The sequence below is a fragment of the Bubalus bubalis genome, chromosome 11 (genome assembly GCF_019923935.1).
Source record: "Bubalus bubalis isolate 160015118507 breed Murrah chromosome 11, NDDB_SH_1, whole genome shotgun sequence".
Lineage (NCBI taxonomy): Eukaryota > Metazoa > Chordata > Mammalia > Artiodactyla > Bovidae > Bubalus > Bubalus bubalis.
The window spans coordinates 91,901,281-91,973,369 of NC_059167.1; the positions used below are offsets into that span (position 1 = coordinate 91,901,281).

Here is a 72,089-nt window from a genome sequence, read left to right on the forward strand (position 1 = left end):
TTCTCATTATTAGTGTATAGGAATGCAAGGGATTTCTGTGTGTTGATTTTATATCCTGCAACTTTACTATATTCATTGATTAGTTCTAGTAATTTTCTGGTGGAGTCTTTAGGGTTTTCTATGTAGAGGATCATGTCATCTGCAAACAGTGAGAGCTTTACTTCTTCTTTTCCAATTTGGATTCCTTTTATTTCTTTTTCTGTTCTGATTGCTGTGGCCAAAACTTCCAAAACTATGTTGAATAGTAATGGTGAAAGTGGGCACCCTTGTCTTGTTCCTGACTTTAGAGGAAATGGTTTCAATAAAAATATGGAACGCTTCACGAATTTGCGTATCATCCTTGCGCAGGGGCCATGCTAATCTTCTCTGTATCGTTCCAATTTTAGTATATGTGCTGCCGAAGCAAGCACTGGGGAAGGTTTTTGCTGTACTGTCCATCCCTCAGGGCTCTGAGAGAGATGAGCCAAGCCAAAGCGAGCTGATGAAGCTGGGATATCCCTCATCCTTTACCATTAGTGCGTGGAGCCATATGGCTCTCTCATAAATTAAATGTCCCAAAAGAAGGTCTGGTTGGGATTAACTTTCTCTGATGATTTAGAAGACAAATTCTGCATGGGCCAGGGGTACCTCTCTTAAACTTTTAATTGAGACTGTGGCAGGAGATTCAGAGAAGGCGATGGCACCCCACTCCAGTACCCTTGCCTGGAAAATCCCATGGATGGAGGAGCCTGGTAGGCTGCAGTCCATGGGGTCGCGAAGAGTCGGACACGACTGAGCGACTTCACTTTCACTTTTCACTTTTATGCCTTGAAGAAGGAAATGGCAACCCACTCCAGTGTTCTTGCCTGGAGAATCCCAGGGATGGGGGAGCCTGGTGGGCTGCCGTCTGTGGGGTCGCACAGAGTCGGACACGACTGAAGTGACTTAGCAGCAGTGGCAGGAGATTAGATGGACCTCAGACTGAGCAGCTGGAGTCTGTCCCCATGTGGACAGATACTCCAAGATCAAGATAATGGCAGGAACAAGGAGGAGCTGAGTCCTGCCTAGATAAGAGAGAGAGACCACATATTTCTCATTCTTGAGGTCAAGGAGACCTTCCTGACTACCCCAGCACAGAAAAGCCCCTTGGGGGTCAAAGAGAGAGGGGGTGCCACCCTATAGTAGGTGATATCAGTCATAGGCCTCTTCGCTAGAACCCATCTTGGCTAAGAAATGCATGCACATACATGGGAGGACCCTGATTTAAACCAAATATAGACTCAGAGTCAGGCAAAGCAAGATGGCCAGAGGAAATGTGAAAGAAATGCCCCATGTAAGTGAGTCAAACTACCACGAGGGTGCTGCTCTTTCCCAGAGCCTGCCTGTATGCGTCTATTCACACGAACTCTTTTTTTCCCCTAAAAAACACTTTATGTGTTTCACTACTTTCTATCCCTTTGTGAAAATTCATTTTCTACAAAGCCATACAGGCCAGGGTCCTGTCCCTGGTCTAGTGGATAGGATTCAGCGCTTTCACCGCCACAGCTTGATTTCAGTCCTGGCCGGGAACTGAAGCCCTGTTTCAAGTCGCTGCAGGCCGAGGCCACCTGCGATCGAGACTGATTAGAAACCTATTATATTTCAGGTGGAGACTAGTCATTCAGTTAGGAGCTAGCTACCACGTCATGAGGAGTGTGTGAGATGACCAAGCAAATTAAACCACACGTTTTCAGGGAAACATTTAATGTACCCAGGAATGGGGCCCTTAAAATAATGTTAAAACATCAATCTGATTAAAATATTAATTAAAAAACTTATTATCAGATATTTTTGAGACAGATTTGGTAGGCCTTGTTAAGTAAGCATTTTTTATTTGTGTTGTTCTGCTCTTGAAAGCAAAGCAAAACCAAATAAAAGCAAAAGCCATATTCACATCCCATCGTTCCCCTTTCTGTGCTCGTGGAAATCCCACCTAAACAGCCCTTTACTTCTTTCCTCTCTTGGATGCTGCCTTAATTCAGGCTCTCATCACTTCCTGCCCCAAACCTGGTTTTCAGACTTCCATTTTAAAATCACAGCATACTTTCCTCAACGTCTATACGAAAATCCAGTTCATAAACAGAAAACTGCTTTACCTGGACCAGGGTGAGGGCTGGTTCCCAGTGGCCTCACCCCTTGCCTCCATCATTCATTCATTCAATGTATTAATTGAAAACCACTGGTCTAGTCTATCAACTTAACTTCCTAACTGGGTCTCCTGCTCTGAGTCACTTGTCTCTATCATATTCTGTCCATCCTGGTAATAGGACTATTTTTCTAAAACTCAGATCTGATCTTGTCACTGCCCTTTTCAGAAACTTTCAATTCTGTCCTTACTGTGTGTGATGTCTTGACTCTATGGTGTCAGCCACATCTGAGCCTTTACCAAGGAAAAGGATCTAGATAGAAGCTATAAGAGTTGATTTTATATTTGCAAATGATGCAACCATCAGGGCTTAATTTTCAAAATAAACAGCTCATACAACTCAATAACAAAATTTAACAAACAACACAATTTAAAAATGGGCAGACGACCTAGATAGATATTTCTCCAAAAAAAGACATACAGATGGCCAATAGGCACATGAAAAGATGCTTATCATCACTAATTTTAGAGAAATGCAAATCAAAACTACAGTGAGGTACCACTTCACACTGGTTAGAATGGCCATCACCAAAAAGTCTACAAACAATAAATGCTCTGGAGATGGTGTCGAGAAAAGGGAACCCCCCTACACTGTTGATGGGGATGTAAGTTGGTGCACTTACTATGGAGAACAGTGTGGAGGTTCCTTAAAAGAACTAAAAATAGAGCTACCCTATCACCCAGCAGTTCCACCCCTGGGCACACACCTAGACAAAAGCATAACTAGAAAAGATACGTGCACTCCTAGGTTTATAGCAGCGCTATCCACAGCAGCCAAGATATGGAAGCAGCCTAAATGTCCATCGACAGATGAGTGGATAAAGAAAACGTGGTACATATTTACCAGTAATGGAATATTACACAGCCATAAAAAAGAATGAAATAAAGCCATGCCATTTACAGCAACATGGTCTATCTCTAGGTCTATCTCTAGGATAGACCTAGAGATCTTCATACTAAGTGAAGTCAGAAAGAGAAAGACAAATGCCATATGCTACCACTCATATGTGGACTCGAAAATAAAACACAAGTGGACTTATCTGTGAAACAGACAGACATAGAGAGTAGATTTGTGGTTGCCAAAGGAGAGGGGAGGGTCAGGGAGGGAAGGACTGGGAGTCTGGGATTGGCAGATGCAAACTATGATACAGAGAATGGATAAACAACAAGGTCCTTCTGTAAGCACGGGGAACTGTATTTAGTATCCTGTGATAAACCATAATGGAAAAGACTATCAAAGAAGAATATATGTGTATATATATATGCATAATTAAATCATTTTGCTGTATAGCAGAAATTAACACAACACTGTAGATCAACTCTACTGCAGGAAAACTTTTAAAAACGAGGTGATTTTATTGAAGACTCAGTGAGACATGGGGGGACCATGGGAGATACTTCAGTGCAGGTAGTGAAGTGAGACACACAGTCGGGACGGCCGCCTCAGCAGCTCCGGAGAGGAAGCAGCGCTGCTGCGTCCTGGTTGGAGGTACTGGAGTGTGTACCCCTGGTGGTAGCAGGGGACCACTAATGCCCCGGGGTCCCAGGGTCCAAGGAGGATGTGTGCGGGGTGAGGGGTGGGCCCACGGCAGAGTGGGGGCAGTTGCACCAGCAGCGGCAGAGGGCTTTTTTGGGAGCATGAGCGAGCCTCTGCGGATGCCGGCACTGTTTGTAGGACACTCATTTGGAGCAGGTCAGGAGTGAATAAGAGCCTGAGTTAGTACCATCACTTGGCTACCTTTATTCCTATGTTCTGATGAGAGCTGAGGTTGTCTTGGGTCATATGGGCTTTAAGAAAACAGTTCCTGAGAAAGTTAATGAGAAATAGTTGTCACGGTTAAAACATATCCTTCCATCACCCTTTCTCAAAGAACTGAGTTCATATCATGTAGAAGATGTTCTGTAGTGGGGACATTTTGACTGAAGTAGCTAATTAAGGGCTGACACGGAGAACTGGAGTCCTGGGCCCGTCACAAATCTCCCCAAGGCCTTGGCTGTGGTGTCAGCAGATTTATGCTTTGTAGGCAGTTTGTTCCCTTACCTGGTTTGCAGCAACGGGATGGGGTGAAGGTGAACAAGACGAGTCATCTTACAGTGGTGACTTCTGAAGTGGGATATGGCTTGGGGTTCCTTAGTGGATTAGAGGTGACCTGTGTTTAAATCTCGTGTGCCTGAATGGGGTGTAGCCCCAACTAAGAGCTGTTTGACATATGAGGCAAGGATGCCTTCAAAGTGTCCTGGATGGGTCAGAACAGGACTAACATTGTCTTAACCAAGACACAGGCCCACATTTTAACTTGTTGTTCCTTGGGGTCCTTCCCTGACTTCAGCACGAACATGATCAGGACCTCGCAGCTGCCCAGGGGGCAAGCACAGGCTTCCTACTTTAGCTGCTGGTAGGCAGAAGTTCCAGAGACGGCAATGGCACCCCACTCCAGTACTCTTGCCTGGAAAATCCCATGGATGGAGAGGCCTGGTAGGCTGCAGTCCATGGGGTTGCTGGGAGTCGGACATGACTGGGCGACTTCACTTTCACTTTTCACTTTCATGCATTGGAGGAGGAAATGGCAACCCACTCCAGTGTTCTTGCCTGGAGAATCCCAGGGACGGTGGGGCCTGGTGGGCTGCTGTCTATGGGGTCGCACAGAGTTGGACACGACTGAAGCGACTTAGCAGCAGCAGCAGGATCAGGCAGAAGTTCAGTTCCTCCCAGGTATGCTTGTTAAACCCCGATCACGAACCATCTGTTTTCAGTGTTTTCCCAGGTTGCCCTCTGAATGCAGGGAGGATGGAGTGTTTTGCAAACACTGCAGCTATTAGCTTCCCTGCTGATCACACTTCAGGGCAATGGGACACTTTTCTAATGGTAAACTCTCCTTAAGCTTGAGTCATTTAAAATGTTTGCGATCAGCAATGTTCAGTTCAGTTCAGTTCAGAGGAAGCATATTACAGCTGACCAAGCAGAAAGGCCTCTGGAAGTCTCTGCCTCTGCTCTGTGATCCCATGGTCCAATTCTCCTTTCTCAAAGAAAGAATTTAACCTTCAGGAAGGATGGGCTGGAAATTTTCTCTGAATCTTTTCAGTGATATCATCAAATGTGATCTGGTCTCCCTTGCTTGCTAAATGGCAGAGGATACATTTGTAACCCGTATCTGAAGGCTCCAAGGAGGTCTTGGATACTCTCTGTATAAATAAAGGACAGGGATTGCCCCTCGTTCTGAGTGAGCAGAGCTGCCCCAAGGTGCTCTCATCACTCGTCTCATTTGTATGGCTGGCTCCTGCCCTCTTGGGAGAGGTACCTGAAGACCTCCTAGGCTGTGTCAGGAGGGAATTTGATCACTAGCTCTCCGGTGACTTGAGAGACTGAATTGTTTGTGTATTTATCAGCTACTTGCACATTATCTTCTATATATTGCTTGTTCAGATCTTGCTTATTTTTTTGACTGTGCTGTGCTTTGTCGCTTAGTGTCTGACTCTTTGCGACCCCGTGGACTGTAACCTGCCAGGCTCCTCTGTTCATGGGGATTCTCCAGGCAAGAATACTGCAGTGGGTTGCCATGCCCTCCTCCAGGGGATCTTCCCCACCCAGGGATTGAACCTGGGTCTCCTGCATTGCAGGTGGATTCTTTTACCCATGAGCCACCAGGAAAGCTTTTGTGTGTGTGTGTGTGTGTGAGTGTGTGTGTGTGTGTAACTGAATCAATTTGCTGTACAACATAAATTAACACAACACTGTAAATCAACTATACTTCAGTTGGAATACATTTTTTAAAAAAGAGGCTTGATAACTTTTGAATGAGCGTCTGGAAATCTAGGGCAGGGTCACATAGGAAATAGAGGATGATTCGTCTGAAATATTTACTCTCTAGCCCTTCATAGAAAAAGTTTGCTGGAAAAAAAAAAAAGAAAGAAAAAGTTTGCCGAGCCCTGCCTCCATGGTGCACCTTCTTCTAGTAATAAAACAGTACAAATTGTAACCACAAGGAGATACCAGTTCACATACTCATCAGATTATCAGAAATCCTGAAGTGAGAAATGAAACACACATATTAACAAAGAGATGTGTGTGAGTATGTTTGCTGTAGCCTGTTGGTCAGAATTCTTAAACTGGGCAATTTTTCACCAGGAAAAGAAGATTTTGCTATATGCATATAGTGGAATACATTTTTGAGATTTTGGCTATAAACCTTCAAAACACCAAGCTGAGTGGAAAAAAAAAAAAAACTAAACTAAAACAATTTGCCGAATGATGCAAAGCTCCAATACTTTGGTCACCTGATGCAAAGAGCCAACTCATTGGAAAAGACTCTGATGCTGGGAAAGATTGAGGGCAAGAGAAGAAGAGGGTGACAGAGGATGAGGTGGTTGGATGGCATCACCAACTCAATGGACATGAGCTTAAGCAAAATCCGGGAGATAGTGAAGGACAGGGAAGCCTGGCGTGTTGCAGTCCATGGGGTTGGAAAGAATTGGACATGACTGAACAACAATTTACATAAAATTTGTAAATATGCAAATGTAATCTGCTGCTGTGGGTGAAGGATACATAATGAGCTAGATGAGTCTCCAAAGGCTGGTCTAGGCCCATGGGTGGAGGGCTAGGCTGAGATCCAGGTTGTGTGGCGGGGAGAGGGGACTCTTCCCCAGGCTTGCAGCTCCAGGTTTCAACAGCTTTCGTGCAGTGAAGAAACACTGGGTGAGAGACCTCTCAACCATGGACTCACTCACTGTCATGCCCTTTTAGTCTGGAAGTCAATGTACTCTCATATGGGAATTTCTTGCCCAGTTATAAATGCCCACATTTTATTTGCTGAATCATCAGCATCTTCAAGGTTCTAGTTAAATGGACTGCTCATATATAGGATAAATCCATATAAAATACATAAATATCAAATTCAAGAAAAGAGTTACCCCTGAGATGAAGGTGGAGGACAGAAGAAAAGGGGTTAAGAAGACATCCCAGTGGCTATAAGGTATCTATAATGATTTGTCTCTTTATAGCATAGGAATCAGTATGACAAAGTGTTATGATCTGATTAAGCTGGGAGAGGGCATGTGAATGGGATCTACAGGGTGAATGGAAGTTGGCGCATAGAGAATTGAGCTTCTTGGTAGAAAATGAGAAACATCTATTTTTATGAGAAGAGGATGGTCAGAACTGGTACGCAATCTAGGCCGCTACGCTAACTGTTCTATACTCTACAAACATTTGTTGAATGGAGGAATTTAGCACATTCTTAATAAGCAGCACAGTAGGTGGCAGGGGTCCAGCGCTAGGATGAGACACAGCTCCTGCCTTGAAGGCACGCACAGCAGCGAGGGGAGTCCACCATGCGCCAGGACTGAAGCTCCTGTGGAGAGGGATGGGAACACAGCACACCTGCCTGAGCACACAGCTGTGGGGGCAGGGGGACCACCGATCTGGGGAGAGGAGGGGGGCGAAGAGGATTCTTCAAGCAGGGAGTGGGAACTCAGCTGCTGAGACACAAAGGCACCTCCTACGGAGGAGAAAGGGCACAACATGCTCAGGGAAGGGGGGAAGCACAGCTGGATGTGTGTGCCAAGTGTGTGTGTGTACGCGAGCGTAGCATCATTGAGTAAAAACTAAGGCCATCTCAGATAGAAGGGGTTGGGAAGGCTCTGACTGGCTTTCTAACTTGTACTTCCTTCCCAGGCATGAGAGCTACTGAGGCTGGAAAGCTTGGAGCGTTAGAAAGGGCGGTGTGATAAGACCTGTCCTCAGAAGTATTTCCCAAAACCAGAGGGAGGAGTAAGTGAGAGCAGGAGGCCAGGAGGCGCAGTGGAAGGCGCTGAAACATGCCCAGGCAAGAGATGACAGCAGCCTGTGTTCAAAGAGTGGCTGTGGGGATGGAGAGGCAGGGAATGAGCAATGGCCCTGTGGAGGCGAGGCCAGGGGGGTGTCATAATCACCCTGAAGGCACTGACCCTCCAACCCTCACGGAGCTAGATCTCCACAGGAGATGCCCTTGGACAGAGGCAGATGGCCACGAGTTGGCCCAGGGTCTCTGCAGCTGGGATTGCATTTCCCCTCAGCACAGCTCCCCAACTTCCCCACAGAGGCTGGTACAGAGCTATTTGCTTAGTAGGCGCTCAGTTACTCAGGAGAGCAGAAGGAAGTGATAGGCTGTGTCAGAAACACTGGAGGGTTTTCTTAGCTCTGGGCACTTGAGATGGAAGGAGGCAAGCTTTCAAAGCCTCGGGGTCACCATCACCCAGTCATAGAGGGGCAGCGCTGTGACCTTGATCACCAAAGAGGCACAGACAGCCCAGTGGAGCAGAGGGAGCCCACACGGGGCTTGAGGGAACCTGAGCTCTCTGTCTTGCTCTGCTTCCTCCTGACAAGACCCACTCTGGCCCTCAGTTTCCTCATGAACTGAAAGGGGCAGGGATCAGAGGATCCTGAAAAATCCTCTGTCAAGATGATTTGGCTGCAGGCAACAAAAATTGACTTCAGCAAACTGAGGCACAAAAGGAAATCTATTACAGGGATATGTAATAGCTCTCAGAATTGAAGGGCAGACTGGAGAACAAGGTTTGGAAGAGGATAGGAAGCAGGACAGCTGCAGAGTCCCACTGGAAGGGCTGAATCCCTCATCTGTAGGGTGGAGGAAGTGGGTAGTGGGGGCCTCTCAAACGCTGGAGCTCAAACAGCCTCCCCATCCTTGTTTCACTCAGACTGATATTCACGTCTAACTGGCCTCCCCCAATCACAAGTCCATCCCCGCTTGGCGAAGGTAAATGAGGGTGCATGGATTGACACGTCTTCTAAGCCACACGCTGCAAGGAAAGGATAATTCCCGAAAGAAAATGTGATGGTTGTAACCCCAAGAAAGTAAAACGGATACTGACTGCCAACAGTGCTTTACAAGTTCAGGGTTTCCATGGGGCTCTAAAATTCAATGACCCAGAGCATGTGGTGGGACATGGGTTGTAGATGGAACCTCAGAATTGAGGGGCCAGAGACCCCTTGCTCTCTCCAGTGGGGTGAAGGGGTGGTGGGGGGTGAAGGGTAAGTAGGGGTGGGGAAAGGGGCATCAAAAGGAGGGGCCTCAGCTTGGGGGTTCTGGGAGCTCTTTCCTCTCCTGAGGGCACCTTTCTTTAATCAAGAGCTACAGCTTCCCTGGGGGCTTTGTGAAATTGCTTGCTGGATCCTTCTGAAGTCAGAGGATTAGAGGTAATTCCAAAACGTCTCCTTGGAGTCCCTGCCTCAGACAGCCCAGACTAGGCCTAATGAGGAAAAGGGGCCAAGGAGCTAATATTTTCAGAGGACTCTGGGGAGGATCCCCCAGAAAATCTTCTCAAATTCTGGGGAAAAAAGTTTTAAAAAAATAACTAAAACTGGAATCTATGACACATCAGCCAATGGAAGCTGAGTTCTCGTGAGGACAACCACGAAATCAGGAATTATTCACAGTGAAAGGAAGAGCATTTGTGGGTTTTCAGAGAGCTTCAAGCAGGACTGAAACGCAGGTTCTGGTGCCAGGCATGTCTAGGGACATGGAGAGGGTCATTTTAATCATTACATGTCACTCAATCTAGGGCTGCAGTTCCAAGGTCTGGAGGCAGAGCAGCATCATAACCTGAGTCCCAGAGACTCCGTTTCTGAGGAGGCTCTAAAGGCTACAAATGGTCCAGCACAACCCAGACCTAAAAACAGACTCAAGTAAAGGCATGAGTTGGGAAATGTGGGGAAGAGAGAGCCTAGGAGGTGGTGACTCCAAGCGCAGTCACTTGAAGGAGGGGGCAAGGACTGACTGAAGAGTTCCAGGGCATCCAGCCTGGGCTACCCCTACTTGCCAAGGAGCTAAATGTGGAGTTGCCTAAATGTGATGTCATCACAGCAGACGGGCTCCATTTGCACATTCTTTTCATCCGGGAAGAGGGAGATATTCTCTGCCCTCAAATGCTAAATCTTACCCACATCTTCATCCAACAAGCGATCCAACTTGATCTACAGACACTACAGCTTGACCCAACACCTAAGAATGGTCTTTGGGTGCCTGAGATCAGTCAGGATGAAGAGAAAGAATAAAATAGGTGGGGCTCGAAACTTCATTCAGAGGAGAGAAGTGGAACAAAGCTGAAAGGCTGGCTCATGTTGTGGAAGCAGGGAACACACCTTGCACATGTAAGAGCCTGGGTGGCTGAGAGCAAGAACTCTGGGCTGCTCATGGTACTCCTCCGGGAACTCTAAGTCCGTATATGCCTGGGAGAGCATTTCACAAAGTGGTAGGCTCCCTGGGAGCCTTTTTGCTTGATTTTTTCTCTTTGTGTGTGGGTAGTTATCATTTACTTATGTCATTTCCTCTGCAGTAGAGTCTGTTTCACATCTGTCTGACAGATCTTTGATGTCAAGGATGGTGTCTCAGTGATCTTGGCATCCCAGAATCTGGCACCATCCTTCGCATGTCATCAGACCTGTCACTGTGGTTGTGTTGGATGGAGAGCACCATGGACACAAGGTTGCTTGCAAAAGACACTGTGTTATCCACTTGTGCTGATTTAGACTCTAAAAAAAGAATCCATAATGACCACCTGGTGTTAATTACAGCCAGCTCCTTACTGCGTTTCCCCATCCTATAGGTCCTCAGAAATGCAGCTCTATCTGCACACACTGACTCAGAGTTGTGACCATTTGGGTGGCCCTCTGTTTTTCTGAAGAGGAGGGAGAGGCACCTGCCGTAAGTGGAGGCTACTTGGGCAGCCCCAGTGCCTGCCTCTGAACATTCCAGGTCCTCCCATCCTCCTCCTAAGCTATTGCACACATTTATCTCTTGTTGACAAGCATCTGGCCAAAAAAAAAAGGCATAGGAATTATCAATGCGAATGAAGAAAAGTGCTTTCCCATCCAAGCATTTCAAACTCAGCTGCCTTTGCTCTATTGGTCCAGGACTTTAGGGATGATTTTGAGGGTAAGGAGCCCGGCCTGGACTCTTACCCTCCGGGGAAACAGTGCCAACAGGGGATTTTTTGCGTAGTCTCTTGCTGACTGGCAATATGAGCTGGACATTGGAATGGGGGGTAAACTATAGTTTTGAGGAATAGATATTTCTTCTACTTAAAAAAAAAACAAAACTAACATTTATCCTAATCTAGAAGGTTGTTGTTGTTCAGTAGCTCAGCATGTTCAACTCTTTGCGACCCCATAGACTGAAGCATGCCAGGCTTCCCTGTCCTTCACCATCTCCCACAGCCTGCTCAAACTCATGTCCACTGAGTCAGTGATGCCATCCAACCATCTCATCCTCTGTGGCCCTCTTCACCTCTTCCCTTCAATCTTTCCCAGCCTCAGGATCTTTTCTAATGAGTCAGCTCTTCACATCAGATGGCCAAAGAACATATTTGTACCATTTCACTTTCCTCACTAGGCCTGTGAATATTCAGGTAAGCCCTTCATCAATGGAGCCTAATCAGGGATGTGGACAAAGACACACTTAGCCTGGGTGAGCCTGGGGTGAGTTTCTAGGGCTGCAGAGGGTGAGAGGTATCGGCTGACGGGCACTGTCTGTGCATGGGAACCTAGGAGCAGTCAAGAGAAATGGGCACACCTACATATTTCTGGTGCTTATCTCTGGAAGGTGAAATAGCTGGTAATATTTATTTATTCTTTGGTTTTTCCATTGGTCACGTATGGATGTGAGAGTTGAACTATAAAGAAAGCTGAGCGCTGAAGAATTGATGCTTTCGAATTGTGGTGTTGGAGAAGACTCTTGAGAGTCCCTTGAACTGCAAGAAGATCCAACCAGTCCATCTTAAAGGAGATCAGTCCTGGGTGTTCATTGGAAGGACTGATATTGAAGCTGAAACTCCAATACTTTGGCTCCCTGATGTGAAGAGCTGGCTCATTTGAAAAGACCCTGATGCTGGGAAAGACTGAAGGAGGAGAAGGGGACGACAGAGGATGAGACTGTTGGATGGCATCACCGACTTAATGGACATGGTTTGGGTGGACTCTGGGAGTTGGTGATGGGCAGGGAGGCCTGGCATGCTGCGGTTCATGGGGTCGCAAAGGGTTGGACACGACTGAGCGACTGAACTGAACTGAATGTTTTTCTGTATCAGCTGGATTTGGGGATAATGAGCATGGAATACTTAGCAATCAGAAAAATTAAACAGTCATTTTTGAAAGGGATATTGTGTGTTCTCCAAACACATCCTGCTCAAGGCAGCCCCCTCCGCAACCTGTTCCTTCTTGCCCTGCTGGGGCTACTCGTGTGTGCGCTGGTTCTCAGGGGCTCCCCAGCCCCATATCTCAAGACCTGTTCCTTTGCAGAGCACTCCTGACAAGACCACAAAGATATCCCTCCCTTACACAAAGCTCAGCAATGCCTTCAGGCTGAGACTTTCTCATATCCTTGTATCGATCTCTTCCCAATTGATAATTTATAATTCCCAATTTTATAATTGATTTCAGTATATTTGTAATTGGTTTTTAAATGCTCAAGTAATGTGGACTAATTCTCCTTGTAAAAATAAAATTACCCCTGGTTTCCTCCCGCCAGAGAATTTAATAGGGTTAAATAACTGTTATTGTGTGTTTCCTTCCAGTTTTCTCTGTTATGTACTTAAATGCACTCATAGATACTATATCGTCTATTTTTGTTTTCTATTTTCATAAATAGTATATTTTCAGGTATTCTAATTTGCTTATTTTGCTCAACACTATGTCTTGAATATCTACCCATTCAATATTTCTTTCAGAGCTACATGGTATTCTAAGGTATATTTAGTAATTCTTTTTTGTTGCACATCTAGATTGTTTCCAGATTTTCATTGTTAAAAGCACTGAATGCTTTTAACTTAGGAATGCCTCTTTGTGCATAAGGATAAGTGTTGCTTGAGGAGAGTTACTGAGAAATTTTCACTTCTGAGTAAGATGATATGTGATTAAAAAAAAAAATTTCTTGCTGTTGTTCAGTCACTCAGTAGTGTCCAAGTCTTTGCAACCCCACGAACTGCAGCACCCCAGGCTTCCCTGTCCTTCACCATCTCCCTGGACTTGCTAAGAAGTCAGCTCTTCACATCAGGTGGCCAAAGTATTGGAGCTCCAGCTTCAGCATCAGTCCTCCCAATGAATATTCAGGACTGATTTCCTTTAGGATGGACTGGTTGGATCTCCTTGCAGTCCAAGGGACTCTCAAGAGTTCTCCAACACCACAGTTCAAAAGCATCAATTCTTTGGCACTCAGCTCTCTTTATGGTACAACTCTCACATCAATACATGACTACTTTAAAAAACCATAGCTTAGACTATACAGACCTTTGTTGGCAAAGTAATGTCTCTGCTTTTTAATACACTGTCTAGGTTGGTCGTAGCTTTTCTTACAAGGAGCAAGCATCTTTTAATTTTATGGCTGCAGTCACCATCTGCAGTGATTTTGGAGCCCAAGAAAACAAAGTCTGTCACTGTTTCCATTGTTTCCCCATCTATTTGCCATGAAGTGATGGGACCAGATGCCATGATCTTCGTTTTCTGAATGTTGAGCTTTAAGCCAACTTTTTCACTCTCCTCTTTCACTTTCATCAAGAGGCTCTTTAGTTCTTCTTCACTTTCTGTCATAAGGGTGCTGTCACCTGCATATCTGAGGTTATTGATATTTCTCCCGGCAGTCTTGATTCTGGCTTGTGCTTCATCTAGTCCAGCATTTCTCATGATGTACTCTGCATATAAGTTAAATAAGCAGGGTGACAATATACAACCTAGACGTACTCCTTTCCCAATTTGGAACCAGTTCATCGCTCCATATCTGGTTCTAACTGTTGTTTCTTGACTTGCATACAGGTTTCTCAGGAGGCAAGTAAGGTGGTGTGGTATTCCAATCTCTTTAAGAATCTTCCAGTTCGTTGTAATCCACACAGTGAAAGGCTTCAGCATATTCGATGAGGCAGAAGTAGATGTTTTTCTCGAATTCTCTCGCTTTTTCTATGATCCAACAGATGTTGGCGATTTGACCTCTGGTTACTCTGCCTTTTCTAAAACCAGCTTGAACATCTGGAAGTTCTTGGTTCACGTACTGTTGAAGCCTGGCTTGGAGAATTTTGAGCATTACTTTGCTAGTGTGTGAAATGAGTACAACTGTGTGGTAGTTTGAACATTCTTTGCTATTGCCTTTCTTTAGGATTGTACTATTATTAATAGTTTGCTTTCCAAAGTGTTGTGCTAATTTTATTTCCACTAGAATCGTGTGAGTATACCTGCTGCTCCACGCCCTTGCCAAGCCTGAACAGAATCAAATATTTTAATTATTGCCAATCTGATAGTTATAGTATATGATTGTTCAAAAATTTCCCTAATTATTAGAGAGACTGAGCATATTTTCTTCAGTTTATTTGTACTTTCTTTTATATAAACTGCTTGATCATATTTTTTCATTTTCCTTCTCTTGCTGCTGCTGCTGCTGCTAAATCACTTCAGTCTTGTCCGATTCTGTGCAACCCCATAGACGGCAGCCCACCAGGCTCCCCCGTCCCTGGGATTCTCCAGGCAAGAACACTGGAGTGGGTTGTCATTTCCTTCTCCAATGCATGAAACTGAAAAATGAAAGTGAAGTCACTCAGTCGTGTCTGACTCTTCGCGACCCCATGGACTGCAGCCTACCAGGCTCCTCCATCCATGGGATTTTCCAGGCAAGAGTACTGGAGTGGGGTGCCATTGCTTGATCATATTTTTTCATTTTCCTTCTCTTCAGTTCAGTTCAGTCGCTCAGTCCTGTCCGACTCTTTTCGACCCCATGAATCGCAGCATGTCAGGCCTTCCTGTCCATCACCAGCTCCCGGAGTTCACTAAGACTCACGTCCATTGAGTCAGTGATGCCATCCAGCCATCTCATCCTCTGTCATCCCCTTCTCCTCCTGCCCCCAATCCCTCCCAGCATCAGAGTCTTTTCCAATGAGTCAACTCTTCCCATGAGGAGGCCAAACTACTGGAGTTTCAGCTTTAGTATCATTCCTTCCAAAGAAATCCCAGGGCTGATCTCCTTCAGAATGGACTGGTTGGATCTCCTTGCAGTTCAAGGGACTCTCAAGAGTCTTCTCCAACACCACAGTTCAAAAGCATCAATTCTTCAGCACTCAGCCTTCTTCACAGTCCAACTCTCACATCCATACATGACCACTGGAAAAACCATAGCCTTGACTAGACGGACCTTTGTTGGCAAAGTAATGTCTCTGCTTTTGAATATGCCATCTATATTGGACATAACTTTCCTTCCAAGGAGTAAGCGTCCTTTAATTTCATGGCTTCAGTCACCATCTGCAGTGATTTTGGAGCCCAGAAAAATAAAGTCTGACACTGTTTCCATGGTTTCCCCATCTATTTCCCATGAAGTGATGGGACCAGATGCCATGATCTTCATTTTCTGAATGTTGAACTTCTAGCCAACTTTTTCACTCTCCTCTTTCACTTTCAAGAGGCTTTTTAGTTCCTCTTCACTTTCTGCCATAAGGGTGGTGTCATCTGCATATCTGAGGTTATTGATATTTCTCCCGGCAATCTTGATTCCAGCTTGTGTTTCTTCCAGCCCAGCGTTTCTCATGATATACTCTGCATAGAAGTTAAATAAGCAGGGTGACAATATGCAGCCTTGACGTACACCTTTTCCTATTTGGAACCAGTCTGTTGTTCCATGTCTAGTTCTAACTGTTGCTTCCTGACCTGCATATAGGTTTCTCAAGAGGCAAGTCAGGTGGTCTGGTCTTTCCAACTCTTGAAGAATTTTCCACAGTTGATTGTGATCCACACAGTCAAAGGCTTTGGCATAGTCAATAAAGCAGAAATAGATGTTTTTCTGGAACTTTCTTGCTTTTCCCATGATCCAGCGGATGTTGGCAATTTGACCTCTGGTTCCTCTGCCTTTTCTAAAACCAGCTTGAACATCTGGAAGTTCATGGTTCACGTATTGCTGAAGCCTGGCTTGGAGAATTTTGAGCATTACTTTACTAGTGTGTGAGATGAGTGCAATTGTACAGTAGTTTGAGCATTCTTTGGCATTGCCTTTCTTTGGGATTGGAAGGAAAATTGACCTTTTCGAGTCCTGTGGCCACTGCTGAGTTTTCCAAATTTGTGGGCATATTGAGTGCAGCACTTTCACAGCATCATCTTTCAGGATTTGAAATAGCTCAACTGGAATTCCATGAATTCCAGGTGATGGAATTCCTTCTCTTAGGTGGAGGAAAATCTTTTTGGAAGAAGAAATTTGTGTGGGCTGTTTATATGTTCTAGATAATAATCCTTTGTTATTTACATGCATTGCAGACATTTCCCTCAGACTTCATCTTTTTTTTTTTTTTTTAACTTTGTGAATGGTGCCTTTTGGACAGAAGGTTTTTATGTTTGTTTTTTTAATAGGGTCATGTTTATCCATCGTTTCTCTATGTTTACTTTCTATTGGTTCAAAAGCATTCCTGGGTTTGCCTTATATATATATATATATTTTTTTTTTCTTTTCTCAACTTCCTGTGCCACCTCCACCTTGCTAACCTTGGCATGCATGTGCAGGGAAGACACTCTGAGCCCATCACTGCCACAATACACACCACTGAAGTATTCTGAAACCAGCTCCAATGACCTGCACCGATTCATCCCTTGCTAGACTATTATGAAAAATCAACTTGTTGGAAAGACATAAGCCTTTGGCTGCAGTTCGGAATTATTCATGGTTGTAGACATTTGCCTGTGTGAGGTCTTAGTTATCTTTACCTCCCCACTCCAGAAAAATAAATATTATTATTAGACAATCAAGTACACATGGGGTCCAGAAGGTAAAGGAAACATAGAAGGAAAATAAAAATTTTTATCCTGCTGGAGCTTGGCTTCACTTACTTCAAACCAAGGAGTCCCAGACCCTGAGTCAGCAAGTGACAGAAGTGACGGAACCAGAGATCAAACCCAAAGCACCTCCAGGTAAGTCACCCACTGCCCACTAGGTCCTGTGCCCTCCACCACTGCAGCCGTGTCTCTGTTTACAGATGCTGTCACTAAATCTCAAGGATTCTCCTGAGGGTGGTGTGGAAACAAGAGAGGAAAACTGTCTTGCTACAATAACACAGCTGTGGAAGATGGGTGACAGATGTGCTGTGTGAATCAGATTTATTTGCCTGTAAACACTTCATAACTTTGTGTGTCTGGGTATGGGAAATACACCTTCATTTCACACAAACAGCAACACCAGGCTGCATCCCCCTCTCCATAGCTTGAAGGATTCTAGAGAGGTATTGGATTACAGCAAACTGGAAAATTCTTAAACGAGATAGGAATACCAGACCACCCTACCTGTCTCCTGAGAAACCTGATGTCAAGAAGCAACAATTAGAACTGGACATGGAACAACAGACTGGTTCAAAATTGGGAAAGGAGTACTTAAAGGTGACATATTTTGTCACCCTGTTTATTTAACTTCTATGCAGAGTACATCACGTGAAATGCCAGGTTGGATGATTCACAAGCTGGAATCAAGATTGCTGGAAGAAAGACCAACAACCTCAGATATGCAGATGATACCACTCTAATGGCAGAAATCAAAGAGGAACTAAAGAGCCTCTTGATGAAAGTGAAAGGAGAGTGAAAAAACTGGCTTGAAACTCAACATTCAAAAAACTAAGATCATGGCATCCAAACCCATCACTTCCTGGCAAACAGAAGGGGGAAAAGTGGAAACTGTGACTGATTGTATTTTCTTGGGCTCCAAAATCACTGTGGATGGTAACTGCAGCCATGAAATTAAACGATGCTTGCTCCTTGAAAGAAAAGCTATGTCAAACCTAGACAGTGTATTAAAAAGCAGAGACATCACTCTGGTGACAAAGGTCTGTATAATCAAAGCTATGGCTTTTCCAGTAGTCATGTGTAGATGTGAGAGTTGGACCATAAAGAAGACTGAGCATCCAAGAATTGATGCTTTTGAACTGTGGTACTGGAGAATTCTTTTGAGAGTCCCTTTGATTGCAAGGAGATCAAACCTGTCAATCCTAAAGGAAATCAACCCTGAATATTCACTAGAAGGACTGATGCTGAAGCTGAAGTTCCAATACTTCGGCTACCTGATGCAAAGAGCTGACTCATTTGAAAAGACCCTGATGCCGAGAAAGATAGAAGACAGGAGGAGAAGGGGACAACAGAGAATGAGATGGTTGGATGGCATTACTGACCCAATGAACATGAGTTTGAGTAAACTCTAGGAGAGAGTTAAGGACAGGGAAGCCTGGTGTGACTTAGTGACAACAAATTAATAATTATCTGCAAGCACATCCATTGCATTTTGCAAGTTTCATGGGCGTGTCTTTTGGGGTTCACAGGTGTGTGGTCGGGAAATGAAATGAAGAAAAGGTGCTGGTTTTAAGACACATCTACCTTCCCTTCTCTACTTTCTCCAAATTCAGATTCACTCTTAAGAGAAACCTAAAAGTGTGGTAGACTGGCTGCTTTAAGAGTCCCAACCCTTCACCCCTCCCTGTGTCCAGATCTTTCACCAGGTAACTTTGCAATACTGCCTCCACCCCACAAACACACACACACACTCTGAGTCTGAGCCAGGTTGTGTATTTTGATTTAGCTAATGGAATGTTGGCAAATGAAATGCAAGCTCAGCTGAGGCTTGAAAAAACGTTTTGCCTTTCCACCCTCTTGCTTCTCTGCAGTCACCATGAGAACATACCTACACTAGCCTAGTGGGGAAATGATTAAGGGCTGCAGAGCTGAGTGACCTCAGTCAAAGCCATCCTGGACCAGCCAGCATCCGTCTCCGCCCCAGACAGGTGCACAAGCTCAGCAAAGACCACAGTAGTAGACAGCTGTTGTTTAGTCCTTTAGTCATATCCAACTCTGTGCGAAGCCACTGGCTACCAGGCTCCTCTATCCATGGGATTTCCCAGGCAAGAATACTGGAGTGGGTTGCCATTTCCTTCTTCAGGGGATCTTCCTGACCCAGGGATCAAACTGTGTCTCCTGCATTAACAGGCAGATTCTTTACCACTGAGCCATCTGGGAAGCCCATAGTTGACAGAGCCCAGGCTTAATCAGCTACCTGCAGACTTCACGCTAAATAAATGCTTACTAGTATATGCTCATCAAAGTTTCTTTCTTTCTTTCTTTTTTTTTTTTTTTTTGCAGTATTATTGCAGCTATTGATAATGGAATCATCTGACAAAAGACATGTCTGCATAGGCCACCATGGTACAGTCCTTGGGCACTCATCTGGTTAAATTTTCAAACATTTTAGATCATCCCAAAGCAACTCACTATAAACCTGTCCTCATCATCATTGCTTAAAAAAACAGAAATTGCTGTATCTCCACTTTCCTTTGCTACTATGTGTGAAGCAGAAGCATTTAACTGTGGCTTTGTGGGTGAAGTCTGTCCACTTCCCTAGAGCTCAACTAGTCTTTCCATAAACTCCAGTTTCAAAGGAGGTCTAATGGCTCCCCTCTCACAGAAGAAAGATAAAGCCCGCTTGGTCTCCTGAGGAGTGCGTTTACAGCGTGTGGTGAGAACAGCAGCAGGCACCGGGGCTGACGAGGGCGCTCCTGAGGCAAGAGCACTGGGAGCAGTTCTCAGGGTCACCCCACAGTGAGGCCAGGCCAGTCCCACCAGGTGTGCAGAGCGGACAGGAGCACTTCCTGTGGGAGGAGGAGCTATGGAGAAAAAGGGGGAGATGAGGGGGTCCAGAAGAACTGCTCTCCCAATATGCACACCACCAGGTCCCTATGGCAGGGATTCCTCACCCTGACCAGACACCATGTCAGTCCTGAGGCAGGAGGTCTGGACCATGGAAACTTCCCTTGCCCAAGAGGGATCTCTCCAACTCTGCAATGCTCTGTTCAGCTCGGGAGGGGCCCCGAAGAGTTAGAGAGGACTGAGAAGAAGAGACTGATAGAAATGAGAAAGGCAAAGAGGAGAAGGTGCCTTAGATTTCGTCCAACACTAGCCTGACCCTGGTCTTGAACTCAAGGACCGAGGACGAAGTCTGTGGGGACACTTAGAGAGGTGTCAACTTTTAATTTTGCCAAATGACAGATTTGTTGTAGGAAACGGGACCTCTTCCAGGGCCTGAAACTGGGCTCTTGTCTAATACTCGGAAATGAATTGTCCGAGGAGACATATCTGCTGACAAAACAAGAGATTTTATTGGGAAAGGGCACCCGGGAGGAGAGCAGTAGGGTAAGGGAACCCAGGCGAACAGCTTTGCCACATGGCTTGCAGTCTTGGGTTTTATGGTGATGGGATTAGTTTCCGGGTTGTCCTTAGCCAATCATTCTGACTCAGAGTCCTTCCTGGTGGTGCACGCCTTGTTCAGCCAAGATGGATGCCAGAGAGAAGGATTCTGGGAGGTGGTCGGATATGTGGCGTCCCTTTTTGACCTTTCCTGAATTCTTCCGGTTGGTGGTGGCTTATTAGTTCCGTGTTCCTTAGCAGGACTTCCTGTCGTAAAACAACTCATGCAAATGGTTACCATGGTGCCTGGCCAGGGTGGGTGGTTTCAATCAGTATGCTTACCCTAAGAGATTAATCAAAAACACACCTCCAAATCTACCATCTTTCGTCATACCTTTTTTAGAACAGGACTTCTTGACCCCGAATAAATGATAAAAGCATAATCTCAGTATAGAAGAATGGCCTTTACCCCAAAATGAGTTACTAATCTTACACCACCTCATATATAGATATGACAGTATGTATATAAGTTCAGTTGCTCAGTTGTGTCCAACTCTTTGCGACCCCATGAATCGCAGCATGCCAGGCCTCCCTGTCCATCACCAACTCCCGGAGTTCACCCAAACCCACGTCCATCGAGTCAGTGATGCCATCCAGCCATCTCATCCTCTGTCGTTCCCTTCTCCTCCTGCTCTCAATCCCCCCCAGCATCAGAGTCTTTTACAATGAGTCAACTCTTTGCATAAGGTGGCCAAAGTATTGGAGTTTCAGCTTCAGCATCAGTCCTTCCAATGAACACCTAGGACTGATCTCCTTTAGGATGGACTAGTTGGATCTCCTTGCAGTCCAAGGGACTCTCAAGAGTCTTCTCCAACACCACAGTTCAAAAGCATCAATTCTTTGGCACTCAGCTTTCTTCACAGTCAAACTCTCACATCAATACATGACCACTGGAAAAACCATAGTCTTGACTAGATGGACCTTTGTTGGCAAAGTAATATCTCTGCTTTTTAATATGCTATCTAGGTTGGTCATAACTTTCCTTCCAAGGAGTAAGCGTCTTTTAATTTCATGGCTGCAATCACCATCTGCAGTGATTTTGGAGCACAAAAAAATAAAGTCTGCCACTGTTTCCACTGTTTCCCCATCTATTTCCCATGAAGTGATGGGACCAGATGCCTTGATCTTCGTTTTCTGAATGTTGAGCTTTAAGCCAACTTTTTCACTCTCCTCTTTCACTTTCATCAAGAGGCTTTTTAGTTCCTCTTCACTTTCTGCCATAAGGGTGGTGTTATCCGCGTATCTGAGGTTATTGATATTTCTCCCAGCAATCTTGATTCTGGCTGGTGCTTCTTCCAGCCCAGCGTTTCTCATGAGGTACTCTGCATGTGAGTTAAATAAGCAGGGTGACAATATACAGCCTCGACGTACTTCTTTTCCTATTTGGAACCAGTCTGTTGTTCCATGTCCAGTTCTAATCGTTGCTTCCTGACCTGCATATAGGCTTCTCAAGAGGCAGGTCAGGTGTATATATATGATAATATTATGAAAATATATATGACTATAATTGTATATTTAATTATTCTTGTTTTTCTCATCTCATGTTAGACTTGTGAAGATTTCATCACTGCTCCTGGCCTCTCTGTTTGCTGGGTGCACGTTCCTGTGGACTAGTGGTGAAAGGCAAATTATTTCATGGGCCTTTGGAAGATCCAGAAGATGGAAAACCCCCCCCATCCCAAAGGAAGTCTGAACTCTGTGGTGGATAAGGTGGTGAGGGGCATGGTCAGAGGCACAGGCTGTAAACTGCAGTCACTGTGCTAAACAATCAGTCTGGTAGGAGAGGCTCCACCCCCGGTGCTTGTCTATAACAGTCTAAAACCGCCCACATCTTCCTCTTTTTCTCCCACCTACTTCCCAGTTTTCTCCTATCCATCTCCCCACTTCTTCCTGCTCCCACCAGCACAGTGATTCATAGTGTGGTACTTATACTTAATGTGTTAAAGTGAAAGTGAAAGTCCCTCAGTCGTGTCCGACTCTTTGTGACCCCATTGACTATACATTTCAGGGAATTCTCCAGGCCAGAATACTGGAATGGGTAGCCTTTCCCTTCTACAGGGGATCGTCCTGATCCAGGAATTGAACCAGGGTCTCCCGCACTGCAGGCGGATTATCTACCAGCTGAGCCACAAGGGAAGCCCAAGAATACTGGAGTGGTACCCTATCCCTTCTCCAGTGGATCTTCCCAACCCAGAAACTGAATCAGGGTTTCCTGCATTGCAGGCGGATTCTTTACCAACTGAGCTATCAGGGAAGACCACTTAATGTATTAAGTCATTAAAAAAAAAAAATCCTCTACTATCTCGGTTTTTGCTTTTAAAAATTCAAAACTTAAGGAATGTATGACCTGCTTAGAGAGAAGGATAAGCTGAAATCATTTTCTGTAGTTGCACAGCAGGCAACTTCTATTCATGGGCTTTATGCTCCTGGTGTATCTGTGGAGGGGGCCGTCATTCCAGGATGGCAACTGTGAGCACAAAACCCTTTAATATTACCTCAACCCAGGGCTCTGATTAGCAGATGGGAGAAGCTGAAAATGCTAATAATGAGATAATTGGAATAGACAGGGACTCTCTCTCTGGGGCTTTGCAGGTGTTGAGACATGAACAATGTAACCATTTAAATGGAAAGAAACCACAAAATAACTTCCACCCCAAATTAATGAGAAAAGATGGATAAGGCTGGGGGAGGCAGCTGGAAGGGAAGGGGGAGCAGAAGGAAGCCTGTAGTCCCTGCCTCTTCCGTGTGCCTATGGAAAGTGATGAACCAACCTGGGCTTGGCAGCCAGGGAGCTTGCAGTCTGACTCGAATCAGAAAACATCCTCCCATCCCAGCACCTTTGAGGGCTTGATTTAACAGAAGGCTTGGGATGGAAGTCATCATAGGAAAACATCACTTTTCTTTCTTTCTCTTTTTCCTTTTTTTTTTTTTTTTTTTTTGTTTTCTAGAGCCCATAATTAACATTAAAGATTCAGTTTGTTTAAAAATAGAAACAGATTAAGTCTTTTTACTAGCAACTTTGCCGTTAAGGCTGCTTGAATTGGCAGCCTTCCTACTCCTACTCAAGCCTAGTTTGTCTTATTTTAAAGCCCTCATTTGCTTCTTTGGAGGTCAAGAGGCATGCAATGCTGGAGACTCGCTGATGCACAGCCTCCCGTCTGTATCTCAAGTTAGCACATGCTGGGAGGCCGGCAAGGGCACGCCTGGTGCTCGGAATGCGTGAGACAGAGAGGCCTGTAGCTGGTCTGGGCTGGTGGGAGGGGCCGCATCTCCAGGCAGGGTGAGCTGAGCTGACCAGAGAACTGGGTGGAGGGTGGAGGTAGCTAAACCATAAGGAATGCTAGCACATTAGTCGGGATGGAACAGGATGGAAGAAGTGTGTTGACTGGAGCTATTTTCAGGAAGAGGATTGGAAAGACTCGTTTGATAAGCTGCTTAAGGGTAAAGGGGAGACGTGGAGACTGCGAAGCAAATAAAAGTTATGCGGGGCTTTGTTTGCCTGGGCAGAGGTTGCAGACTGGGGTCAGAGCTGAACTGCCTAACCCAACAGAAGCAAGCAGAGTGCTGCCACCAGGATGCCCTCATATCACTCCTCGGCATTAATTTCTGAATTATCAGGAAGCTGACAATTCAGCCTGTTCTCTAAGTAGTTGCTGAATAAACCTTACACTGTTTTGAAGAGATTTCAGACTACTCAGTATGCCCACAGGCCTGAGGTTCTGGAACACAGAGGCTACTGAATGCCTAGAATGGCTGCCAGGAGCTCCAGGACATGCTGTTCCAGGGGACAGACTAGATCAGTCACACACCAGGGGCCAGACCACATGGGCCTGAAACTGCCCCCTCTCTGGAGGAGATGAAACTGGAGGGAAGAGGGCAGGGCACAACCTCTAAAAGAATGACATGGGCATAGGACTCGACAAAAACTGGTTAGAGCCAGCCAGGTCCAAGATGGCAGAAGATTCGACTTCCAGTAGACTTTGAGCCTCATTATACGCTCTTCGTAACACATCAGCAAGCTAAATATCACACCTGCCAGCACCATGACAGTTCCAAGGCCAACCATAAAAGGTCAAAAAGTGGGTAGTGGCGCAATTCCCGGAAATCTTCACCCATTCCCTGAAATAGTTGGAATAATCTTCCCACTCATTAGCCTATGAAATGATCCAGCCCATAAAAACTAACCAAGCCATGTTTTGAAGCTCTCTCTCATCTTCTAAGATGGCCCACACTCTGCCTGTGGAGTGTTTCTCTCGAAATATACCCACTTCTTACCTATCACTTCGTCTTCAGATTCTTTCGGCACCAAGCAAGGACCTCAAATTAACCAGCCAGAGGGAGCGGCTTTCCTACGGATGGGCAGCCCAGCAGCTTCGGGGTTGTGGTATGCATGGTAGCTGAATCAGATTATGATCGTATCAGACAGGGTTCTTCAGAGAAACAAAACCAACAGGACAAAACCATAGCTATCAATAGCTTTGGCTATGGAAAGTGAAAGCGTTAGTCACTCAGTCCTGTCCAACTCTTTGTGACCCCATGGACTGTAGCCTGCCAGGCTCCTCTGTCCATGGGATTCTCCAGGCAAGACAACTGGAGTGGGTTCCCCGTCCCTTCTCCAAGCTATGGCTATAGACATATAGGTATAGATAAGGAGATTTATTCTAGGAATTGACTGCAAGCTGGAGAACTAGGAAAGCCAGTGGTCTATTCAGTCTGAGTCTGAAGCCTGAGAACCAAGAGCACCCGTGTCCAAGGGCAAGAGAAGATGGATGTCCCAGCTCAAGAAAGGGAAGAGAATTTGCCCTTCATCTGCCTTTTTGTTTGATTCAGGCCTTCAGTGAATTGGATGACACTCATGCACTCCAGTACTCTTGCCTGGAAAATCCCATGGACGGAGGAGCCTGGTAGGCTGCAGTCCACGGGGTCGCTGAGGGTCGGACACGACTGAGCGACTTCCCTTTCACTTTTCACTTTCATGCATTGGAGAAGGAAACGGCAACCCACTCCAGTGTTCTTGCCTTGAGAATCCCAAGGACGGGGGAGCCTGGTGGGCTGCCGTCTATGGGGTCGCACAGAGTCGGACACGACTGAAGCGACTTAGCAGCAGCAGCAGCATGCATTGGTAAAGGTGATCTTTTTTGCTCAGTCTGCTGATTCAAATGCTAATCTTGTCCAGAAGCATCCTTATAGACAGACCCAGAAATAATGTTTTGCCAGCTACCTGGACCTCTCTTAGCCCATTCAAGTTGGCACATAAAATTAACCATCGTAGTGATAATGTGAACTGAAAACTCTCTCAGTTATTCCTCCAACGTTCTTACCTGGATTCTCAGAAGCAACCCTGAGTATAGGAGGGCCAGGGAAGGGAGTCTATGTTTGACGGACGAGGGGAGCTTTCCTCAGATGATGAGTCCTAAGAAATAAGGGCTGTGACCCGGTCTGCTTAGTTCAACCCAAACTCTGTGTGCTGGGGCCTGGTTGGGTGCTGAGGATATGCGATAGAGAAGACAGACTTGGTCCCTGACTGAATTCACAAGGGAGCAACAGAGCAGACAAAGTGAAGGATGACACAGCGGCGTAAGTGCCATGGGGGGGAAGACACTCTGGCAACAGCGGATGGCTGGGCCCTGCTCTCCCACACCTTCACCAGGACCCAGGGACATGATATCAAAACTCTTTAAACAATTTGATGGAGTAAATGTTTAAAGGAACTTGTTTGAATCCTGAAGTGATTCTTATGGCAGAGCATGGCATAGCTCCATTTGGCAGAAGCAAGGGAAGGAAGGAACAGGGGATTTTTTTTGGCAAATGAAGTAAGAGCCAGAGTGTGGCAGTTCTTAAACGCCTGGCTAGAAGATCCATCTTCACTCTATGCATGATCGGTTAACCTTGCAGATGAAACCTGTGTGTACTGTCCCCCTTAATACCCAGCATGCTGTAGTGAGACTGCCATCCTCTGACGCCCACTTCTCCCACTCTTCAGGTGCTAGATGCCTGCAGAGACTCCATCTCCCAGCCTCCTTCACAGCTCAGTGTGGCCATGTGGCTAAGCTCTGGCCAGTTAAGATACAGTGACATGTACAACTTTCAGACCAGATCCTTGAAAGCTTGAAAGGGAAGCTTTCCCTTCTTCCTGTGATCAGGACACAGCCGATCCAGCTTGTTCCCGGTACACCTCAGGGGACAGAAGAGCAACAAAGAATAGGGAGTCTGGGTCCCTGCATGGTCTCAAGGAACAAAGATTCCTGCCCATTCTCAACCACCCCTACTACAGGCAGGCATTGCTAAATCATGTCTGACTCTGTGCAACTCCATAACTGCAGCATGTCAGGCTTCCCTAACCTTCACTGTCTCCCGGAGTTTGCTTAAACTTATGTCCATCGAGTCAGTGATGCCATCCAACCATCTCATCCTCTGTTGTTCCCTTCTCCTCCTGCCCTCAATCCTTCCCAGCATCAGGGTCTTTTCCAATAAATCAGCTCTTCACATCAGGTGGCCAAAGTATTGGAGCTTCAGCTTTAGCATCAGTCCTTCCAATGAATATTCAGGGTTGATTTCCTTTTGGATTGACTGGTTTGATCTCCTTGCTGTCCAAGGGGCTCTCAAGAGTCTTCTCCAGCACTACAATTTGAAAGCATTATTTCTTTAGTGCTCAGCCTTCCTTATGGTCCACCTCTCACATCCATAAATGACTATTGGAAAAATCATAGCTTTGAGTATATGGACCCTTGTCGGCAAAGTGATGTCTCTGCTTTTTAATATGAGAAATGAACATCTGTTACATTTGGACCCCAGTATTTTGGGGGTCTCTTGGTTATAACAAGTTAATCTGTACCCTAACTATTACACTGGGCTCAGTACAGTTGAGCTCTATTAAATTATTTTTGGAAATTCATAAAGAAAAAGTCAATAAATGGCTATGGAAATAAACAAAGACCAACCGAATGGAAAAGCGGAAATTATCTATCCAAAGCTTGCTCTACAGCAGGGAGTCAGCCACTGTCTTTGTATCTGGCAGAGACCCAAAGGCAGGCAGAGAAGTGGGAAAGCTTTACAGTGGGAAAAAGGGAAGGCTTCAGATATGCCCTGATTGGAGGCTGGTGGCTGGGGGAAGCTGGAGGCAGGCTAACTAGAAGCCAGCATCCTATGTGATGGTTAGGGGGACATATTTGGGTTTTTCTCCGACAAAAATTAGGGAGGCTGGAAGTTATTATTTAAGTCCTGGCCATTTGGGGCTGAGTGTGAGAGAGGTTACTGTATGGCTTCCTGGTTGTCATCAGAGACAGCAATCTGGCTTGCTACAAGTCTGACTTACAGCAGGCTGGCTTCCTGGGCTGTTTATTGTAGATGAAGAGGTTGGTTTTCTGGGCAGGTTGCTCCAGACTGTGGGTTAGAGTTGTCTTTGTATGTAAGGTTTGGTCATTGTCTGTCTGCATATTCAGTTTCTCGTGGCTGATGAGAACAGCCCTATCACAGAGGAGAAATGGTGTTGACAGGGTAGTGTTTTCAAATAATCTCCCTGGCACAGAACAGTGGAAGGAAAGAGATTTCATTTATTCCTGATGGACAGACAGAGGGCTGTGCTGAGAACTGGCCAAATCACAGAGACAAAAAGAGAGGCCTCAGGGCTGAGGAATGGGAGTGCTACGACCCAGCAAGGCAACAGGATTTCACTGGTGCGCACAGCCAAAGGGCGTTAGGACTTGAGTTGCCCCTGACACTTGCCTGGGGAAAAAAAAAGTGGCCTGTGGGCTCAGTGCTGTTGCTTTCCTCCAGAGCTTGGGCTGGAGGACAAGGCTCCGGGCCACCCTCCTCATCCATTATGACCCTCAGAAACCCAGAGAGTCCCAAAGCATGCTTGGTGGATGTTACAGACCAGTGGTCACAGGAGAGGATTGCTTTTCTTAGCGTGAAGCCAGGCGTGAGCAGGCCCCGGCACCGAGGAGGCCCCTGATTGCCCGCAGATGTCTGAACGACGCCCAGCTGGCAGGCCTGCTCGCTTTCAGGTCTGGTTTCCATTCCAGTGGCGAGTGGGACGAAGGGACCCGTCTCATGGAACCAAAGGCAGCGTGCTGGGAGCCCGCCGCAGGCGCGTCCCTGATTGGGGACACCTCTCCTTCTGGTCACGAGCTGCACACATTCAAATCAGTGCACTTTTGGGTCCAAAAACACTGAGTGTTGATGTTTGCTGGAGACAAATGCTGCTTTATGCTTTGTTTTCTCCATGGTTACTCAGCCTCAGCCTCACAGGCTGCTTCTTCTGCAGGCTCTTCAGGGACCCCAGGCAATCTCCAGGGAGGAGGCTGGGCTCTGTCCTCATATGGAGCAGGCCTAGAGAGGGAGCTGGGCATCCCAAGGCAGGCTCCCGAGTTTCCAGGCTTAGCATTTGTTAAAGGAAACTCTTGGTTCTTGCCTACAATCCTGCCCTCTTCCCTCAGTCTTCCTCATGTCTGTAACTGGCATCACCATCTGCTCAGTGGATCAAGCCCCAAACCTAAGAGCCATGCCTGACGCTTTTCTGTCCCTTGCCTCCCATTCCGGTCAGTCCCAGCATGGCCCTCTTCAAAGTGCATCTGGAAGAGCCTATTTCCCTTTCCTCCTACCATCCATCCTTTTGCCAACAAGAACGATTCTCCCACTCGTGGAAAGGCATCTGGACAAACCATAATTCAGAAAGACACGTGCACCGTGGTGCTCATAGCAGCGCCAGGTTCACAGCAGCTAAGACACGGAGACAACCTGAACATCACCAGACGAGCAGATGAAGGAGATGTGGTGCATACATTCAATGGAATGTTGCTCAGCCTAAAAAGAAAGGGGTAATGCCGTTTGCAGCAATATGGATGGACCTAGAGATGATCATCCTAAGTGAAGTAAGTCAGACTGAGAAAGACAATACCATATGATGTCACTTATATGCACAATCTAAAAAATAATACAAATAAATCTCTGTATGAAACAGAAAGAGACTCACGCACATAAAAACAAATTTATGGTTACCAAAGGGGAAAGGAAAGGGGGAAGGATAAATTAGGAATTTGGGATTAACAAACTCCTAGAATTAATATAGACAACCAACAAGGGTTTATTGTATGGCACAAAATACTATATTCAACATCTTGGAATAAACCACACTGGAAAAATTTTTAAAAAGATTGTATATGTGTGTATAATGGAGTCACTTTGCTATATAACAGAAATTAAACACAACATTGTCAATCAACTATACATCAATAAAATTTTAAATGAATAAATAAAAAATAAAAACAAACAAAAAAGAATCTCTCAAAGTGGGCAGTGCTCTGCAGGAACTGCTTCCACCCTCTTCACTCTGCTCTCTTCACACTGGTTTTTTTTCCTTTCTCTGCATATCAAATGCTTTCCCCTTTTAGGACCTTTCTTGGTCTGAAATATTCCCACCATTCCCACAACTGACATCTACTCATTAATAATCTTTGAGTTAAGCCACATGACTCAGCAATCCCACTGCTGGGCATACATACCAAGGAAACTAGAATTGAAAGAGACACGTGTACTCCAATGTTCATCACAGCACTGTTTACAATAGCCAGGACATGGAAGCAACCTAGATGTCCATCAGCAGACGAATGGATAAGAAAGCTGTGGTACATATACACAATGGAATATTACTCAGCTATTAAAAAGAATGCATTTGAATCAGTTCTAATGAGGTAGGTGAAACTGGAGCCTATTATACAGAGTAAAGTAAGTCAGAAAGAAAAACACCAACACAGTATACTAATACATATATATGGAATTTAGAAAGATGGTAACGATGACCCTGTATGCAAGACAGCAAAAGAGACACAGAAGTATAGAACAGTTTTTTGGACTCTGTGGGAGAAGGCAAGGGTGGGGTGATGTGAGAGAATAGCATTGAAACATGTATATTATCATATGTGAAATAGATCGCCAGTCCAGGTTCAATGCACAAGACGGGGCACTCAGGGCCGGTGCACTGGGATGACCCTGAGAGGAGGGATGGGATGGGGAGGGAGCGGGGGTTCAGGATGAGGGGACACATGTACACCCATGGCTGATTCATGTGATTGTATGGCAAAAACCACTACAATATTGTAAAGTAATTAGCCTCCAATTAAAATAATTAATTTACAAAAAAACTTTTTTGAGTTAATGGTAGATGGATGACTGGATTGGTAGATGGATAGTCTTTTTGGGGAAGCATAGGACCAGAGCAAATTCCTCATAAAGGTCACTTGCCTCTGTAATTCCCAAAACTGAGCCAAACTCTGCCTGGCCTTAGTCCATAAGTTTAGACAGGTGTCAATTCAACTCAAAAAATATTTATGGAGCGCTTATAATGTGCTAGTCCCTGGAGATACAATCAGGAACAAGACACAGAGCTTACAGGAAAGAGGAGTGGGAGAAAATCAAATATGCAATTATAAAGTAGAATGGTGCAATCTATAATTATGATATGAGAAGGAGGGTGCTGTCAGAGCATACAAAAGAAGCGAGTGAATGTAGTCTGAGGAGTTCAGGGAGAAGACAAGACAGCCTTTCTGAGCACTACGATGGCTCATCATTCTAGGCACTTCACAAATGATGTTCCTTCTCCCTACAGCTGTCCTGCCAGGGAGGTATAATTATCACCATACTACAAACGTGGAAACTGCAGACACAAGCCCTACGCCCAGAGTCACTGTGTTAGATCCCCTGGGACACTGACTGAGGTGGACACATTTGCACATGGGGTTGCTCCTAGAAATGCCACCGTGAGGGGACACAGCCAACAGGGTCAGGCAGAGGGGCAGCTGAGCAGAGAAGCAGATCCCACAGCAGCTGCTGTTGATACTAGGGGCTCTGGAGCTGGGAGGATTGTTTCTGAATTAAGGCAAGAGGGTGGGCTTTGAGCTCTGAACTGACCAGTCATTGAACCCAGCCTGTTCCTGAGAGAAGGGTGTAGGCTTGGGTATGGTAGCCCCCTCCCTCTGGTGGCAATTCCTGGAATGGGGGGGCGGGGAGGTTAACTGTCAGCCCTTGGGAGAATGAGAACTTGGTCCTAACCCTGGTGCCCCCACAGCCCCTCAGCCCCTGCGTGGGTACCTTGCACTTTCAATGTTGATGTCACGATATCTTAATATGATGTAACGTTGACAGGCTTGGTCCTGTCTCTTTCCTGTCTACCATCACTCTTAATGACATCATGCTGTTGCTGCTAAGTCGCTTCAGTTGTGTCCGACTCTGTGCGACCCCATAGACAGCAGCCCACCAGGCTCCCCCGTCCCTGGGATTCTCAAGGCAAGAACACTGGAGTGGGTTGCCATTTCCTTCTCCAATGCATGAAAGTGAAAAGTGAAAGTGAAGTCACATCATAGACTTGCACAATTTTAAACACCATTTATAAGAGTCCACACTTATATCCTTAGTTTAGGCCTCTCTCATGTGCTTCAGACTCACATACCACTCTTTACTTAGCATCTTCACCTAACATTTCCAAAAGTAACTTCTGAATTGTTTGGTTTTTGTTTTTTTTTTTTTTTGGCCATGGCTTTTGGGATCTTGGTTCACCAACCAGGGAGCAAACCCAGGCCTAAGTCAATGAAGGCATAGAGTCCTAACCACTGGACTACCAGGTAATTCCCCAACCTCTAAATTCTTACCCTCCCTGCTGTCGGCTCCCCCCACCCTTCCTATCTCACTTAACAGCACCTCCACTCTTCTGAGCTGCTCAAGCCAAAAGCCTTGGATCACTGTTTTCCTCTGAGCCCTCAATTCGATCCATTCTTCAAAATACATCCTCCAGCATCTGCCCATTTCACTCAAGGTAAGCGCTCACAGAGGCCTGGTCTCCTGCTCTCACCCCTGTCAACTTAGTTCATACCCCTGCCATGCCACCCCATTCCATCCAGACAGGAATGGGGTGGATGGAACCCCACCCCCAGACATCTGCCTAGTTCACTCCTTCATCCCCTTCAAGTCTTACATCCACCTGCTCAGCAAGGCTTCCCTGAGCACATTATTTAAAGTACACTCTCCATTCTCATCCCAGTTAAGTTAACGCCCATCACCTTTTAACATATAATTATTTATTTCCTGCCAATCCTCCCCACCCCCTGCACCCCAACTACGCTGTAAACTTCATGAAGGCAGGGACTTTCCTGTTTGTTCACCATGGTCTCCTGGGGGCCTAGAACAGAGCTTGATACACAGGGCCATTCAGGAAGTGTTTGTTGACTGACTGACTGACTGAAGCAGGGGAGAGGGTATTCAAGCGGTTCTGCCTGGTTCCAAATGCATGATACTATGCACACACCACACCGTAGGTCTCCTACACAATACAACTCCAAGATAGACGTGATGCCATTGAGAGGCCAAAAGCAAATCTTGGCCTTGCACGAAGTGACATAACACAGTGGGCCGGGGTCTACATGTCAAAAGTGATTCCAGCTGGGCTATATTTGCTGAGCCAAAGGAATTTCTCAGGGTGCTTCAGAGGGGAAAATCTGGCCCTCAGGCCCCTGTGACTGGAAAGAGAAGGTATCAGGGCTTCTGGAGTCCTCTGTGAATGAGGCAGGTGCAGACTCTGATGTGTTCAGTGACCTGCAGGGCTTTCTATGGCCATCCACAGAAATGGATGGTTCATTGCTGACATGGGGAAACCTGAGCTGTACACTCCCACAACACTCCTCAAGCCCTTCCTTTCAAACAGGCCGGGCCTGCCTGTCTGCTCAGACTTTGACCCACTGTCCATATTCTGATGTCATTCAGAATTTGTTGTCAAAGGAAATCTGAGGACAATGGGTATGGCCACGTTACTTTAATCAGACCAACATGTAAGTGGGTCATCTTTATTTTTAAAAGAACCAGAGCCAGCATGGGGTAGGGGGAAAGGCTCTGGTTTTAGGATTAGAAGTCTGAGGCCAAGTTTATATTCTTATCAACAGTGTAGGAGGGTTTCCTTTTCTCCACAACCTCTCTAGCATGTACTGTCTCTAGATTTTTTTAACGATGGCCATTCTAACTGGTAGGAGGTGGTACCTCATTGTAGTTTTGATTTGCATTTCTCTAATAATTAGTGATGCTGAGCATCTTTTAATGTGCCTGTTAATCATCTATATGTCTTGTTCAGAGAAATGTCTATGTAAGTGTGATGCCCCTTACCCCACTCCAGTACTCTTGCCTGGAAAATCCCATGGACGGAGGAGCCTGGTAGGCTGCTGTCCATGGGGTCTCGAAGAGTCGGACACGACTGAGCGACTTCACTTTCACTTTTCACTTTCACGCACTGGAGAAGGAAATGGCGACCCACTCCAGTGTTCTTGCCTGGAGAATCCCAGGGACGGGGGAGCCTGGTGGGCTGCCGTCTATGGGGTCGCACAGAGTCGGACACGACTGAAGCGACTTAGCAGCAGCAGCATATGAACTATTTATAGTTTGGATATTAACCCCTTGACAATGGCTTCATTGAAAATATTTTCTCCCATTCCGTAGGTCACCTCTTTGTTTTGTTGGTGGTTTCCTTTGCTGTGCAAAAGCTTTTAAGCTTCATTAGGTCCTATTTGTTTATTTTTGCTTGTATTTCTTTTGTCTTAGGTAACTGATCTAAGAAAACATTGGTATGATTTATGTCAGAGAATATTTTGCTTATGTTCTCTTCTAGGAGTTTTATGGTATCATGTCTAATATTTACATCTTTAAACTATTTTGTCCATGGTGTGACGGAGGTTCTAGCATTATTGATTTCATATAGGCTGGACCTTGGTGATTTTTTAAAATGGAATCTGACTGCCTCTCGATGGGGTCTGAGGTCCCCATTTTACTGCAGTCTGCACCACTCCCTGTTGTCTTTCACCAGAGTCACTCATCCGTGTTACCCGCCTGGACTTGAAGGCAGCTGAACTTTCTTTCCAGTGATAAAACTCCAGTGATTCTAAGAAATATAATTAGTCATACCCAATGGGTGAAGACTCTGATGCTGAGAGGGATTGGCGGCAGGAGGAGAAGGGGACGACAGAGGGTGAGATGGCTGGATGGCATCACCGACTCGATGGATGTGAGTTTGAGTGAACTCCGGGAGTTGGTGATGGACAGGGAGGCCTGGCGTGCTGCAGTTCATGGGGTCGTGAAAGTCGGACACGACTGAGCAACTGGACTGAACTAAACTGAACTGAATGGGTGATGACTATGTGGGGAAAATTCTTAAAGAGATGGGAATACCAGACCACCTTACCTGCCTCCTGAGAAATCTGTATGCAGGTCAGGAAGCAACAGTTAGAACTGGACATGGAACAACAGACTGGTTCCAAATAGGAAAAGGAGTACATCAAGGCTGTATATTGTCACCCTGCTTATTTAACTTATATACAGAGTACATCATGTGAAACACTGGGCTGGAAGAAGCACAAGCTGGAATCAAGATTGCTGGGAGAAATATCAATAACCTCAGATATGCAGATGAACCACTCTTATGGTAGAGAGCAAAGAGGAACTAAAGAACCTCTTGATGAAAGTGAAAGAGGAGAGTGTAAAAAGCTGGTTTAAAACTCAATATTCAGAAACTAAGATCATGGCATCTGGTCCTACACTTCATGGCAAATAGATGGGGAAACAATGGAAAGCGGCAGACTTCATTTTCTTGGGCTCCAAAACCACTGCAGATGGTGACTGAGACCTTGAAATTGAAAGACACTTGGCTCCTTGGAAGAAAAGCTATGACAAACCTAGACAGCATACTAAAAAGCAGAGACATTACTTTGCCATGAGGTCCATACAGTCAAAGCTATGGTTTATCCAGTAGTCATGTATGGATGTGAGAGTTGGACCATAAAGAAAGCTGAGCACTGAAGAACTGACACTTTTGAACTGTGGTGTTGGAGAAGACTCTTGAGAGTCCCCTGGCCTGCAAGGAGATCAAACCAGTCCATCCTATAGGAAATCAACCCTGAATATTCATTGGAAGGACTGATGCTGAAGGTGTAGTTCCTGTACTTTGGCCACCTCATGCAAAGAGCCGACTCATTGGAAAAGACCCTGATGGTGGGAAAGATTGAAGGCAGGAGGAGAGGAAGACAGAGGACAAGATGGTTGGATGGGATCACTGACTCAATAGATAGGAGTCTGAACAAACTCTGGGAGATGGTGAAGGACAGGGAGCCCTGGCATGCTGCAGTCCATGGGGTCGCAAAGAGTCAGACTCAACTGAGCGACTGAACAGCAACTGGTGATACTAGGGGAGGGAGCAATAATTTTTAAATTCTAGAATGAACAAAATTTATATATTGATCATAAAATCTCATTCTGTTATGCTTTAAGCTACATTAATTTCATTGCAATTCATTCCTCAAAGATCAGACATTATTACCCTTTAAGCACAAGCTGGAATCAAGATTGCCAGGAGAAATATCAATAACCTCAGATATGCAGATGACAGCACCCTTATGGCAGAAAGTGAAGAAGAACTAAAGAGCCTCTTGATGAAAGTGAAAGAGGAGAGTGAAAAAGTTGGCTTAAAGCTCAACATTCAGAAAACTAAGATCAGGGCATCCGGTCCCACCACTTCATGGGAAATAGATGGGGAAACAGTGGAAACAGTGTCAGACTTTATTTTTCTGGGCTCCAAAATCACTGCAGATGGTGACTGCAGCCATGAAATTAGAAGACGCTTACTCCTTGGAAGGAAAGTTATGACCAACCTAGATAGCATATTCAAAAGCAGAGACATTACTTTGCCAACAAAGGTCAGTCTAGTCTAGGCTATGGTTTTTCCAGTGGTCATGTATGGATGTGAGAGTTGGACTATAAAGAAAGCTGAGCGCCAAAGAATTGATGCTTTTGAACTGTGGTGTTGGAGAAGACTCCTGAGAGTCCCTTGGACTGCAAGGAGGTCCAACCAGTCCATCCTAAAGGAGGTCAGTCCTGGGTGTTCATTGGAAGGACTGATGTTGAAGCTGAAACTCCAATACTTTGGCCACCTGCTGCAAAGAGCTGACTCATTAGAAAAGACCCTGATGCTGGGAAAGATGGAGGGTAGGAGGAGAAGGGGATGACAGAGGATGAGATGGCTGGATGGCATCACCGACTCAATGGACACGGGTTTGGGTGGACTCCTGGAGTTGGTGATGGACAGGAAGGCCTGGCATGCTGTGATTCATGGGGTCGCAAAGAGTTGGACACGACTGAATGACTGAACTGAACTGAACTGAACTGACTGAAAGGTCTCTAAACATAAGCGAGTGTATTTCCACCATGTAGAGGAAATGGAAGGAAATTTCTCCAATAAGGGACCATAGCTGATCGAGAGATGCCCCTTCCCTCAACACACGTATAGAAGCACTAGAGTCTAAGCATGAAGGAAAATGAGTTTCAGGGGAAAAATGTATAACTCTTGGGGTGTCAGAGATAGGGAAATAAAAGCCAGTGCCACATGCATGAGCTGGTGTGGAGGTAGCCCAGGGAAGCTCTCTACCCAGACATGGATTTAGGAAGAGACATGGTCTGGAAAAGCAAAAGATGCAAAGCCAGGATGTTAAATGGAGCCTTCTAGGTAAGTCTCAAAGAGGACTCCTGTTCAAACGATTAAGGCATTGCAAGGAGAAATAGAAGCCATTAAAAAAAAAAACAAAGAACAGTATGTTTGAAACAGTCATGTTTGAAAAAGAACAGAGCTTTGCTTGCCTTAAACAACCTCCTCTGCAACAAGAATACTCCAGCTCTCACACTCCTCTGAGCCAGTGCATGAAGGGATGGGTCAGATCTTATAGCCAGTAAAGTGCATTTTGATCCTTCAGATCTTGAGATTTCAGATCCTAAGATACTTACCGGAACATCTAACATTTATTGATGACCTGACTCATGGCAGGCACTGGTGGTCTCTGTGCTCGAAATCTTTCATGACTACCTGGACTTGGGAAGTCACATGATCAGGCTTCTCTGGGGGTCCCTAGTACCAGCCAGATGCCCACACTGTGCTGCCAGGACTGGGCCATGAGAATCTGCCCCATCGTGAGAAAGACTGACTGCACTCTCTGCTCCCAGCCCAGTACGCTGGTGGCAAAGCCCAAATAGAAACATTATTTTTTTATTTAATGGGAGAAGTTGTTTTTCAAGATTCTTAGTATCAAAAGCTATTTTGTTGGTGGCAGGGGAAGGGATTTCAGGAAGCATTCTTGGTATAACCGCACCACTTGAGTCTGTTGGTGCTGTCCCATCAAGATCGTCTAAGACATTTGGGCTAAGAAGAGGCTTGGCAGGAACCAAGGCATGTATAATGGGAAAAACAGAATATTTTCTTTCATGAAAGATAAAATTTCATCACATATTCTCCAAATCAGATTTCCTGACACATGTGCTTTAATCATATTCCAGCTCTTTTTTAATTTTTTTAAAGAGGCGATGCTTGGGATAGGGTTTAAAGATGAGGGAGGTCTACCTCCTCGTTCTAGTCTTAGCAAAGACGAGTCCCCTGAGAACCAACAACTTTGGTACTTCAAACCTTGACAAGACCATTATCCCTCACAAGGTATAATACCTTTAACAGGACAATCATGGCAGTTCACCTCTCCAAGGGTTTTTACTTTGTGATTTCCAGGCAGTCCCTGGATTCCTCCTTTTTCCTGGAGAAAAGGAAGTGGGAAAGGGTGGGCCCTACAACTCGGAAAACCCAGAGTCTTCTGGGAATGCTTTGCACAGGTATCCAGGAATCCAGGATGAAGCTGTTTTGTTCATTGCAACTGCCTCTGTGACCAATGCCAACTGTCCCAGTCCACAGAACCTGTGTGGGAAAGGCTAGGGGCAGGAGGGGACGGTCAGAGGGTGGAAGTCTGTTTCTTTGGCTGGCCCAAGGCTTTTTTTTTTTCAAGCAGGGCATAGAGCTGTCTTATTTTTCAGTCTTTCAATTTTTTGATGTCTACAAGTTACGTATATTATCATATATTTGTTTCTGAAGGCGATGTTGTTTTTCTGACCCAGTTAAGAAAACTGGACTTCAAATCACTCATTCCAGCCTTTGACATGTGGAAAACACATCATCGCCATCTTTTATGAAGCCGATGAGTGCTAACCTCTGTTCCCCAAACCCAGAACTTGGTCCCCATTCCATTCTCTCATTCAGTTCCTCCTCGTCCCATTACTGTTTGAAATGATATCTAGGCCTTGTGAAATGCATTCCTCTCACTAATTCACAAAGCATTAATATACAAGTTTCCCTGGGCCATTTTCAAAGGAAAAACTTTTAAAATAGTCTTTCTGCAGAAGTCACCAAAAAAAGATAGAAAACAGGAAATTAAATGAGTTACCAAGGAAGTCTGCATGTGAATCTAATCTTGTCCTTGCAACTAATGAAGATTACATGCCCTGAATATAAAACATTATTAAAACACTAAAGTAACAGGGAACAGTCATGTTTTTGCCTGTAATTGATTTAGTCTCCAGACTTAGATTGTAAATATTATTTTTTTCTCTCTCAACACATGGGGGGAAATGTCTTCTTTTCTCTTATAAAAAGAAATTAGGAATTTGTATTTTGTTTCTATCATAGGAACAAGCTTTAAAAATTTTGTTATGACCTTACTGAATAGATTCTAAGTGTCTTTGATTTTTAGGGAAAAAATGCACAAACTAGCAAAATCAAATAGAAATCTGTTTTGACCAAATTTATATTGACCCAAATGCTGGTGTTTGATCTACACACACTGTGCTTTTCAAAGCTACAGGACCTCCCTCCCTGCCACACATATGCATTAATAATAAAATCCCAATCCCAACATAGTTCTCAACTGGAGAAGCTTTGATTTATGGCACATATAAGCACCCCAGATAAATAGGAAATGATTAAAATCAGCATCTCAGGGAAAGATAACTGACAAACTCTGAGACCGCCTACTCCCAAGTGCGATTTCAGGGGTTACTGAGAACACTGCAGGTACCACCATGGGGTCAGGTATCTCTGTCTCCAGAAGCTCACAGCAGCCCCCGTGACGCCTTTCTGAGCAGACCCATTTATTGCTTTATGTTTACAGGCTGAAGGGAGCCCAGAACCTCCCTGCAGCCAGAAGGCACATCCCTGCCTCATGGTCAAAGGTTTCAGGAGCACAGAGCTGGGGCGGGGGTGGGCGGGGTGGGTGGAGGCTTGCTCTCACCTGAGACACACAGCAGGGAGGCTCCCTGAACCCAGCATCCTTTGTTCCTAAAGCTCTCCTTGTAAGGAGATAAATCAGTGCTGCCCTGAATGGCCCGCAGAATTAAAGACAACTGGTTTTATTAGCGGGTTTTCAGAAAGAGCAGTTAACCAGGTTGTGCCAACTCTCATCACTAGATCTTGATTACAATTGTTTGTTGGGGTCCACACAGTTTAGGATTCTTTCGAATAAGGAGATGTTATTTTAATGCAAGACTTAAAAACTAAAGTAACTGAGACTGACTGTGCCTACCGGTTGGAAGGAGAAATGGGCAGAGCTTCCCTAAGTCATTAAGCTAGCTCACATGGTAGTGTGCTATTATCAATTAAAAAAAATCGTATTTTAGGACAATTATTTTTTGACCTGTAAAGATGTTCACCCCATATTGCTGAGTACAATGTACAGTAGCAAGTACAGTATGATCCACATTTTATAAAAAGCAAGTTGCTTACATTCTGGACTTCCCTGGTGGTCCAGTGGCTAAGAATCCACTTGCCCATGCAGGGGAGAGGGTTGATCCCTGGTCTGGGAAGATTCCACGTGTCGAGGGACAACCGTACCTGTGCACCAGCTACTGAGCCTGTGCTCTAGAGCCCGTGCTCGGCAACCAGAGAAACACGGCAGCAAGAGAATTCCATGCGCTGCAACTAGAGAGTAGCTTCTGCTCACCGCAACTAGAGAAAGCACAGCAACGAAGATGCAGTGCAGCCAAAAATAAAATAAATAATTTTTTTAAAAAGCAAATTACTTACATTCTGCAGCTCAGACCTCTTCTTAGCACCTGCCAGTTTCCAAGCTCTTTGGCTTCCGTCTGACTCTCCCCACCTCTTCCAGTTCAGAGTACCTTCACCTCATCTGGGGAGGAAGGCCAAGAGACACAACTCTTTGTTACTGAGTGACTATTCTTTCAGACTTTTCATTAATGGTGAAAAAGCACAATTCTCCAACTATCAAAGAAAACATAAATCCCATACGTACAGATGGCAAACGCATGCCAAAGTTTTATTAATTCATTAATGAAGAAACCAGCAATAAGAAGAGAGCCGGTTTGGAGAAACTTTGAGAAACAGGGATTATAGAGTTAGTGGGGAAAGGAGTACTGAAGTAAGATTCAGTTTAGCTAAATAGATGCTAAACAAGTTAATGGTCTGTAGACAAGTGTGTGGGTAACTTTTCTAACAGAGGGCCCCCCAATATATCATGAACCTTATTATTTTTCTAAAAGTTAATCTCTTAATATACCAGGGTTGTAAAACGTTTGGGCCACAACCAAAGGGTCATTGCCTGGGTAAGACAGATGACTCTCCACAGACTTTTTAGAAAGGTCACAAAGCCATTATTTTTGCCTTATTTTCAAGTTTTAGATAGCTTTTCTTCCACAATGACATAAAGTTTTATGTCCTAGGTGCTTTGGAGTTTATACTTTGGAACTATCAAAGCTAGAGATACAGTTCTTGATCTCAGCTTTCCTGCCATAAAGAGCTTTCCACCCTAGAACGAGGAAAGAACAATCTTAAACCAGTATAGGGTAAGCTAAAAACCAGACCCAAAGTCTCAGGGTGAGCCTCCTCTGGAACCGGAGCCGTTGGTGGATTGGCAGGCACAGTGAATACCTCACTCAGTTCCAGACAATGACACCCAGTTCCTTCACCCTCTTGGAAGGAGACAGGAAGAAAATTCTCTGCTTTATTTGGCCAGTTCAAAGGAAAGGCCTTAGCAAATGTCTTTGCCAGTAAATGGGGATCACCTACAGTGAAGCTCAGTAAATGGGATCACCCTTCAGTACAGTTCCTCAGTAAATGGGATCACCCTACAGTACAGCTCCTCAATAAATGGGATCACCCTTCAGTACAGCTCCTCAGTAAATGGGATCACCCTTCAGTACAGCTCCTCAGTAAATGGGATCAACCTACAGTACAGCTCCTCAATAAATGGGATCACCCTTCAGTACAGCTCCTCAGTAAATGGGATCACCCTTCAGTACAGCTCAGTAATGGGGATCACCTTACAGTACAGTCCCTCAGTAAATGGGGCTCATCCTACAGTGAAGCTCAGTAAATGGGGATCACCTACAGTACAGCTCAGTAAAGCTGGACCTACAAATTCAGAGCTCATGAGCAGCCTGATAGCCCCATATGTTAATCACGAGCAGTCAGTCGAAGAAAACCAGACATCTGAAGAAAATTTCTAATTTGGAAGTTAGAGATGTAAACCAAGAAAAAGCAACTTGGAGGATATAAGGAGAAGCATATTAAAAAAAAAACCAATTATGAGTAATATATTGGAGAGCTAAGAGAAGACACTGCATCCACGAAACAAGAACAGGACATCATATACTCATCCCTCCCTCATGTATGGAGGAGCACTAAGCGTGTAAGTGCTCCTGATATTAAAAACGTGATCGCAAAATGAATAAGGGATGGAAGATAAGGTTGAATCATTTCCCTTAAAAAGTAAAGCAAAAATACAGAGAAATAGAAGAAAAGCAGGATTATGCTAAGAAGTTCAAAAGCCAAATAACAGAAATTCCAGGAAGAGAAAATGGAGAGAAGAAATTACAAATGAAATGACTTTAAAATGTTTCCCAGAGTGAAGATTGGAGAGAGAGGTGAATGTACAGAGTCATGGGTTACTGGAACAGTTTTATGAGAGGAAACCGCTGTGGGAATTGACGCCAGGGCAGGAGAGCCTGCATTATAATTGACAAATTGCTGGGAGCTCAGAGTGGACAAGTCTGAGAGTTAAAAACTCCAGGGGGACCCAGTTATAGGGTGGCCTTCACAATTCTGTGAAATTTACCACCAGGAGCTTGACCAGATTCTCACACTGAATATCAGAGATGAATCTCCTTGTGCTTCCATCAGGGGGAGAAAGGAAAAAAAAAATTTTTTTTAATACAACAGAGCACTAATTAACCAGAGTCTTACGTCATGGGGATGGTATCAGAGCCTAACTTCCCTGGAGAAAGGGAAATACCCAATTCCAGCCCACTCTAGCCATTGTCTCTCATCTAAGGGAGGAGAAAAATTTCCCTGAGTTGTACTTAAAGTTCCCATAGGCTCACTGAAAGACTAAGACCTAATCCTAGGGCTATAGAATGCTTCCCCTTGTCCCATACCTCCTTGCTGCTGCTGCTGCTAAGTCGCTTCAGTCGTGTCCAACTCTGTGCGACCCCATAGACGGCAGCCCACCAGGCTCCCCCGTCCCTGGGATTCTCCAGGCAAGAACACTGGAGTGGGTTGCCATTTCCTTCTCCAATGCATAAAAGTGAAAAGTGAAAGCGAAGTTGCTCAGTCATGTCCAACTCTTCTCGACCCCATGGACTGCAGCCTACCAGGCTCCTCTGCCCATGGGATTTTCCAGGCAAGAGTACTGGAGTGGGGTGCCATTGCCTTCTCCTCCCATACCTCCTTACTACAATACTAAAGTCCTGTTTATAGCAGTTGGTTTTACCTTGTACATTATGTCAGCTATCAAAAAGAAAATTTACAAGGCATATTGAAAGACAAAAACCACAGAGCAAGCATCAAAACCAGACACAGCAATGATGTTGGAATTATCAGACCAGGAATTCAAAAACAACTATGATTAATATGCTAAGGTGTCCAATGGATGAAGTAGACAGCACACAAGAACAGATGGAGAATACAAGTAGAGAGATGCAAATCCTAAGAACGAACCAAAAAGAAATGCTAGAGATCAAAAACATTGAAACAAAAATGAAGAATGCTTTTGACAGGTCTATTAGTAGATTAACAGATGACATGGCTAAGGAAAGAATCTCTGAGCTTGAGGATATCTCAAAAGAAACCTTCCAAACTGAAAAGCAAAGAGAACAACATTTTGTAGTTTTGGACAACTACAAAAAGTGTAATATACACATAATGGAAATACCAGCAGGAGACGAAAGGGAGAGGAAGAGAAGAAATAGCTGAAATAATAACGATTGAGAATTTCACCAATTAATGTCAGACACCAATCTACTGACTGAGGAACCTCAAAAAACACCAAGTAGCATAAATGAAAAATACACTGAGGTATATGATTTGCAAACTACAGAAAATCAAAAAAAAAAAAAATCCTGAAAGAAGCTAGAGCAGAAAAATATCATATCTATGGAAAAGCAAAGCAAAGAGTTACATCTAACTTCTCGGAAACCATGCAAATAAGAAGAGAGTGACGTGAAATATTTAAGTTATTGAAAGCAAAAAAAAAAAACAAAAACCCACCTATCTAGAATTCTATACCAGAGAAATTATCCTTCAAAAATGAAGGCGAAATAAAGATTTACTTGCTAAGAAACTTCAGTGGTGTCCGACTCTGTGCAACCCCAGAGACAGCAGCCCACCAGGCTCCCCCGTCCCTGGGATTCTCCAGGCAAGAACACTGGAGTGGGTTGCCATTTCCTTCTCCAATGCATGAAAGTGAAAAGTGAAAGTGAAGTCGCTCAGTCGTGTCCAACTCTAGCAAACCCATGGACTGCAGCCCACCAGGCTCCTCTGTCCATGGGATTTTCCAGGCAAAAGTACTGGAGCGGGGTGCCATTGCCTTCTCCGAAAGATTTACTTAGACAAACAAAAATTGAGGGACTAAGTTTCCAGTATACATGTCTTGCAAGAAATTTAAAAGAAATTCTTTAGAAAGAAGGAAAATGATATAAATAAGAAGCTCAGATCTACATAAAGAAAAGAAGAGCTATGAAGAAGGAATAAGTGAAGGTAAAATAAAAACATATCTTCTTATTCTTAATTGATCTAACAGGAAACAGTCTGTTCAAAATAATAATAGCAATAATGTATTCAATTATGTATGCTTACTCCAGTGTTCTTGCCTGGAGAATCCCAGGGACGGGGGAGCCTGGTGGGCTGCCATCTATGGGGTCGCACAGAGTCGGACACGACTGAAGCGACTTAGCAGCAGCAGCAGCAACATATATATCTTATGTGCACATATATAATGTATATATAAATGAAATGAATGACAGCAATACAAGGGAAAGAAGAAAGGAATCAGAATTATTTTATTATTAAAAGGTTTTTATACTATGCATGGTGGCTCAGATGGTAAAGCGTCAGCCTGCAATGCAGGAGACCCGGGTTCAATTCCTGGGTCAGGAAGATCCCCTGGAGAAGGCAATGGCACCCCACTCCAGCACTCTTGCCTGGAAAATCCCATGGACGGAGGAGCCTGATAGGCTGCAGTCCACAGGGTCGCAAAGAGTCGGACGCGACTGAGAGACTTCACTACTCTCACTATGTGGCCGTTTAGGGTATTTTAAAGTGGACTTGGGTTAGTTGTGAATGTATATCATAAACAATAAGACCACCACTAAAACAAGTTAGAAAAAAGAAAAAGAATTATAGCTGATATGTTAAGATAGAGAACATGGAATCATATAAAATGCTCAATTAAGATTACAAAAGGCAGTAAAAAAGTAGAAGACGAAAGTAGGGAAAAAAACAAGGGCAACAAGTAGAAAACAGTACACATGCTGTAGATTTTAATACAACTATATTGATAATCACTATGAGTGTCAACGGTCTAAATGTAACAATGAAAAGACAGGGGCTGTCAGAGTGTATGAAAGAACAAGACCCAACTACATGTTGTATACAAGAAACTCACTTAACACATAAAGACACGCACAGTTCAAAAGTAAATGGATAGAGAAATATATACCATGCTAACATTTCAAAACTTCAAGATGGCAGGAGTAGCTATATTAATCTCAGAAAATGTAGACTTCAAAGCAAGAAAAGTTATCAGGGATAAATAAGGGCATTACATAATGATAAAGGGGGCAATTCTCCAAGAAAATATAACAATCTTTAACATGTGTGGGCTGAATGAAGCAAAAGCTGGAATCAAGATTGCTGGGAGAAATATCAATAACCTCAGATATGCAGATGACACCACCCTTACGGCAGAAAGTGAAGAACTAAAGAGCCTCTTGATGAAAGTGAAAAAGGAGAGTGAAAAAGTTGGCTTAAAGCTCAACATTCAGAAAACTAAGATCATGGCATCCAGTCCCATCACTTCATGGCGAATAGATGGAGAAACAGTGGAAACAGTGGCAGACTTTATTTTTGGGCTCCAAAATCACTGCAGGTGGCGACCGCAACCTGATGCGAAGAGCAGATTCATTTGAAAAGACCCTGATGCTGGGAAAGATTGAGGGCAGGAGGAGAAGGGGACAACAGAGGATGAGATGGTTGGATGGCATCACTGACTCAAGGGGCATGAGTGTGAGTAAACTCCAGGAGTTGGTGATGAATAGGGAGGCCTGTTGTGCTGCAGTCCATGGGTTGCAGAGTCAGACACGACTGAGTGACTGAACTGAACTGAACATGTGTGTGTCTAACAATAAAGCGTCAAACTACATGGGGCAAACACTGATAGAAATGCAAGGAGAATAGACAAATAGACAAATCCACTATCATAACTGGAGACTTCAACCTCCTCTAGTTGAAATGGACAAATTCACCAGACAGAAATTTAGGAAGGACATATTGAACTCAGTAACACCATCAATCAATTAGATCTAGTTTATATCCACAGTCTACTTCATCCAACAATAGCAGAATAGTATTCTTTCAAGTTAACATGAAATATCCATCAAAACTGACTATATTCTGGGCCCTGAAATACACTTTAACAAATTTAAATGAATAGAAATTATATAGTGTCTGCTTCCAGACCACAGTAGAATCAAACTAGATTTCAATAACAGAAAGATAATTGGAAAATGCCCAAATGAGTGGAGAGTAAACAACACACTTCCTAATAATGCACAAGTCAAAGAAAACATTTCAAGAAAATTTTAAAATATTTTGAATGAAATGAAAATAAAAAATACAACTTAAAAAATTTGTCGGAGGCAGTAAAAGTACTGCTTAGAGGGAAATTTATAGCACTGGATATGAGAGTCTCTTGAACAGCAAGGAGATCAAACCAGCCAATCTTAAAGGAAATCATCAACCCTGAATATTCATTGGAAGGGCTGATGCTAAAGCTGAAGATCCAATACTTTGGCCACCTGATACAAAGAGCTGACCCATTGGAAAAGACCCCAATTCTGGGAAAGACTGAAGGCAGGAGGAGAAGACGGTGACAGAAGATGAGATGGTTGAATGGCATCATCAACACAATGGACATGAGTTTGAGCAAACTCTGGGAGACAGTGAATGACAGGGACACCCAGAATGCTGCAGTCCATGGGGTTGCAAAGAGTTGAACAAAAGGGACAGAGCAACAACATGTATTAGAAAAGAAGAAATATCTAAAATCAATAATCTGTTTACACTTAAGGAAACTAGAAAATGAAGAGCAAATTAAATCCAAAGTAAGTGGAAAAAAGGAAAAATAATAAGGATTAGAACAGAAAACAATGAAATTGAAAACAGGAGAAAATCAACAAAACCAAAAGCTAGTTCTTTGGACAATAATAAAAAGCAATAAAATCAGTAAGCTGTAGCCAGACTAACAACTGAGGAAAAAAAGAATGCAAATTACTATTGTGTGAAATGAAAGAGGGAAGATCATTACACATCCCACCGACACTGAAAGAATAATAATGGAATATTTTAAACTACTCTATGCCCCTAAATTTGATAGCTTAGATGAACTGAATCAATTCCTTGAAAGATACAGTCTACCAAAACTCATACAAGACAAAATAGACAAACTGAATAAGCCTAAAGAAATTGCATAATAATTAATGACGTCTACACCAGAAAACACCAGGCCCCAGAAGGTTCACTGGTGAATTCTCCCAAACATTTAAGGAAGAAATTGTACCAATTCTCTACAACCTCTGTCGGAGGACAGAAACGGGGGAATACTTCCTAATTCAGTCAAAGAGGATGGCATTACCCTAGTAATAAAACCAGACAAACACATTATAAGAAAACTACAGAACAATATCTCTCACAAACTTAGATGTAAAAGTCCTCAATGAAACATTAACAAATCAAATTGAAAAACAGATAAGGAGAATTATACACCAGAACCAAGTGGGATTTAACCCAGGTATGCAAATCTGGTTTGACCGTCAAAAATCAATTACATCAATAGGCTAAGGAAGAAAAATTATATGATTATATCAATAGATGCAAAAAAAGCATTTAACAAAATCCAACACCCACTCACAATAAGAACTCCTCAAAAACTAGGAATAGAGGGGAACCTATTCAACAACTCAATTAAAAAGTGGACCAAAAACTTAAACAGACACCCCACCAGTGAAGATATACAAATGGCAAACAGCATATGGAAAAGATGCTCCACATCATATATCAGCAGAAAAACACAAATTAAGACAGCAATGAAATACAACCGCACACCTATTAGAAGAACCTAAAATCTGGAATACTGACAATCAGACACTGGCGACAAATGAGAACTCCCGTTGCCCCACAAGGGATATGTTGCTCCACATCTTTGTGGAACAACGGGAGCTCTCATTCACTGCAAAATTGTATAGCAACTTTGGAGGACAGTTTAGCAGTTTCTTATAAAACTAAACATACTCCTACTATATGATTCAGCAATCACACTCCTTGCAACCATTTGGACTGTAGCCCCAGTCTAGCTCAGCTTCTCTGTCCATGGGATTTCCCAGGCAAGAATACTGGAGTGGGTTGCCATTTCCTCCTCCAGGGGATCTTCCTAACGCAGGGATCAAACCCAGGTCTCCTGCATTGCAGGTGGATTCTCTACTATTTGAGCCACCTGGAAAGTCAAACAGATGTTTATAGAAACTAAATTCATTCATAACTGCCAAAACTTGGAAGCATCTAAGAAGATGTCCTTCGGCGGGTGAATGGATAAACACACTGTAATATATCCAGACAGTGGAATATTATTCAGCACTAAAAAGAAATGAGTGTTCATGTCATGAAAAGAAATGGAGGAAATGTAAGTGCATATTAACAAGGGAAAGAAGTCAATCTGAAAGTGCTATATACTCTGTGATTCTAACTATATGACTTCCTGGAAAAGGCAAAACCTTAGAAACAGTAAAAGATCAGTGGTTGCCAGTGGCTGGTGAGGGTGGTGGAGAGGGATAAGCAGAGGGCTTATTTATTCGTCTCTGTGAGGACCACAGAGGACTTTTAAGACAGTGAGAATACTCTGTACACTACAATGGTAGATACGTCATTATGTGTGTGTCCAAATGCATGAAATGTACAACATCAAGAGTAAACCCTAAGATAAACTAGGGACTTTGGTGATTAAGATAAATCAATATTGGTTTACCAATTATAACAAATGTTCTGCTTTGGTGGGGGATGTTGATAATGGGGGAGGCTATGAATGTTTTGAGGGAAGAGGTATATAAGAAATCTCTGCACCTTCCTCTCAATTTTTCTGTGAACCTAAAACTGCTGTAGGAAAAAAACTAAAATACATTCAAACAATAAAAAAGTGGAAATGACCTGTAATTCCCCCTCATGAATAGAATAATTGTTAGTATTTGTGCATTCACACAATTAAAATGGGAATATGCTATGAATGTTTTTTTTTAACTCCTGCACTTGTTTTCTTATTCAACAATGTGTTTCATCCACGAATAATATGGATCAACATCTTGATTTTTAATGGTTGTATATTATTCTGTATGTGAGGAATATACCATAATCTGTTTTAACTCTCCACTAATAGATATATTGCATCCATGGATATATATGTGTGTGAATGTGGATATATGTATATACTTGTCTGATTATCAACATATTTTAAATTTCTGGAAATGGAATTAGTAAAAAGAAATGCCCATGTGCCATTTTGATACATAATGCCATATTTCCCACTAGAAAGGTTGTGTCATTTATACATCCAACATGTTAATAAGAGAGTTCACTTTTCCAATACTAGGTACTGAAAGTCTTTTTGATCTTTGCCAATCTTTTAGGCAAAGAAATGATAGCTCATTATTTTTAACTGGTATTTTTTCACTTCCAGAAACGTTGCACATTTTTCCATGTATACTGGCCATTTTGTGCTGCCTCTTAAAATTTGCTTCCCTGTGTGCCCTGCCATTTTTTGTAGGGATGTCAGTCTTTTCTCACTGATTTATTAGAACCCCTTAAAGATTGGGAATACTGATTCTTTGATCTGAATAATGCACAATGATCTCATTTAAATAAGTTTTCAGGAAGTTGGTTTATAACTTTATTTGTTCTCTTCCCACTAGATTGCCTCAATCCTGGAATATTCCTCTGCAAGTTCTGTAAAATGCCTGTTACCCTGGGCATAAATTCTTTCTGTATATAGCATTGTGTTCTTAATTTTAAGTTTGCTTACATCCTGGGGTGCTCCTCAATGATGAGAAGGAGTTTATGGACTTAGACTTGTTGGTGAAAAGAGAACATCTTACAGGTTTAGAACTACCTGGAAAAACACTGTATTCTCTGCCTGTGCTCAAAGCCCTACTCTCTAATCACATCATTAGTCTTCCTGGCATCACCAGCCTCCATCCTCAGCCACCTTGTTTGTGTAAATTTAATGATCTGAGGAATCCACCAAGAGTAACAGAAATACTTCTATTCCTAGGGAAATTCCAAAAAAATTAGAGATTATGTCCCAGGAACTAAGGAGAAAGGCCATTTTTCAAAATATATGTATACAACAATGGTGACGATGATGCTATAATTTCTAGCATGCCTTATTCCTCCCACTTCAGAAACAAAATGTCCTAATCTAGTAAAACTGCTATCTTTTAAGAGAATGAATTAAGTCTCATGGGGAAGCTGAGGTATAACTGTGGATCTGCGTTTCAGTTCCTCCTTTGGTATAGGAGAGATTGATGGCTTCAGGTAAGAGGCTTCTGCTGGTTGAGCCTCCCTAGCACACACTCTGAAATCTCATCAAACTGTTAATTTCCTTTCCTGTGAACACTCCTCTTGTTAACCAGCTCCTGGGCATTTTCCAATGGAAAATGGAGTTGTTGGCTTTCCCTAGCTCCTGTTTATAGTCCAGTGAATTGAAAGGTGAATCAAGTAATGACTGTATTCCAGACTGATAGAATACAGGTGGAGGATGGAAAGCAGGAGATTGTCAAGTAGTCCGTTTGGGTCCATGGGGACCCGTGGAGAGAAAGAAAACTGAGAAGGAGAAATACACAGAATCAGAACAGCAGGAGACACAACATTGAAATAGGAGCCGTCTTCATGAGACTGTGTCACCTCAGAGCCAGTGGATGTCAGCAGATGGGATGCACCTGTCCCTGGAGAACTTCACAAAGCAAAGTCAAGTACCAGAGCCCAGAATGGAAACAGGAAAACCAAGTTACACTCCCAGCTACATGTTAGCAAATAAAGTCTCATCTCCCCAAACAGCAGGCGAGCTCAGAGGGGGTGCCTCTAACAACCCCTGTCTCCTCTGCAGCTTCTGAGAGAAGAGCACTCTTCAGGTAACTATAGAGCCTGCTTCTGTGGTCATTCTTGGAGTGAGTGATTTTCACCACCAACATTCACTCACCTGGGAAAATTAAGTCAGGTTGCTTTGCAATAAACAGCAGCTGAAGTGAGACCAGCACAAGTCTCTGGGGTCTGTTTTGCAAAAGGATAATTTTAACTCAGGTAATGAATTCGCTAGGATTTTGGAGGCTGGCAGGAGGAAACCTGGTAGAGATTTTTTTTTTCCTAGCTATAGTTCAAGGAGGGACGATAGAGCTCTCGGAACAAAGGACCATCAGGAGATGGGCTGGCTGGCATTCCATGGGCACCTTGTCAGCTAAATTTAACCCTCAGTGTGCAGTGCAAATATTTACGGAGTTTTTGTTAACTGAGGAAGGCAGGTGGCTGAGGACAAGTCTCTACAACTGGCTAACCTGACATCCAGACCTCCCCCTTCCTCCCCAGTATGTTTCTGTTAATTCTCTACTTGTTTCAGGGAGGAGCATTTTGGAAGGCTCCATAATATAGGTTGTGGCCTCAGTTTCCACTCCCCTCTTGCAGAATTGCTGCTTCTGGGGCTGTGTACAGACATGAAGAGAAAGGTTATTCCAGAAATATTCCATTTCGGCCTCTAAAGGATGACGTTCCAGGGACAGGTTTATGCTTTCTGAGTTGCTGCTCACCAAGACAGAAGCCAAAAGTGACTTAAGGAGAGAAGAAGCTGAACCATAATAAGCAGAAGCCAAAATCAGAGTGAAGGGTGGGGGCAGTCTTCCCACCCAAATTTCTAACTCCTTTCCCTTCAATTGGGTGAGGGCTTTGCCTTTGTTAATATCTTTGTGGCTGAAACAAAGGCTCTTCTTTCCCTACCACTGCTGCATCTCCACTTTCCCCTCCCTGCAGAGATGTGGTACCTCTTACAAACCCCAGCACGGCAATTTTAGTCTCCCAAGAGGGCTCAGAATTACTTCTGGGGGAGACACATTGTTCCTTGGCTTTTCAAGTTGCTATTTAGTGGCAAAGATCAATGCTGTGGAGATTAGTGGAGCCGGGAGGTGGGCCTTCAGACTGTTGATATTCCTGGGGTTAGATGGGGGTGCAGTAGCACATTTGAAAACAAGGAACGGAAAGGATGGAAGGAAGGACATCTTGGTACCTTTAAGAGTGTCCTGGGTGGAGGCCCTCAGGCCTCCACACCAGATCAGCCCCCGGGAAAGATGAGAAGGAAGCAGCCTGACCCCCATGATTCCCTTCTCCTTTCAATCCCTCCCACTTTCCCCATCCTTGTTTCTTTTTCCAAAAATTATTCCAATGGGGAATTGTATGACCCATGGTTGTTGCTGATTACCCCTCCCAGAAGTATGTGGGGATGATCCTTTCATTAAAAAAGAAGCATTTCTAGCCTTTGCACTTCCAGTTTCATTGGATGATAAAGACATATTTGAGGGCAGTTTATGGTGAATGGGGATATTTAACCATTTGTTTATTCAACAAATAATTACTCAGTACCTGTTATGTTCTGGCCCCTGATGAGGGCAAGATGGAGGGCCCGTCATGCCCAACATCAATGCCGTGGCTGGTTTTATCCTAAATTACTCAAGGGCCGTATTCACCACAGTGGATACTGATTTTCTTTCAAAAGCAACCTTTTCTGTTCTCAATGAGGAAAGCATTAAGTTACTAAGAACTATTTGACCTTTCCTGAGTCAAATTACAAGGGTCCCAAACTCAGCTGAGAATGGCTCTATATGAGTCAGGGGTACTTGGCTTCAAATTAAAATTTCTAGATCTCTATCTTTGGAGAAGGCAATGACACCCCACTCCAGTAGTCTTGCCTGGAGAATCCCAGGGATGGAGGAGCCTGGTGGGCTGCCATCTATGGGGTTGCACAGAGTCGGACATGACTGAAGCGACTTAGCAGCAGCAGCAGCAGCAGATCTCTATCTTGAGCTCCACACACATACCTCCATTTGCCTGTGACTCAGCTCTGTTAGTTTCTCCTACAGGCACCTCTGTTTCCACGTCCAGAGTCAAACACCCTGTCTTCCTGAAAAATTTGCTGTCCTCCTTCTGTGACCCCTGTGTCACCAAACATCATCTTCCCCTACTGGTTATCCAAGGGCTCAACCCTTATGACCTGGGCATCATTCCTGAAGATTCTTTTGTGCCCAGTCTATCAAACCAATCACCAAGTGCTAAGTATCCTATCACTTATAGAAGAACAAAGCTTTATTATGTATTTAGATCGGAAATGGCTGAAGGCATGCTTTAATTTCAAGCACCTTTCAGAGAGAAATTAGACTAAGCAGTCAGGTGCTTTCTGTCTAATATAATACATTGAGTGGTAAATTAATAAATACAGTTACTGAGATCAATTGCAAATTAAATAAATTGACTTTCCCATAACAAACACATTTGTGACTTAAGCAAGTAACTCTTAAAAGAAAGCATTTTCCTCTGAGGTTTTCACAAGACCTTAATAGTTATTCTGAAAGAATAAATGAGACCTTTGTAAATAGTTGTGAATCTTGGTAAAATCCTTTCTCTTGCTTACTGAAAATCTTAACCGTTGATTAAGATTGTTGATTCAAGATGTAGAACAGTTCAGTTCAGTTGCTCAGTCATGTCTGACTCTTTGCAACCTCATGATCCGCAGCATGCCAGACCTCCCTGTCCATCACCAACTCCTAGAGTTCACCCAAAATCATGTGCATCGAGTCGGTGATGCCATCCAACCATCTCATCCTCTGTCGTCCCTTTCTCCTCCTGCCCCCAAACCCTCCCAGCATCAGAGTCTTTTCCAATGAGTCAACTCTTTGCATAAGGTGGCCAAAGTACTGGAGTTTCAGCTTCAGCATCAGTCCTTCCAATGAACACCCAGGACTGATCTCCTTTAGGATGGACTGGTTGAATCTCCTTGCAGTCCAAGGGACTCTCAAGAGTCTTCTCCAGCACCACAGTTCAAAAGCATCAATTCTTCAGCACTCAGCTTTCTTCACAGTCCAACTCTCACATCCATACATGACCACTGGAAAAACCATAGCCTTGACTAGACAGACCTTTGTTGGCAAAGTAACACCTATGCTTTTCAATATGCTATCTAGGCTGGTCATATCTTTCCTTCCAAGGCTTAACAATCTTTTAACTTCATGGCTGCAACCACCATCTGCGGTGATTTTGGAGCCCAGAAAAATAAAGTCTGACCCTGTTTTCGCTGTTTCCCCAACTATTTTCCATGAGGTGATGGGACCAGATGCCATGATCTTAGTTTGTTGATCTTAGAATGTTGAGCTTTAAGCTAACTTTTTTACTCTCCTCTTTCACTTTCATCAAGAGGCTTTTTAGTTCTTCTTCACTTTTGCCATAAGAGTGGTGTCATCTGCATATCTGAGGTTATTGATATTTCTCCCGGCAATCTTGATTCCAGCTTGTGTTTCTTCCAGCCCAGCGTTTCTCATGATATACTCTGCATATAAGTTAAATAAGCAGGGTGACAATATACAGCCTTGACGTACTCCTTTTCCTATTTGGAACCAGTCTGTTGTTCCATGTCCAGTTCTAACTGTTGCTTCCTGACCTGCATATAGGTTTCTCAAGAGGAAGGTCAGGTGGTCTGGTATTCCCATCTCTTTCAGAATTTACCACAGTTTATTGTGATCCACACAGTCAAAGGCTTTGGCATACTCAATAAAGCAGAAATAGATGTTTTTATGGAACTCTCTTGCTTTTTGGATGATCCAACAGATGTTGGCAATTTGATCTCTGGTTCCTCTGCCTTTTTGAAAACCAGCTTGAGCATCTGGAACTTCACAGCTCACATATTGCTGAAGCCTGGCTTGGAGAATTTTGAGCATTACTTTACTAGCGTGTGAGATGAGTGCAATTGTGCAGTAGTTTGAGCATTCTTTGGCATTGCTTTTCTTTGGGATTGCAAGGAAAACTGACCTTTTCCAGTCCTGTGGCCACTGCTGAGTTTTCCAAATTTGCGGGCATATTGAGTGCAGCACTTTCACAGCATCATCTTTCAGGATTTGAAATAGCTCAACTGGAATTCCATCACCTCCACTAGCTTTGTTCATAGTGATGCTTTCTAAGGCCCACTTGCCTTCACATTCCAGGATGTCTGGTTCTAGGTGAGCGATCACACCATCATGATTATCTGAGTCTTGAAGATCTTTTTTGTACAGTTCTTCTGTGTATTCTTGCCACCTCTTCTTAATATCTTCTGCTTCTGTTAGGTCCATACGATTTCTGTCCTTTATTGAGCCCATCTTTACATGAAATGTTCCCTTGGTATCTCTAATTTTCTTGAAGAGATCTCTAGTCTTTCCCATTCTGTTGTTTTCCTCTATTTCTTTGCAATGATTGCTGAGGAAGGCTTTCTTATCTCTCCTTGCTATTCTTTGGAACTCTGCATTCAGATGCTTATATCTTTCCTTTTCTCCTTTGCTTTTCACTTCCCTTCTTTTCACAGCTATTTGTAAGGCCTCCTCAGACAGCCATTTTGCTTTTTTGCATTTCTTTTCCATGGGGATGGTCTTGATCCCTGTCTCCTGTACAATGTCACGAACCTCCATCCATAGTTCATCAGGCACTCTGTCTATCAGATCTAGTCCCTTAAATCTATTTCTCACTTCCACTGTACAATCATAAAGGATTTGATTTAGGTCATACCTGAATGATCTAGTGGTTTTCCCTACTTTCTTCAATTTAAGTCTGAATTTGGCAACAAGGAGTTCATGATCTGAGCCACAGTCAGCTCCTGGTCTTGTTTTTGCTGATTGTATAGAGCTTCTCCATCTTTGGCTGCAAAGAATATAATCAATCTGATTTTGGTGTTAACCATCTGTTGATGTCCATGTGTAGAGACTTCTCTTGTGTTTTTGGAAGAGGGTGTTTGCTATGACCGGGAGAAGGCAATGGCACCACACTCTAGTACTTTTGCCTAGAAAATCCCATGGACAGAGGAGCCTGGTAGGCTGCAGTCCATGGAGTCGCTAGAGTCGGACACAACTGAGCGACTTCACTTTCACTTTTCACTTTCATGCATTGGAGAAGGAAATGGCAACCCACTCCAGTGTTCTTGCCTGGAGAATTCCAGGGACAGGAAGCCAGGTGGGCTGCCATCTATGGGGTCGCACAGAGTCGAACACGACTGAAGCGACTTAGCAGCAGCAGCAGCAGCTTGCTATGACCACTGCGTTCTCTTGGCAAAACTCTATTCCTTTGCCCTGCTTTATTCCGTATTCCAAGGCCAAATTTGCCTGTTACTCCAGGTGTTTCTTGACTTCCTACTTTTGCATTCCCATCCCCTATAAAGAAAAGGACACCTTTTTGGGGCGTTAGTTCTAAAAGGTCTTGTAGGTCTTCATAGAACCGATCAACTTCAGCTTCTTCAGCATTACTGGTTGGGGCATAGGCTTGGATCACCGTGATACTGAATGGTTTGTCCTGGAAATGAACAGAGATCATTCTGTCGTTTTTGAGTTTGCATCCAAGTACTGCATTTCGGACTCTTTTGTTGACCATCATGGCTACTCCATTTCTTCTAAGGGATTCCTGCCTGCAGTAGTAGATATAATGGTCATCTGAGCTAAATTCACCCATTCCAATCCATTTTTGTTCACTGATTCCTAGAATGTTGACATTCACTCTTGCCATTTCCTTTTTGACCACTTCCAATTTGCCTTGATTCATGGACGTAACATTCCAGGTTCCTATGCAATATTGCTCTTTACAGCATCGGACCTTGCTTCTATCACCAGTCACATCCACAACTGGGTATTGTTTTTGCTTTGGCTCCATCCCTTTATTGTTTCTTTCAGTTATTTCTCCACTGATCTCCAGTAGCATATTGGGCACCTACTGACCTGGGGAGTCCCTCTTTCAGTATCCTATCATTTTGCCTGTTCATACTGTTCATGGGGTTCTCAAGGCAAGAATACTGAAGTGGTTTGCCATTCCCTTCTCCAGTGGACCACATTCTGTCAGATCTCTCCACCATGACCTTTCCGTCTTGAATGGCTCCACACAGCATGGCTTAGTTTCATTGTGATCAGAGTGGCTCATATCAGATCAGATCAGTCACTCAGTCATGTCCGACTCTTTTCGACACATGAATCCCAGCACGCCAGGCCTCCCTGTCCATCACCAACTCCCAGAGTTCACTGAGACTCACATACATCGAGTCAGTGATGCCATCCAGCCATCTCATCCTCTGTTGTCCCCTTCTCCTCCTGCCCCCAATCCCTCCCAGCATCAAAGTCTTTTCCAATGAGTCAACTCTTCGCATGAGGTGGCCAAACTACTGGAGTTTCAGCTTTAGCATCATTCCTTCCAAAGAAATCCCAGGGCTGATCTCCTTCAGAATGGACTGGTTGGATCTCCTTGCAGTCCAAGGGGCTCTCAGGAGTCTTCTCCAACACCACAGTTCAAAAGCAACAATTCTTCGGCGCTCAGCCTTCTTCACAGTCCAACTCTCACATCCATACATGACCACAGGAAAAACCATAGCCTTGACTAGACGGACCTTTGTTGGCAAAGTAATGTCTCTGCTTTTGAATATGCTATCTAGGTTGGTCATAACTTTCCTTCCAAGGAGTAAGAGTCTTTTAATTTCATGGCTGCAATCACCATCTGTAGTGATTTTGGAGCCCAGAAAAATTAAGTCTGACACTGTTTCCACTGTTGCCCCATCTATTTCCCATGAAGTGGTGGGATCGGATGCCATGATCTTTGTTTTCTGAATGTTGAGCTTTAATCCAACTTTTTCACTCTCCTCTTTCACTTTCATCAAGAGGCTTTTTAGTTCCTCTTCACTTTCTGCCATAAGGGTGGTGTCATCTGCATATCTGAGGTTATTGATATTTCTCCTGGCAATCTTGATTCCAGTTTGTGTTTCTTCCAGTCCAGCGTTTCTCATGATGTACTCTGCATATAAGTTAAATAAACGGGGACAATATACAGCCTTGATGTACTCCTTTTCCTATTTGGAACCAGTCTGTTGTTCCATGTCCAGTTCTAACTGTTGCTTCCTGACCTGCATACAAATTTCTCAAGAGGCAGATCAGGTGGTTGGTCTTCCCATCTCTTTCAGAATTTTCCACAGTTTATTGTGATCCACACAGTCAAAGGCTTTGGCATGTACACTTTAATCCTATTTAAGACTTTTGCCCCACGTGCATTATTTTTTAATTATGCTCTGTTGTCACTAGAAGGTAAATATGGACTATTCTATCAATTTTTCCTTATTTTGTGGAGAAGGGCAATAAATAACACAGCACTTACTTTGTTAAAGTACATATGTCAACAATATGATTTTTTTTTCTTGTCTGTCTTGTCAGTCTGTTTGGGCTGCTATAACAGAATACCCTAGACTTGGTGGCTTAAATGACAAACATTTGCTCCTTACAGTTCTGAGAAGTTCAGGATCAAAGTATGGAGATTCAGTGTCTCATGAAAGCCCACTTCCTGGTTCATAGATGGTCACCTTCTCACTATTTCCTTACTTGGTGGCAGTGGGGAGGAAGCTCTCTGGGGTCTCTTATAAGGGCACTGATCTCATGTATGAGGGTCCTACCTTCATGACCCAATCACCAGCCAATGGCCCCCTTCCAAATACCGTCACATTGAGGAATAGCTTTCAATATGTAAATATTCAGGGGACACAAAACCCTTAGTCTATAGCACTTTTCTTTACAGAACTTCTCAGAAAATATCACGGTGACCCAAGTCTTCAATTTTTAACTTGGAAAACCACTAGACCATTCAGGTATGACCTAAATCAAATCCCTTAGATTACACAGTGGAAGTGAGAAATAGATTTAAGGGACTAGATCTGATAGAGTGCCTGATGAACAATGGACAGAGGTTCATGACATTGTACAGGACACAGGGATCAAGACCATCCCCATGGAATAGAAATGCAAAAAAGCAAAATGGCTGTCTGGGGAGGCCTTACAAATAGCTGTGCAAAGAAGAGAAATGACAAGCAAAGGAGAAAAGGAAAGATATAAGCATCTGAATGCAGAGTTCCAAAGAATAGCAAGGAGAGATAAGAAAGCCTTCCTCAGCGATCATTGCAAAGAAATAGAGGAAAACAACAGAATGGGAAAGACTAGAGATCTCTTCAAGAAAATTAGAGATACCAAGGGAACATTTCATGCAAAGATGGGCTCAATAAAGGACAGAAATTGTATGGACCTAACATTTGTATGCAAGTCAGGAAGCAACAGTTAGAACTGGACATGGAACAACAGACTGGTTCCAAATAGGAAAAGGAGTACATCAAGGCTGTATATTGTCATCCTGTTTATTTAACTTATATGCAGAGTACATCATGAGAAACGCTGGACTGGAAGAAACACAAACTGGAATCAAGATTGCCGGCAGAAATATCAATAACCTCAGATATGCAGATGACACCACCCTTATGGCAGAAAGTGAAGAGGAACTCAAAAGCCTCTTGATGAAAGTGAAAGTGGAGAGTGAAAAAGTTGGCTTAAAGCTCAACATTCAGAAAACAAAGATCATGGCATCCGGTCCCACCACTTCATGGGAAATAGATGGGGCAACAGTGGAAACAGTGTCAGACTTAATTTTTCTGGGCTCCAAAATCACTACAGATGGTGACTGCAGCCATGAAATTAAAAGACGCTTATTCCTTGGAAGGAAGGTTATGACCAACCTAGATAGCATATTGAAAAGCAGAGACATTCCTTTGCCAACAAAGGTCTGTCTAGTCAAGGCTATGGTTTTTCCAGTGGTCATGTATGGATGTGAGAGTTGGGCTGTGAAGAAGGCTGAGCGCCGAAGAACTGATGCTTTTGAACTGTGGTGTTGGAGAAGACTCCTGAGAGCCCCTTGGACTGCAGGGAGATCCAACTAGTCCATTCTGAAGGAGATCAGCCCTGGGATTTCTTTGGAAGGAATGATGCTAAAGCTGAAACTCCAGTACTTTGGCCACCTCATGCGAAGAGTTGACTCATTGGAAAAGACTTTGATGCTGGGAGGGATTGGGGGCAGGAGAAGGGGATGACAGAGGATGAGGTGGCTGGATGGCATCACTGACTCGATGTATGTGAGTCTCAGTGAACTCCGGGAGTTGGTGATGGACAGGGAGGCCTGGCGTGCTGCGATTCATGGGTCGCAAAGAGTCGGACACGACTGAGCAACTGATCTGATCTGAACAGAAGCAGAAGATATTAAGAAGAGGTGGCAAGAATACACAGAAGAACTGTACAAAAAAGATCTTCACGACCCAGATAATCACGATGGTGTGATCACTCACCTAGAACCAGACATCCTGGAATGTGAAGTCAAGTGGGCCTTAGAAAGCATCACTACGAACAAAGCTAGTGGAGGTGATGGCATTCCAGTTGAGCTATTTCAAATCCTGAAAGATGATGCTGTGAAAGTGCTGCACTCAATATGCCCGCAAATTTGGAAAACTCAGCAGTGGCCACGGGACTGGAAAAGGTCAGTTTTCCTTCCAATCCCAAAGAAAGGCAATGCCAAAGAATGCTCAAACTACTGCACAATTGCACTCATCTCACACACTAGTAAAGTAATGCTCAAAATTCTCCAAGCCAGGCTTCAGCAATATGTGAGCTGTGAACTTCCAGATGCTCAAGCTGGTTTTCAAAAAGGCAGAGGAACCAGAGATCAAATTGCCAACATCTGCTGGCTCATCAAAAAAGCAAAAGAGTTCCAGAAAAACATCTATTTCTGCTTTATTGAGTATGCCAAAGCCTTTGACTGTATGGATCACAATAAACTGTGGGAAATTCTTCAAGAGATGGGAATACCAGACCACCTGACCTTCCTCTTGAGAAACCTATATGCAGGTCAGGAAGCAACAGTTAGAACTGGAAATGGAACAACAGACTGATTCCAAATAGGAAAAGAAGTACGTCAAGGCTGCATATTGTCACCCTGCTTATTTAACTTATATGCAGAGTACATCATGAGAAACGCTGGACTGGAAGAAACACAAGCTGGAATCAAGATTGCCGGGAGAAATCTCAATAACCTCAGATATGCAGATGACACCACCCTTATGGCAGAAAGTGAAGAGGAACTCAAAAGCTTCTTGATGAAAGTGAAAGAGGAGAGTGAAAAAGTTGGCTTAAAGTTCAACATTCAGAAAACGAAGATCATGGCATCTTGTTCCATCACTTCATGGGAAATAGATGGGAAAACAGTGAAAACAGTGTCTGACTATTTTTTTGGGCTCCAAAATCACTGCAGATGGTGATTGCAGCCATGAAATTAAAAGACTCTTACTCCTTGGAAGGAAAGTTATAACCAAACCTAGAGAGCATATTAAGAAGCAGAGACATTACTTTGCCAACAAAGGTCTGTCTAGTCAAGGCTGTTGTTTTTCCTGTGGTCATGTATGGATGTGAGAGTTGGACTGTGAAGAAACCTAAGTGCTGAAGAATTGATCCTTTAAACTGTCGTGTTGGAGTACTCTTGAGAGTCCCTTGGACTGCAAGGAGATTCAACCAGTCCATCCTAAAGGAGATCAGTCCTGGGTGTTCATTGGAAGGATCGATGCTAAAGCTGAAACTCCAATACTTTGGTCACGTGATGCAAAGAACTGACTCATTGGAAAAGACCCTGATGCTGGGAAAGATTGAAGGCAGGAGGAGAAGGGGACGACAGAGGATGAGATGGCTGGATGGCATCACTGACTTGATGGAGGTGAGTCTGAGTGAACTCTGGGTGTTGGTGATGGATAAGGAGTCCTGGCGTGCTGCGATTCATGGGTTCGCAAAGAGTCAGACAAGACTGAGCAACTGAACAGAACTGAACTGAACTGATCAATGTTTGTGGACATCCCTGGTGACTCTGTGGTAAAGAATCCACCTGCCAGTGCAGAAGGTGTGGGTTTGATCCTGGGGTTGGGAAGATTCCTTGGGGAAGAAAAATGGCAGCCCATCCCAGTACTCTTGCCTGGGAAATCCCATGGACAGAGGAGTGTGGTGGGCTACAGTCCATGGAATTGCAAAAGAATTGGACATGATTTAGCAACTAAACAACAACAATAAATCAATGTTTGAGGCATAATTCTTCATTCCATATTCTTAAGGTTCTCTTGTATCCATCCTCTTCCTCACCATCTCTACTACCATCACCCTAGTTTAGGCCCCAGCATGGTTTTGCCTGTAATACCAACCAACAACCCCTAATGGATACCCTTTCTAGCCCTGATATCTTCCCACTCATTCCCTACACTGAATGATGTTTCCAAACTGTGCAGATATGCTCTTGCAAATCTTCTGTTAAAACTATTCATAGGCTTCCCTTTGCTCATGGATTAAATAAAAACTCAATTTAGAGTGGCTTAATAGATCCTTTATAGAAAATAAATGAAGATCTGTGAGATTGTGATTTATAATAAGAAATATATATTCTGTCTTTGTCCCTGTTTCTGGCACAGAGCTCCTAAAACCCCTGGAATCTTCTAAGTGATAAGAGCAATAAAGGTGTCTTGATAGTTACAACAAACTCCTTTCATTCACATCTGAGTTTATGGTAACGAGGTAACTTCTGGAGAGCAGGAAGGATGGGAACCAACCCTGTGACTGCAGGTTGGAAGTTTCAGTCCCACTCTTGATCTCCAAGGGGAGTTAAGAAGCTGAATCAATCTCCAGTGGCCAATGGCCATGATTTGATCAATCGTGTCTGGGTAATGAAACCTCCATAAAGACCTCAAAGAACCATTTCTGACAGCTTCTGGTTGGTGAACACATGGAGATTTCACATGTGGGGATTTGGGGACTGGTATGCTCAGAGAGGGTGTGGAAATTCTGCACTCCTTCTCACTTAATTTGCCTTTGCATCTCCTCCATCTGGTTGTTCCTAGGTCATATTCTCTTATAACAAACTTATAAACCTAAGTAAAATATTTTTCTGGGTTCTGTGAGCCACCCCAACAAATTAATTAAACCCAAGACAAGGATCGTGGGAACCTGTAATTTACAGCAGTGTTCAGAAGCCCAGGTGAAAACCTGGACTTGAGACTGATCTCTGAAGGGGAGACAGTCTCACAGGACTGAGCTCTTAGCCTGTGAGATTAATAATACTATCATCGTGTGAACAGTGTCAGAATTGAATTGAGTTTATTACTTGGTGATGTGGGAGAAAACAAACACACAGGATTCCTCCCAGAAATAGTCCTTTCATTCTGCAAAGATTCAAAAAGAATAAAAGAAACCAGTCTAGAGATGTTAAGCAAAAAAGGATTCAGTGCAGTCCAGTCATTCAGTTGTGTCCGACTCTTTGTGATCCCATAGACTGAAGCACACCAGGCTTCCCTGTCCAACTCCTGGAGCTTGCTCAAATTCATGTCCATTGAGTCAGTTTTACCATCCAACCATCTCATCCTCTGTCGTCCCCTTCTCCTCCTGCCTTCAATCTTTCCCAACATCAGAAAAGGATTAGTATAGAAATTAGGTGTATAATAAAATGTTGGAAGAGCTTTGAGTATACTCAGACCTCCAAGAATGCCATCACAACTGGCCCGCAGGGGAGACGGTAGCTTTGCCAAAATTAGGAAGGTAGAGAATCAGAACACACTACGCTTCTATGGCTACAGTCCAGGTGTTAGGAAGCTGCTACCACCACCAAAACAACTGGCTAAGCACGAAGCTAGCAACTAGACACTGGAACACTGCTGCAGAAGATTTCCACAACTTCAACAGAAATCAGTCAAGAGCATCAGGACTGTACAGCCTCTGTCTCAGTTCTAAATCTTCTAGAATAAATCTTGAGTACTACATGGAGTTGCTGGAAACTAATTTGCATCCAGACCTCTGGTTGCAAGAGAATCTTGGAAAAGTAGTCTTTAACTGTCCAGAAAGACAAATAGAACAGAAAGTAGGAAAGGGCGCTAAGTGCCCATTGACCACACCCAACACACCTTTTTTCTCTTGCCTTCTGTTTTGACACAATATTCTGGCTTTCTTCATAATTTTGTAGTGCTTCATCTTCTTCCTGTATCTTTTTTTTTTTCTTCTGAAGCTGCAATGCCTTTTATTACCTGACATAGGAAGTCACACAACACTATTTCTACCATATTCTCTCTTTAAAAAAAAAAAATTGTTGGAGGTATAGTTGATTTATAATGTGTTCATTTCAGGTGTACAGCAAAGTAAATTGGTTATACACATACCTATATGTACTCTTTTTAAAGATTCTTTTCCCGTATAGGCGATTACAGAGTATTGAGTAGAGTTCCCTCTGCTACACCGTAGGTTCTTATTAGTTATTGACTTTATAGTAGTGTGTCTTTGTCAATCCCAATCTTTCAGTTTATCCCTCTTCTCTCTTATCCCCTGGTAACTGTAAGTTTGTTTTCTACATCTTTGATTCTACTTCTGTTTTGTAAATAAGTTCCCTTTTGCCATATTTTTTTAAGATTCTACATATAAGTTATATCATAGGATATTCATCTTTCTGTGTCAGACTTACTTCACTCAATATGACAATCTCTAGGCTCATCCATGTTTGCAAATGTCATTTTTTATGGCTGAGTAATATTCCAGTGTATATATGTACCACATCTGCATCCATTCCTATGTTGATGGACATTTAGGTTGAGTCCATGTCCTGGTTATTTTAAATAGTGTTGCAATGAACATTGGGGTGCATGTATCTTTTTGAATTATGGTTTTCTCTGGGTATATGCCTAGGAGTGGGATTGCTGGGTCATATGGTGGTTCTAGTTTTACTTTTTTAAGAAGCTAAGAAACCACCATACTGTTCTCCATAGTAGCTCTACCAAATAACATTTCCACCAACAGTATAGGAGGGTTCCCTTCTCTCCACACCCTCTCCAGCATTTATTATTTGTTGGTTTTTTTTGTTTTTTTTTTTTTTTTGATGATGACCATTCTGACCACTGTGAGGTGATACTTCATTGTTCTACCCATTTCTTACATATTGCTGTTACTCAGGACTCAGACCTATCCTTCGCTCACTCTATATTCTCTTTCTGGGCAATTTTATGTACTCAGTATGTAACGATTCCAAAATCATCATCTCCAGCTAGCTTTCTTTCACACATGGTACCCACATCTCCAGCTGCCTACTGGATCTCTGCCTAGAAATGTCATAGGCACTTCAAGCTGAACATGTCCAAATTTAAACTGATCCTGTGCCTTCCTCAGACCTCCTCTGTCCCCTGATGTCCCTATCTTAATAAATGGCAAGATAAACTATCTCATTTCCTAAGCAAGAAACCTAGAAGTCATCCTCGACTCCTCCTCTTTACCTTCTGGCCCTTGCCTATCTCTCAAACCTTCTTTTACAATTCTTTCTCTCTCCCTGTGCTCCAGCAGTTCTGGAATCTTTAGCCACTTGGAGCCTTCCCCTCTTCTCATAACATCCTTCTACCTAAAACCTCAATTCTGAGCACCAGCTTAAGTATCACTTTCTCTGAGCTCTTCCTGGCTCTGGACCATACTTCTAGCAGAACCCGCTAGAATTCCCCCAGCAAAGCCTCATCAGCTATTACTGTGATCACTTATGATGGCCTGTCCTTGTCAGGCTATAAGTCCAGTGAGGGCAGGGAAGTCTCCAGCTTGCCTGCTACATCTCAAAGGTCTGCCAGGTGGCCCTAAACGTAATAGTTGTCCAACAATTTTTTGTTGAAGAATGAACACCTGGATGTGGTCCCTCAAAGCACCTTGTATTTACCTATAATTTAACAGATGATACAGATGTTTATTTTTTAATTGACTACTGAAATTTTGGGCCTCCCAGGTGGCACAAGTGGTAAAGAACCCAGTCTACCAATGCAAGAGACATAAGAGACACGGGTTCAGTCCCTGGGTCAGGAAGATCCCCCGGTGGAGGGTATGGCAACCCATTCCAGTATTCTTGCCTGGAGAATCCCATGGACAGAGGAGCCTGGTGGGCTGTAGTTCATAGGGTTGCAAAGAGTTGGACATGACAGAAGCAACTACACACACACACACACATGCAGAAATTTTACAGAAAGTTAAATTCATATAATTTTGTAAGGGGGTTAAAATTGGGATTGGAACCCAAGGCTCTTGACTGCCAGGGTTCTTTCTCATGGGTTGTTTAATTGACTGAGCAAGATGTCTCCTCACTCTTAGATTTTCCTTTGTTGTCCAAGGTGCCTCTGCCCACAATTCATCATCTTCAGAACTTCCATATTTGAGCCTGGGCGGGCCCCTCATGTTGGTTTGACTTGGCTGGCATTTTGACCACTAGACTTCTGCTTGCTGGGTTCTTTTTTTTTTTTTTAACATGCAAATGTTATATTTGGTTGATCTGTAGTTACACACTTCTTGAAAGTTTCAGACCTCAGCTTCTTGGTGATCTCATAAAGTTTCCACAGACTGTGTGTCATTCACAACCTAAGTATCTGGAAGGAAACCCAACTTTAAAATGCAGTTCCCAGTGATTTCAGCCTGAAAGGTGATATGTCTGTTTTTCTAACATCTTCAAGTCACTGGAATGTGCATTGGCAATATTTCTAGACCAGATTTCTGGGGAGCCAGCTCACTTGTCCAAGAGACACACTTAAGTTAAAGATACTAAAATCTCAACAAGCCTCTTGGCTATTTCATTGTAACTACAGAGATGGCTGATTTGGAGACTAACATATATATTAGCTGAGACAAATAAGCACATGTCCTGAAAGAAGAGTGTTGTCTAATATTAGAAGCAAAGCTTCCAGGATACCATTGAGAATATCATAAATGCTGTATGTGGTCAAACCATTGGTTGATACAGCTCATTCATTCATTCACTCATTCGACATGCACTCTCTGCCTGGGGACTATGGGCCAGGCTCTGTGCTAAGTCTGTATGAAATATATACAACCTCTGTCCAGTTGGGCAAGCAATTACAGTTCACTGTGGAGGTGTTCCACTGGTGGAAGAGTGATCAGGCTTGCCCTGGAAGAGCTGGGGCGGCTTCCTAGGAGAGGGTCCATTTGAATTGGATCTGGAAGATGAGGTAGTCTTAGAAGTGAGCAGCAAGGGAACCTCAAGGAAGTAAGTGTGGCAAAGATACAGTGTAGAGAAAGAGCACTTTGTGGTTTCAGGAACTTGGGAAGCCCAGAGCACAGATGCTTTGAGAGGGGCACCAGGAACGCTTCTGTGGGAACACAGAAACTTGGTCTTCCTAGGTTGATCTTCACAACTGTTCTCTCTAATATCCAGGAATTTATCTGACCTCTCCTTGGACCCATTTTAAATTTTCATCTTGAACACCTTATAAGGGTAACAAGGTTCATTTATACTCCACAGGCTGTTAAATATGTGCTTCCTTTTATTTGTCCTAAAATACTTACCTAAACGATCATCAGCAGGGTCATTTTTTTTTCCTCTTTTTAAAATTAGTGTGTGGGTACTCCTACCTAACCCCCAGGAGTCACACAGGTAAAGAATGGATATGAAAGGCACTGCTGAAATCCTGACTGGGGTAACTATGGCCACCTAAAAGCTCAGATCCACCCTCCTCACCTTCCACGTCACACCCACATGCTGCTGCTTTGTACTGCTTCCCCTGTTTGATGACCTCCCTTGATGGTAATGTTCTTCATTTGTTTTTAAAATAAAACCAGAAAATCAATTTATTAATGGCACGAGAACGCGATCTGCTGGGTGAGTCACGGTAGTCAGAGCAGGACGTTCTCCCTGAGCAGCTGGGAGGACACTGAGCCTGGGCTGCTGACGGGAAGGGTCTGTCACCAGGTGCGGACAGCCTGTGGGGCCCACCTCCCCAGGAAGGGCTCACCCAGGCTAGGCTGGCCAAGTCTGAGGCCTGGGCTGGGCCCCACCAAGGTGAGACTTGGGAGGGCTGCTCGTTTCTGATACCATATAGTTAAAAGTGTTCCCGGAAAAGTCCTTATAAGTAGAATGCAAGGTGGCTTTGTGAACAATGTTCCTCCTAACTCAGCACCGTATGGAATGCTGTCCTGAAACAAGATGCTATTCAGTTCAGTTGCTCAGTCGTGTCCAACACTTTGCGACCCCATGAATCGCAGCATCCCAGGCCTCCCTGTCCATCACCAACTCCCACAGTTCACTCAAACTCATGTCCATTGAGTCGGTGATGCCATCCAGCCATCTCATCCTCTGTCGTCCACTTTTCCTCCTGCCCCCAATCCCTCCCAGCATCAGGGTCTTTTCCAATGAGTCAACTCTTCACATGAGGTGGCCAAAGTACTGGAGTTTCAGCTTTAGCATCATTCCTTCCAAAGAACACCCAGGGCTGATCTCCTTTAGAATGGACTAGTTGGATCTCCTTGCAGTCCAAGGGAGTCTCAGGAGTCTTCTCCAACACCACGGTTCAAAAGCATCAATTCTTCAGCACTCAGCTTTCTTCACAGTCCAATTCTCACATCCATACATGACCACTGGAGAAACCATAGCCTTGACTAGATGGACCTTTGTTGGCAAAGTAATGTCTCTGCTTTTCAATATGCTATCTAGGCTGGTCATAACTTTCCTTCCAAGGAGTAAGTATCTTTTAATCTCATGGCTGCAATCACCATCTTCAGTGCTTTAGCCACCACCATTTGGGAATTTTTAAAGGAAGGAACAGATTTCTCATCTCAAACAATCCTTGTTTATTAATAACAAGTAATAAACTGTTATTAATTATAACAGTAATAAACCGCTAGCTCCTTGCATGTGACTTTTCCTCCTCCTACTGAGAAAACCAGACTTGCAAGGCTCTGCCCTGGGTCCTCTGCTCTTGATTTCTTCTTGCTTCTTGGCTCACCTCCCCTCAGGCTTCTCACCCTCCTTGTGCAATATCACCCACTTGCAAGGCAGGCAGTAGGAGCGGGTGGATAAAGAGCACTGCTGTGAGTCTGAACCCAAGTGGAAAAGAGTGGGGAGGAAGGGTGGGTGGAAGCACCTCGGGCCACCAGCAATCTAAGGGAGTTTGACGAGGCTGTGGGGGCATCCTTAAGGCAAAGTGCCATCAGAAGAGTCCTGGCCTCCGAGGAAGAGGCTGCCTTAACAACCCTGCCGTGCGCGGTCCCTGACCGGAAGTGCCTGTGGGAAGCACAGCCTCCGCATGGGTGATGGATTTTAGAGCGGGCATCTGGGTCTTGGGCAATGAAGTTCCTTTAACTTGGAGAGCTGAGAGGTTCATGCTCATGGCTGCCACGTTTGCGGTCCTCCTCACCTCCTCCCCACCCAGCCAGCTTCTATCACCCTTCAGATCTTAGTTTAAACATCACTTTCCCAGGGAAACCATCCCAAACCTTTGGATTGACCAGGCTTCCCTCCTCTCTGTTCCCACACCACATAACTTTACTGTAAGTTGCTGTTCAATTACCTGACTCCCCAGAGGCACTCTGAACTCAGAACTGTGTCTGTATTGTTCCCCACTGAATCTATACTACTTGGCAGCACCTGACACCTGCAAGACAATAAGTGTTTGTTGAATGAATGAATGACTAGTAACTGATATAGGTGTGATAGCTCAAATTATATGATAATCTTGGTTTCAGAGAATATACTTATGAAATGGATCGTTCTAGGTACAAGCTTCACCTTTATGGGGTATTTTCAATGTTTAGGCTGAGCTTTCAGAACAATTTAAGAAACCCCTTGAAGGAAACATTTCAAGCTAGAGCAATCTCCTGGGTCACAACTGTTACTTCCCAGTTCCACCTTGGAATAGAGTCTGGAGCAAGAGAGACAGAGACAGCAGGATTCAGGAGAAGCTTACTTCCTAGAACTGCTTTGATCACTAACAGGATCTTAAATTTCCCCTCTGGAAACCTATGTTCATACTTCTTGTCCTTCTTGGGCTAGTAAGAGCCCTGTGGGAGAATGTGTTGGCTAGTTCCGATGCCAGCCCGACATGGATTGTATTACGATTGCTATTGTTTCTGGACTACAGGTCAGGTTAAGGGGAGACAGGGGCAGGTGAGGGAAGGGAAGATGCAGGTCAGGACATCAAGACTCCCCAAGATATTTTGGGGAGAAGCTGTGCCTTAGAAAAGAGCCCAAGGGCTCAGAGAAGACAGTTTCTTAAAAGGACACCAGACCTGCCTGGAAAGTCGGGAGGGATATATAAGCCACGGACACCCATTCACATGATTGTGCATTGGGTGTGAAAATAGGACCCTGAGGCTGCCAGACTGAAGTGATTCCTTAGTTCTAACGAATTCTCTTCACTGGGGGAACTGTGGGCAGTTCTGTGGCATGAAGCAGCGCTTCCTGACAAAGAAGTCTGTGGAACCATTTAAGATGTTCTGAACAGTGTCCCTCAAGATGTCTAAAGTGCCTCGGCCAAGTAGGAAAGGGGCCCTAGGAAACATTACGTGCTGCTGAGAAGCACGTGGGTTGGCAGAAGTTGCTCTGTGCACAAACCAGTTCAACCTCAGTCCCCTGGAGAGGACCTGCTGGGTCCCTCCCTGCTCCCAGAGCACCCAGAGACAAGACCCCCTCTGCTTCCTGAAGTTGCATGGCATGCTCAGAAAGAATTCTGGCTTCAGAGAACCCCGAGATCTGGGGTCAAGACTTCGTTTCACCAGACCAACATCTGGGACCTTAGGCTATTTCCTTAATGACGACTTTTTCATCTACAAAATGAAGCTATAGCACCAACCTTCCTCACAGAGTTTGGTGTAAGAATTTCAGATAATGTATGTCAAGTATCTGGCACACAGTAAATGTTCAGTAAATGAAAATTATTTTTATTTGACTTAGTTGAAAGCGGAAGAACAGACCTAGATTTGGATGCTGATTTTGCCACTTACTAAGTGGTGAAGAATCCGCCTTCCAATGCAGGAGATGCAAGAGATGTGGGTTCAGTCTCTGGGTTGGGAAGATTCCCCAGAGGAGGAAATGACAACCCACTCCAGTATTCTTGCCTGGGAAATCCCATGGACAGAAATACCTAGGGGACTATAGTCCATAGCATCGCGAAGAGTCAGACACGACTGAGCGTGTGTGCACACACACACTTGCTACTTACTAGCTGTGTGATTGTGGGCAGGTTTCTTAACCTATTTGAGTCTCATTATTTTCCTTACTTGTAAATTAGGAAAATACTACCTAACTTTCAGTGGCGTTGTAAGAATTACGGTTAATTTAAGAAAGGCACTTAATTAGGTGCCTGGCATGTAGTAGTACTCAGTAACAGTTATCTGTTAGGATTATTTGTAGATCAAAGAAGGAATAAAAATTCTTGATTTGGTTTGCACAGACGAAGGAGGTATAAGGATCACAAGCCAATTTGAATTGTTCTGTGGGAAACAAATTGTCTTCTAAAACAGGCTGCCTTATTTCCCCAGTTAGACCAGTTCTGAACCTTTGGGTAGCAGAGGCTGGGAACTGGCCCCGGGCCTGGAAGGGTCAAGACCCGTCACCCTCCGATGGGGGCTTCCTTCATCTGTCCATTTTCCAGGAGACATTTTCGCCTCCAGTCTCAGGTCCTCTGAGGAGAGCTGGAGCAATAGGTCACCATTATTTATGCTGCCACAGAATTTTCAGACCATGAGACTCCTGCCTCTCCCCAGGCTGGGCTGGCCCATCCCCAAGAAGGAAGGAAGCCAGGAGGTGGAGGAGGTTACAAAATCGGTTTGTATCCATCCTGTTTTTAATTGATTTCACAGTAGGGGAACGAAAATCGGAATCCTTACTACATAGCCTTTCAACGCGGGAGTCCTCCTCTGGTTAGGAAATCCATCTGGGAAGACCTGGAGTTGGTCTTTGGGAACTCCGTTTTCGTCCCAGCAGCCTGAAAGCCCTGCTCCGCCAGTGCCCATGGTGAGGGCTGCTTCTGTGGGTCCCCTCCGCACCACCCTCTTTACATACTGGCCTGGAGAGTGGTAGCCCTGCCTCTGCCCTCGGCTCCAAAAGGGCCCAACTCTTTTCCACTTAGTGTAGCCCCCCTGTCAGCTGGGTGTCCCCCCAGGACCTCATATCCCAAGTATATCCCAGGTTTATCCCAGGCTCCATGGGAGCCCAGGTCCTCTTGGGATTTTTGTGGATTCCTGGAGTCGCGGGAGATGCAGGGGTGACTGATCTCTTACAGGTATCTTGGGCCTCTCAAATTTTCTGCACCCTGTGGCAAGACCGTGGCCCCCCAGATGGCATGTGAAAAGTTGTCAGGATTTGGTGATTGT

At 44.1% G+C, this 72,089-nt stretch overlaps 1 long non-coding RNA gene and 1 other non-coding gene across 2 annotated transcripts; both read right to left on the reverse strand.

Annotated features, from left to right (window-relative positions):
* Positions 1-303: 303 nt before the first annotated feature.
* On the reverse strand, positions 304-410 carry LOC112577898. Its single transcript, XR_003102097.1, has one exon. It is a non-coding gene; the product is annotated as a U6 spliceosomal RNA (small nuclear RNA).
* Positions 411-3,507: 3,097 nt separating this feature from the next.
* LOC123328303 lies at positions 3,508-40,410 on the reverse strand. Its single transcript, XR_006543146.2, has 2 exons — positions 40,306-40,410; positions 3,508-3,969 (listed from the first exon to the last, which is right to left on the reverse strand). It is a non-coding gene; the product is annotated as an uncharacterized LOC123328303 (long non-coding RNA).
* Between the last annotated feature and the right edge of the window lie 31,679 nt (positions 40,411-72,089).